Source organism: Salvia splendens, chromosome 4, assembly GCF_004379255.2.
Source record: "Salvia splendens isolate huo1 chromosome 4, SspV2, whole genome shotgun sequence".
Classification (NCBI taxonomy): domain Eukaryota; kingdom Viridiplantae; phylum Streptophyta; class Magnoliopsida; order Lamiales; family Lamiaceae; genus Salvia; species Salvia splendens.
Window position 1 is genome coordinate 31276503 of NC_056035.1, and position 69917 is coordinate 31346419.

The 69917-nt window shown below is 38.5% G+C and overlaps 7 protein-coding genes, 1 non-coding gene and 1 pseudogene across 13 annotated transcripts; 6 read left to right on the forward strand and 3 right to left on the reverse strand.

Moving 5' to 3' along the window:
* Nucleotides 1–3954: 3954 nt before the first annotated feature.
* Nucleotides 3955–6020, forward strand: LOC121799438. Its single transcript, XM_042198803.1, has 4 exons — nt 3955–4417; nt 4527–4624; nt 5600–5668; nt 5742–6020. Exons 1-3 carry the CDS (start codon nt 4162–4164, stop codon nt 5651–5653), a joined length of 408 nt encoding a protein of 135 aa, XP_042054737.1. The 5' UTR covers nt 3955–4161; the 3' UTR covers nt 5654–5668; nt 5742–6020.
* A 396-nt stretch (nt 6021–6416) lies between these two features.
* On the reverse strand, nt 6417–8267 carry LOC121799439 (transmembrane protein 230-like). Its single transcript, XM_042198804.1, has 2 exons — nt 7824–8267; nt 6417–6675 (listed from the first exon to the last, which is right to left on the reverse strand). The coding sequence occupies exons 1-2, from the start codon at nt 8011–8013 to the stop codon at nt 6554–6556; spliced, it is 312 nt and encodes a 103-aa protein (XP_042054738.1). The 5' UTR covers nt 8014–8267; the 3' UTR covers nt 6417–6553.
* Nucleotides 8268–14214: 5947 nt separating this feature from the next.
* LOC121798245 (probable LRR receptor-like serine/threonine-protein kinase At1g56140) lies at nt 14215–16727 on the forward strand. Of its 2 annotated transcripts, XM_042197150.1 has the most exons (7): nt 14215–14490; nt 14773–14961; nt 15038–15168; nt 15239–15452; nt 15551–15782; nt 15950–16100; nt 16196–16727. In XM_042197150.1, exons 1-7 carry the CDS (start codon nt 14460–14462, stop codon nt 16517–16519), a joined length of 1272 nt encoding a protein of 423 aa, XP_042053084.1. In that variant the 5' UTR covers nt 14215–14459; the 3' UTR covers nt 16520–16727. The 2 variants fall into 2 exon arrangements, with proteins under 2 accessions (XP_042053084.1, XP_042053085.1); XM_042197151.1 differs by lacking the exon at nt 14215–14490 and having other exon boundaries at nt 14763–14961.
* An 8460-nt stretch (nt 16728–25187) lies between these two features.
* On the reverse strand, nt 25188–25326 carry LOC121801738. The gene has a single exon (XR_006050670.1). It is a non-coding gene; the product is annotated as a small nucleolar RNA Z247 (small nucleolar RNA).
* A 5549-nt stretch (nt 25327–30875) lies between these two features.
* LOC121801407 (protein trichome birefringence-like 5) lies at nt 30876–33533 on the forward strand. The gene is made up of 5 exons (XM_042200890.1): nt 30876–31643; nt 32285–32477; nt 32552–32745; nt 32834–32989; nt 33071–33533. The coding sequence occupies exons 1-5, from the start codon at nt 30982–30984 to the stop codon at nt 33390–33392; spliced, it is 1527 nt and encodes a 508-aa protein (XP_042056824.1). The 5' UTR covers nt 30876–30981; the 3' UTR covers nt 33393–33533.
* Nucleotides 33534–33896: 363 nt separating this feature from the next.
* LOC121799442 lies at nt 33897–35821 on the forward strand. Its single transcript, XM_042198806.1, has 4 exons — nt 33897–34055; nt 34320–34393; nt 34500–34846; nt 34934–35821. The coding sequence occupies exons 2-4, from the start codon at nt 34339–34341 to the stop codon at nt 35531–35533; spliced, it is 1002 nt and encodes a 333-aa protein (XP_042054740.1). The 5' UTR covers nt 33897–34055; nt 34320–34338; the 3' UTR covers nt 35534–35821.
* Nucleotides 35822–35918: 97 nt separating this feature from the next.
* On the reverse strand, nt 35919–37887 carry LOC121799443. Of its 5 annotated transcripts, none has more exons than XM_042198811.1 (5): nt 37674–37887; nt 37436–37465; nt 37246–37286; nt 36371–36935; nt 35919–36297 (listed from the first exon to the last, which is right to left on the reverse strand). In XM_042198811.1, exons 4-5 carry the CDS (start codon nt 36899–36901, stop codon nt 36055–36057), a joined length of 774 nt encoding a protein of 257 aa, XP_042054745.1. In that variant the 5' UTR covers nt 36902–36935; nt 37246–37286; nt 37436–37465; nt 37674–37887; the 3' UTR covers nt 35919–36054. The 5 variants fall into 5 exon arrangements, with proteins under 5 accessions (XP_042054745.1, XP_042054743.1, XP_042054742.1 ...); XM_042198809.1 differs by having other exon boundaries at nt 37436–37584; XM_042198808.1 differs by having other exon boundaries at nt 37436–37588.
* Nucleotides 37888–42745: 4858 nt separating this feature from the next.
* LOC121799165 lies at nt 42746–45272 on the forward strand (annotated as a pseudogene).
* Nucleotides 45273–57568: 12296 nt separating this feature from the next.
* Nucleotides 57569–58512, forward strand: LOC121800197 (homeobox-leucine zipper protein HOX19-like). The gene is made up of 3 exons (XM_042199786.1): nt 57569–57879; nt 57999–58078; nt 58189–58512. Exons 1-3 carry the CDS (start codon nt 57589–57591, stop codon nt 58346–58348), a joined length of 531 nt encoding a protein of 176 aa, XP_042055720.1. The 5' UTR covers nt 57569–57588; the 3' UTR covers nt 58349–58512.
* Nucleotides 58513–69917: the final 11405 nt, after the last annotated feature.

Below are 69917 nucleotides of genomic sequence, written 5' to 3' on the forward strand. Positions count from 1 at the left end.
AGGAGTGATGATTTTCAGGTTTTCTAATGAACTATCTAAGTTTTCACCAAGCCATAGAAAAAATTGCATTTCACTATCACACTTGGAGATCCTTTATAAGTGAAAGATAAATGGACTAGAGTAATAGTGAATTAATTAATACTAGTTGGACTAGGAATTAATTAATTCATACAATATAAACTAAGTTTATTGGCCCAAGACCCGTGTAATAGTTACTCTATATATTCTCTATCGTAGAGTATACGGAAGTATGGAACTACAAAAAACCTAATTCTCTTGAGAGAAATGCAGAAGGACAACACTACTTAGCAAGAATTTTGTAGTTTTCTTTATGATTGTATCGAAGAATAGTTCATGCATCAAACCAGAATATGCACGGATAGCAATAGTGGTGAATTCAATTGCAGATATAATCAATCTGTTAGAATCAAACAACACTAGTAATATTTATACATCATATTAAATAGAGTTATAAATATATGAGCAAGAATCGACCCATATGGTTCCTCTAAGAGGGTAAATCATTACAATAGTTGAGGCACTTTGATGAAGGTTAATTCGTGGCCATAAGGAATCTTTAGAGGCACCTAATACAAACTCAACTTTGGCCCATACTAACAATTTATAAATGACTTATTCTTGCACCTTTTGGGTCAATCAAATTAACCTGTCCCATGAAGCAATTGATGTTAACACCCCCAATATATTTAAAACAGACAAAAAGAAAAAAATCAAACCTTGTCATTGTTGTCCCTTCGTACCCTGGTCCGTTGGGGTTAGACTTGTTTTCTTTGATGAAAATCTCCCTTTATTAAGACTTTCTCGTTTCTAATTTTTTATGTAAAGGTAATTTATGGAAAGTATTATACTCTTATTTAGCCATATTGGAGATGAAATCAAGGTAAGAATTTATGAGATAGTTTTAATTAAATTCTAACAATTTGCAATCATCCATCCGAATAAAGTAGCATCATAATATTTGCCACTACCAATGAACAAAAGATAAGATGACCTATCATAGCAAATATAAAATGCCGGTTTTGGTGTCTTTATTTATCTACTGTGAAATTGTACGAAAAAGTGTGTTGACGTGGATTCCATCTTCATTGCCTAACTAGGAAAGAGCTTATTGATATATGCACTTCCCAAGAAGCATTGTAGATTTCATGCCATTTGTGAAAGTTAGGGGAAAATTAGGTTTGGTTTTGAGGTCATCCATGTAATGCAAATCATTGCCACTTAGAGTTAGAGTAGATCTTGTGACACGATTCAAATTTTTTATACTTAATTCGAGCAAATATCTTCCACTATACTTTAAAAAGAATAATAACCCTCTTAATAAACAAACAAAACCAATATGATTGTCGTGGTGGTTCAACACCTCGTTCTCTGCCCATGTGAATGAAACAAATCATTTGGTTAGTCCACTAAACTTAATGCGCTGAACGTTGGAAAGAGGTATTAGTCCTTTGTCTGTTGACAAGAGGAATGTATTGAGAAAAATAACACCTATGAGATGACTTTTGACATCTAAAAATCTATCTTATGACAAGAAGTGCCCACTATTTCTTAGATATATTACCTGATTTTAAACTTGAATTTTGTAATAACACAAGATTATCTAATTTTTTGGTTTTCAGAAATGACTTGGGGACATCCTATAAATTGGAAAATAGCAGTGACATCTTACGTATGCAGGATGCTTCACATTAGTGTTTGGGTCGAAATGGGAAGTTTTTGGGTAAATTGGAACTAGCCCAAGTTTGGTTTAAATGCAATTGGGCTTATATTTGTTATCCCACTATTTGGGTTTCATAATTACTCGGTCCACTACAACGGAAATAAGCTATGTCCAACGGATTAAACAAAATGTTACTAGTATTATTAATCAGACTTAGGACTTAATTAACTAGGGATGGACAGTTTAGTTTGACCCCAAATCAAAATAAACCATAAAATACGATCTATTATTACTAAAACTTAACCAAATGAAAATATATTAGTATAATATGTTTTGTGTGATTGGTTACTATGCTTCATAATTATAATAATATAATCTCATAGCTAACGTCATTAAATAACAAAAAGTATGATACCGTTCAAGAATCAAACAATTTCTTTTTGAAAATATAGTACTACTAAACAATTCAATACACGAATGGAATGAGTTATAATATCTTTCACACTAAGATAAGTCTCACAGTATCCATAATGGGGTGGACGATAGCCCGTCCGATGCATCATCCTCCCCATCGTCCTCCATTGCAGGTGGACGGAGGATGCTCCTCCTATCATTCGCGCCCTATGCATCCTCCGTAGACGATGAACCATTTTTTACATCCTCCGGCCTATCCTCCGCCCTATTGCAGGGGATAAGGAGGATAGGTCCGGACGATGCACATATTTTTCATTTTTTAAAAAATAATTCTTCTATTTATATGACCTCATTTTTACTTGATTTCACACCTTTCACTCCACTCTCTTCCTCATCTCAATTTCCGCTCTTCCTATCTTCATATTTTCCTATCGTTGCAATTTTTTTAATTAAGTAAATGTAGGGTTTTCCTTTAATTTGTGGTGTTTTTATATTTATTTTGCTAATATATTTGCAGATATAAAAAATTTAAAATTAATACAAAATATTAGTTAAAATTATAGGGCGGATTATAGGACACCCCACTGCAGATAGATGGGCAAAGGATAAAATGCTAATGTAACAAAATATAGAGCATCCTATAGGGCGACCTATAGAACGCCCCATTGTGAATACTCTCATAATGATTTACTCTCTCCGTCCCCGATTAATTGTCACTCTATGACTGGACACGGATTTTAAGAAATGAAAAGAAAATTTGATTGAAAAAGTTAGTGGAATATGAGACCCATTTTTTTATATTTGTTTTATAATAAAATGTGAGTGACGTGAAGTGGAATGTGAGACCTATTTATCCTTTATAGTAAAAATGAAGTGTGACAATTATTGAGGGACTGATCGAAATAGAAAAGATTGATAATTAATCGGGGACGGAGGGAGTACTATAAAACAAAAGATTCAAAACTATTGTCGGTTTTTCAGTCTTATTTTAATTTATTATTTTTAGGAAATGTTCTTTAGTCTTTACTCTGATGGAGACAATGATCCACGCGAACATGGGGCGCTGTGCATTGTCACATGAATTCTCGATAAAGTCTTCCTTTGAAAAGCCTTTTCATTTTCAATATTTGTCTTGATTGAATTATACACCCTCTATAGGAGTTGCATATAGAAAGAGAATAATAAAGGTTAAGATATTAATAAAAGAGAAAGAAAAATCTAATACTCCCTTAGAAACAAAAATACATAGGTAATCAATACAAAATCAATGGTGTTCAATTCCCTTGAAAAAATTTTAAACCTTATATTTCTATCACGGCTGCTTCTTCTACAACCATTATTATCCTTCTACAACCATTATTATCCAATCCTATTTAATACTACTAGTACTAATCCTTACTCAGTTAATACACATCGATTCATTTATTAGCACTTACTATTAGATTATGCCACAAGATTATATTAAATTAAAATGACAACCATATTAAAATAACAACATACCACCAATAAATACCATTAGATTTAAGAGTATATTCAATTTTAGCCTGTCATGTGGCAGACTTGCTTGTTTATATATCGCAGATTGTTTGGAACCATATGTGTTGTTTGTCTATGTATCACAGATTATTTGCCTATGCATAACAGATTGTTTGCCTAAATTGTCATTTTAATTATGATGTTACTATATTACTCTGGTTTCATGTCGCAGATTGCTTAGAATTATATGGTAAATTATTTGCCTATGTATCATAGATTGTATGCTACATTGTTGTCAAATTATCATTTTATGATTGGTTTCAACGCGCACAATACACAATTTATGTCGCTAATGAAAAAATTCGAATCGATAATTTGAAAACATAACTGTGAAATGCTTTAAAGGCAAGTAGCAAATTTATAAACACCGTTGTAAGAAACACACTCTACAGACCACAGTCCACTTCCAATCCTCTGCGCTTTGTCTGAAAAGGGCAAAAGAAAAAGCCGGCGGAAGAAAGAATTCACCTCTACTTTCCTCCTAGCTTTGCCAACCTCCGCCAATTTCACTACCAATTATTGAATTGAAAATGCCAATCAAGACTGAATCCGCTACTCCACCGCCGAGGATCGGAAAGATCGGGCCTTACACGGTGTTCGTGACGCCTCCCTCCACGCCGAATGACGGACCCAGGCGCGAATCTCCAGCTCCGGTTCAGTTCCAACCCCCGGCGCCGGTTCAGGCTTCCTCGCCGCCGGCGGTGATGGCCCCGCCTGCCCAATTCTACAAAGAAAAGCCTTCTTCTTTTGCTTTCTTCTGGGACGCTGTAGCCAGGGTTCAAAATGGTATCTTTTGAGCCTTATTTCTAATTCAATTTTGCAATTATATGCATTTTGAGAGGGAAAGATTTGGGCTTTGAGTTTTGTTATAGTTTGATTTGATTTATTTTTGCAGCGCATGCGAGTTTGGATGAGCATGTGGCACACTGGTTTGGCTTGAATCAGTCAAAATATCAGTGGGCATTGGATGATTACTATGAAAGCAATGGAAAGGTAACTTCTTTTTTTGTGTGTGTGAGGGTTTCATGGCTATTAGTGAGATGAGATTTGGGTTTTGTGTTGGGCATTTTGATGCTTTTGGATTTGTTGGGTGTTTTCCCAGCAACTGGATGCCTCTAAATTTGTTTTTTGCTTAATCAAAAGGGTAAAGTTTTGATTTTTAATCTTTTGGTGGATGAAAGCTTAGTTCTTTAGAATAATGGGGTTGGATTGAGTTGATTGGATAAGCAGGCTATGTTATCAGGAACTTGACTGAAAGATTAGAGGGCGAAACTCGAAATGTGAACTCGTAAGGATAAAGGAGAGTACCACTTTCGGATAAGAGGTGGAAAAAGAGTACACTTTAAGATCATTCATACCATAGGAAAACGTAGCTTATTTGTATAACCGGGTGAAAGATTAGGAGGGTGTGGTTGTAGAATATAAGTTGTGACAAATGATGTGCCTGATTGTCGTTCTTGTGAACAATAGTCAACTTATTTTGGAGGGATAAACTGTTTAGTGATGTTCACATTTGCAATACTGTCTGAGTAAGATGTTGCTCAGACTGTATGTGTTGCTTCTTGTATAAATTTTGCTCTCATTTTGTCAGAATTTATCGACTCAAATCTATTTTGGAAATGAACGTTCTTTTCCCTTTTCTAGTTTTGATTTATGGTGATAAAAAGAGAAAGGAGATGGGAATGAATTTTGATTTTTTGGTCTACAACTTTGGGTCAATATTTGGTCTATGTTGTGTAACTGAGTAAAGTCGCTTCTTAAGAGTGAGGGTGGAGGATCATATGCGATCCTCTCTACTGCTCGAGCATATATTCCTGCCCCTATTCTGTTGGATCACTCAGATCCTGTGTTAACGCAATAACAAAGTTGATGTTTCAAAGATTCAACTCCAACTCTAACATGAACATATATTTGTTGTGTTGTAACTGCATCTAAAACTTCTCACCTTTTGTCACATGTCAATTGCAGAATCAGAACGAAGCAAAACCACAGGTTAAACCGAGCAAAATTCAGAATGTGTGATGCGCTAACAAGCAGGTAATATTTCCATTACTTTTCTCCTTGAGGTTCTACTAAACTTGTTCCTGATCATCGAATTAAATCATTACAGCGAAGAACAGATATCATTTCGAAATTAATCAAGATATGGGATACCGAATAGCAGATTGATTGGTCAGTGTGGGGAAATTCTTGCAATATGTACTACTAGTCTACAATATGGCCGTTATGCTCATGATCTAGCTATCCTATCTACGCGATGTTGTGGCATTTATAGCGCAAGCTAAACTGTTATAGCTTGTTTGTACTATTAATCTGTGTTGTAAAACAAATTCTACTAAAATTTGGCAATTTTTAATACCAGAAGGGGTATCAAGTGCCTGGTTTTTTATTTCTTTCATTTCTTCATACAGTTTTTGTATACATATTTAAGTCTGTTTTTGTACGACGCTTACGATATAAATTTTAAGTTTTCACCTAAAATAGGCACGACGCTTCAAGGGTTTCGTCTTTCGATATTTTTGGTTTTCGGAAAATAGCAAAGCGCGGGTAAAGTTTTAGTACTTTAGTAAACTGCACTTTTATCATCTTGAATTTAATGACTTTCTTTTGAAGAATATTTTGTATGTTTCACTATGCCACATACATAAAGTCCTTTGGCATGGAGAAATTTATTAACCTGTGTTGACAGCTAGCTCATTGCACATACTACATAACTGTAATACCCACAGGCATACTACATAACAATGGAACAGCTACGATGATTCACACTTGCTGCGTCCGTCTATTGAGGCACGGAATTAGATTATGCATGTGAACTGCCACGATGTACAGAACTAGGAAGACAATGAATACAAAAGAGACGAGTGCAGCAACAGAGAACTAAGAGGTATCTGTACATTGTTTTAGAGTTACCAAACATAGCTAGACCGCAGGTATGTTGGCAAAGGAGAAACCTTTGTAACCTTTGTATGCATAGTAAGCGATCCGTGTATAGTAGAATCCAGGAAGGAATAAAATTCCACCCAGTATGGCAAAAAATGTCCCTGCAAATACACCATTGTGCCAAAAAAAGGTTACTAACGAGCCAATGGCAAAATATGCATACAATGTAGTACAAAGCACAAAATGCAACGATATAATACAACAAACAGATCAGGTAGTCTCTCCATCAGCCAACATAAATTCCGGAGCAAAAGGATTATAGCATAGGATAGAGAACAATCAAGGCAGCTACACCAATCGTCACTTGATTGCAATGGAGATACTAGATAGATCATAGACATGATTTTTGCTCAATATTTCGATAATAATCATAATACAAACACAAGCAGTTTCTAGTCTTATGATGCAATGTCCAATCAACGATCTAGAGATCTCTCACCTTTTGTCTTATCAATGTTTCGAGAATAGACCCGACCAGTAGATCAAACCTAGACGAGTTTCAAGATTCTATAGTTGACAGCTTGGCATATCCACAATAAGGAAGAGATCAAAATATCACTTTGAACTTAACGAATCATGTCTATAAACCTCTTCCACAGGGAAACACTATCAGTAATCTAAGGAAAAGTTTTCCATATTGCAATCTATTCATAATGAGATAGACATGATTTTTGCTCGATTGTTATATACTAATCATAATCAGTTTCTAATCTCATGATGCAATGTTCAATCAACAATCTACAGATCTCTCACCTTTTGTCTTAATGTTTCGAGAATAGCTCCGTACAGAATATTAAAGCTAGAGAAGTTTCGAGATTCTATCATTGACAACTTGACATATCCACAAAAAGGAAGAGAGCAAAATATCACTCTGAACTTATAGAACCATGCCTTTAAATCTCACACTAATAATGAGGTGATCTATCAGTACTCAGTAGAGTTTTCCATATTGCAATCTATTCAACTCACATTCTTTTCTGTTTGCTCAAATCACCCTTCTTAACTAAACAAGAGCAAATTTTGATCATACCTAACAAAACTGAACTAATCCACTCCACGCTCCAACAATAAAGTATATGAAAATATAAAACCCTAAAAGAATTTCTGAATCAACCTAAAAACCCAATTGATAAAAAAAAACCCTAGATTCTCCAATTGACAGCTCCAAAAAAGGGGGAAACGAAACACAGACAGTTTTAGCTAAGAGAAGCGTGGGCAAATATATTGAGAGGCGGGGGAGCGAGATTACCGTGAGCGCGGTCTCCACCGACTTTATTGACGGCCATTACGGCGCCGAGGACGATTCCAAGCACGCCGAAGACGAGGAGGGAGAGGGAGAGGGCGATCTCCTTGATTGGGGGCTTGTTGTTCACACTGTATGAGGTTCCCATCATTATGTCCTCGTCGGAAATCGAGAATGCGTGGTCCACATATGCCATCGCTAGTTTCTACAGATTTCTTCAAAATGTTCTCTTTTTCTTTCCCTTATATCTTCAGTAACTAGATTGGATTCCAAGAAACGGGAAAAACTGAAGAAAATAAGAAGATACTAAGCTTGATTGAAAAGGGGAGCTGTGAAAATGGTGACCTTAAGGATTAACAGTGGGCGATCGATACCGTGAGTGGAGAAGAAGGGATTTTGGGGTTTTAATGATTTTTTTCAATTGGACTTTTTCAATATTTTGATTTTTCTCCAAACATTGTTTTCAGATTTTATTTTGCTTAACTAATTGACCTTCTGGAACTAATACTGTAATAAAAAGGTTTTTCGACATTATATTAATTAAAAAAGTAATGGAGTACTCCATAAAAAAAAACTACTACTACCTCTATCCTACATCACGGTCACATTTACTTTTCTGCACCTATTTTATAAAAATAATAATAAATAGTTAGAGTGAAGAAATATTAAAATAAGAGAAAGAATAATGTAAAGAAAACTCTTCTCTACCTTATTCTCTCTCTTATATTACTATTTCTCGACTTTAACTATTTATTATTATTTTTACAAAACGAGTGCAGAAAAATAAATGTGACTTTAACTGTCACATACTTCATGAAAATCAAAATACTACTCTCTCCGTTCAAAAAATATTATTATTTATGGATGACGACTTTAGACTAAGTTTATCAGCAACCACCTAACTCAACCCAACCAGCCACCTTTTTAATATTTAATTCATTTTTATCTCCTCCACATCATCTTCCACATCATCAATATTCATCCAACCCAACCACCCACATTTTCATGGTTTATCAATGACCACCCAACCACACTATATATATTTATTTTTATATTTTTTTAATAATATTATTAATACATGAAATACTTATTATTGTAAATTTATAGAAAAACGTAATAAATGACAAACTAAAAATTATAAAAACAAACTAATAAAAATATAAATTACAATAATTGAAATATGAAATTCAAAATACATAATTGGTGCCCATACATAAGACGAAAACTAGACATTCAATTGCAATTGCCGAATTTTGCCCATATATGCTCAACCAAATCGTCTCGCAGAGCTTTGTTTTTCATGTAAGAAGCTAGACTCGCAATCCTATTCGTAGAAATTTTATCAAACAAGAAGGATTATAGGAGGAGAAAAGATGATATTTTTTTATGCAAAACTATACCAAATGTGGTCTCTATTTATAGAGGAAGAAAAATTATGAATTTTGATATATTTTTTATAATTTTATAATATTTTATATTAAAGATATATTAATTTAAAAAATATATATATATCAACCAATGAGATTATGCCATTTGGCACAATCTCATTGGATGATGAAATTGAGACCAGGCGGTTGGTGTTTGGGTGATGGGCGACCGCGGTTGGCGTCTGGGAGTGACATTTATTTCAATTTTTTATTTTTTTTTAATGTGGGGTGAGGTGGAGGTCGACCAACCCCACCCCGATAAACGTAGTCTTAGGATTTGGTAAAATAAAAGACATAATGAAAAAAAGGCTAAAGTAAGATAAAAAAAAGTAAAGTATGATAAATACGAGAAAAATTAAGTAAATATAATAATATAAAATTTTCATTTTTAGAAATATGACTAGTATTTTTTATGGACATAATAAAATGGTAATATAAAATAATTTTTCGTGGAAGAAGAAAGTAGTACCTAAAAAATTTGAAACTGTAAACAATGATTTAAACGTTGGTGTTATATTTACAATATTTTTCCCTTTTTGTTTTTAGGGAGATTTCTTATTTATATTTTCAATTTTAATGATTAAAATTTATTTTTCCTACTTACGTTTCATTTTTATGGACTTAAAAATAAATACTCCCCCTGTTTCTATAAATGTCTCATTTTTCAATTTAGTTTGTGTGCACTACTTTTAGAAACAATTTCATCACATATTATATCACTAACAAAATATGTTCCATTATTCATTAATAATTTCAATAATTTAACATTTTTCTTTTATATTTTATTAATTTTACATAAAAATTATACTATTTCTAAAGAATTTAGGGGATAAAGGTAGTATAAAAATTAAGTCCATCATGATAATAATAAAATGTATATAGCAAAAGTTACATGCAATCATCCGTAATCATAATTCATAAATTAAAATTAAGTCCATCATGATAATTATAAAATGTAAATAGCAAAAGTTACATGCAATCATCCGTAATCATAATTCATAAATTATCACTTACGGTGTTAGAGCATCCGCAATAGCGGACGTCCTCTATTACGTCGAAATGGGCGGACGCAAACTTCGGCGACGGACGAGAGGTCGTCCGTGGGTTTCAGCGGACTTCCGTCGTGACGTCAGCTACTGCAGACACGAAGCAAGTCCCAAATTTTGATTTTTTTTGGCTAGCGGCAAACTATACAGATTCAAAGCATAACATGTACTTTGTTTGAATCGTTTTTTGGTTTGAGATGTTTTTTTTGGTGAACTATGTATTTTTTTAATTTAAATATGTATGTTTTTTAAATAAAATGGTTGCATTTTTCCCGTATTCGTGTCGAAATTTTAATTCCGTAAAATTGCATATTTGTGAATTTTGATTATTGTGGATGTCTGCCGGGATGTCCTTGGGGATGTCCGCTATTGTGGAGTGGGATGTCTTTATGACGTGACAGTGCTGTGGTATGTCCTTATGACGTGGCAAGAGATGTTTTTGGGATGTCCGACGAGACATTCGTTCTATTGCGGATGCTCTTATAGTAGGTTCTTGTATTTTAAGAATTGTTTAACAGTGTCAGGTGGCTTGTTATTAAGTCAATCATAAAAAGTCAATTTAATAAACTACTAATATTAACCGATCCATTAAGTGTTGGATTGTTATTAAGTTAACATGATAATGATACGACCCAATAATACCTAATATGAATCCCACATATTAAGGAAATTTTTGGTGTGAATATGAACTTGCCTTGCTACCTTTAAATACAAATACAACTCGCACCCAACATGAACTCGTTAACGTTACGATTGACACGACACAATAACATTATTGATAGTAACCAAAATCAGATTTATATGATTAAAACTGATATTATACAATTAAACATGATTTACACGATTAAACCATATTTTAAACCTAATTTATACCATAAACCCCAATTTACATGATTTAAACCTAATTTACACGAACCTAAAGAATGAAATTATAGTAACTTTTAATAAAAAAAGATAATTAAAATAAATAAATAATAATATTCACTCTATCCACAAAAAATAGTCTTATATTTCTATTTCGGTTCGTTTAAAAAATTAGTCTAATGCCAAATATAGAAAGTTTCTTCCAATTTATTAGTACATTTAATCACCGTTAACCTCTTTTTATCTTTCTCTCTCCTCATTTACACATTTTTAGAAAATCTTTTTCTTTCTTTTTCTATTAATTTTATCTCTCTTTTTTTTGTTTATCAAATTTTGAATTAAAACTGTAAAATATGATTTTGAGGATAACATGGATTTTAGCGTGAAATTCATAAAGTAGGAGAAATAAAAAGAAAAAATAATTAGAATATTATTAGTGAAGAATGATGTCCGATTTCGAGAGAAAAATTTACTAAAAATAGAAATGAATTAGTAATTTTAGGGGTGGCACGGTACGATATACCACACCGAGAATGTTATACCTATACCTTACCGAATTTTTCGGTATATCGCACCGCATTGCGGTATACTGAATATTTGGTATGATTATTTCCGATACCGTTACCATACCGCCTATGCGATATACTGTACTTTTACGTTATACCGAAGTAAGGTATGGCATACCGAGTACGGTATACCAAAATAAGGTATGGCATGCCGTTTTACCTGTGTTTCATAACAAAAAAAATTCTATTATAGCCAAATATTTAAAATAAAATTTCACCTATTTAAATAATGTCCAAAAGATTAAAACTACACCACAATCAAATCCATACAGTTGACTTGATTTGCATCTCTGCGTGAGTGTGTTTAGGGATTTTAACATATTAACTATTTTTTAATATATAAATTTTTAATACAACATATATATCGAATTTTTGACAAATATCTTAAATGCGGTATACTGCGGTATAGGAAAAGCTATACGTTTACCGTACCGAAATCTACCGGTAAGGTATCATACTATACCGCAACTTGCGGTATACGACAAATTCTGTATTTTTGATATTTTTTCGGTACGATAAGTGCAGTATTTCGGGATATGAATTTCTTTCAGAAGCAGATGATTAATCATATGCTTCTCCCGTTCCGCCTTAGAATGAAGTACTATTATTAACACACACACACACAAAAAGCAACTTTACTAAAATAAGTAAACAAATAAATACAAAATCATTAACTAAACTAACTAAATCGGCAAACATAAGTAGAGATTGCGACAGAAAAATCCTTGCTTAGAGCACCCGCAACGCGTCGCGCGGGTGTCTCGTATCTCATCCATCCGAGACGAGACGACAGCGAGACGCGTTGCAGCGTCCCGTCTCGTCCCGATCTCGCCGAGACGCCCGTCCCGCAGACGCAATAAATCATTTTTTTAAATTCGAATTTAATAAAAAAATTTAAAAATTTAAATGGTAATGTTACCGTTTTCGACTGTTTTTTATTATTATTTTTTTTCTTTTTTTACTCTATAAATACTCCTATTTCATCCTCATTATGCACACAAACACACATCTATTCTTCTCAAATCATCTCTATTTCCTCTCCAATTTTCATCTAACCTCTCCAATTTTCATCACAAAATGTTCGGCGACGGAAACTCTGGCGGCTCATCAACGTGTTTGGCGACCGGGGGGCATGTACAATGTCTTGGGTGGTTCCGGTTCCGGTTCGTCGACGCCGGGCACCCAAGGCTCGTCGACGCCGTCGGGGTACCAACCACCCCATTTTGATGTGGATGCATACACTCGTCCCTCCGCCCCGAGGTATTCGCAGGGATTATCTTAAATTAGGGAGGATTATCCGGATGAACCCAATCCGGAAGGAGGACGAGGCAGTGGAAGCTCCAGGGCATTCGACGCCGTGGAGGAAGAGAAGGACGCGGCCGAGGAGGAGGAGGATGTAGGCCGTCATCCGTACAGCCGCAAGGACACGATGGCTCTGTACCACGCCTGGATCAGCGTCTCGTATGATCCCATCGTCGGGAATCAACAATCCCGGAAGTGCTTTTGGGAAAAGGTCACTGAGGCCTACAATGAGATTAAGACGAAGGGGTCCCGCCACCGCACATTGAAGATGTCCCGAAGTCATTTTGACTGAGTCGACAGAAAGGTCAAAAATTCTGCGGCATCTACAAGAATGAAGCGACTCATTACCAAAGCGGAGCTACTGGAGCCGACATTCTGAGATCGGCTTTGCGAGTCTATTTCGACGACAACGACAAAGAATTCAAACATGTCGATGTTTGGGAGGCCGTCAAAGAAGTCAAAAGGTGGGCCGGCGGTGTCCAGTCCAGCACGGGCTCGACCTCGAAACGCACGAAGCACACGGCGGGTGGCCAATACTCGTCTAGTGGGGGCGGTTCAGGCAGCTCCGCACAAGAGGTTGCCTCGCAGGAGGTTGATGGCACGACAGACGATGCATGGGGGTCCTCCTGTGTGCGCCGTCGGCCGCAAGGGACCAAGGCGGCGAAGGCGGCTAGAGGGAGGAGGGGCCGAAACGAATCAAGCCAGACGGGTTCCCAATGGCCGCCCTCCTCCCTAATGTCCATGTACTTCACCGCCACGATGGCAGACACTTCCCGGATGACGCCCGCCCAATATCAAGCCCATCATGCCGGCATTGTGTATCTGGCGGGACAACTTGGTATTCCGCCTCCATTCGGTGCACCACCACCGCCTTTGGGGGATGATTCGTCGGCGGAGTAGTTTTTAGGATTTTAAGTTGTAATTTTATTTTATTTAATGAAGTGTGTTTTTATTAATTGAATTTGTTGGAAATAAAAATAAAAAATGAAATTGAATGAATAGTTAAGAGATGAGATGGTTAAGAGACGAATAAGAGATGAAGGGTTGCAAATGCTGTCTCTTAGTTAAGAGATGAAGTGAAAAGTACAGTGTGATCCATGAATAATTAAGAGATGAGACGGTTAAGAGACGGATAACAGCGTTGCGGATGGTCATAGACCGTTACAGTTGTAATCATCTACCAGCATTGAACTGGTGTTCATATATTGCTCTATTTTTCAATCTTTGTTTTATACGCTGTGTTGCCGGCCGACAATCGCTGTCTCTTTTAAATAACAAGATGAAATCTTTCGATAATCCCACGCATTCCCAGTTTCGATTATCCCCATGTTTTCATAACTTTGCAGAAACATTGCAAACAAGAATCGGAGATAGCGCAACACCAAACAAAGATAAAGAGTGATTTTTTTTTGGGAGTAGCAAAGGGAGGTGGGTTTTATGAGAACGATGCCCCGTGTAACAGTTGAAGGTATGAATTCCATATGAGTTTGTTTTACGCCGCCATTTTCATTTTTACATGCTTAGTGATACGAGTTCTTGATATTGCTGTCGAACTGTTTGATGGATTGCCGCCATGAAACCCAAAGCTAGAAATGAAAACCCTGCTTTAAATTTAGCTGGCGATTTCTATTTTGTTGTAACTGTAGAAAATTGATTTGGCAACATCATAATTGCAGAAATTTCATGTCAAAGCAGTGGTTTTAGTTGATTATTGTAAGGATTTTAGTTTGAAATTTTGCAATGAATGCAGTACTGAGCTCTCCTCCATCAGCTGCACTTGGCATAGAGAGTTCCCCTTCAAAACATGCTTCTTTACCTCTGTTCATATTCCTTGGTGGGATCATACTACTCCTTTTGCTCATCTTAATATTCATTTCTCGGAAAGTGATCAAGCCCGCAAAATTCAGATCGCTCGTTGCTCGCGCAGTAAACCGGCCAGGTTTCGTCTTTGATACTTCCCGTTTAGTCAACTCAAGTCATGTTCTCTCATTGTGGCCTTGTTTCATGTGCTGCAGTAACAAGAGACATTCTAAGTGGAAATCTCCGTACGATTAGCTATTTTAACTTGGATGTACTGAAGAAGGCTACCAAGAACTTCAATCAGTTGAATCTTCTTGGAAGAGGTGGATTTGGACCTGTCTACTTGGTAAGGGGTTGGAATGCTACCTTACATGTTTTTGTGATTCCAATTATCTTTCTCGTTTTGTTATTTGAAGGGGAAGCTGGACGATGGAAGGCTGGTTGCAGTAAAAAAGCTGGCAGTCGAGAAATCACAGCAGGGTGAAACGCAATTCCTCTCTGAGGTGAGGATGATCACAAGCATACAGCACAAGAATCTCGTTCGCCTTCTGGGTTGCTGTTCTGATGGGGATCAGCGACTTCTTGTTTACGAGTACATGAAGAACAGGAGTTTAGACCTTATCGTTTATGGTAACACATTCACCTATAACTTTCCTTTTATCGCACAAAATGACTATTGATGAATAATTCTGGCTAAAGTTATTTTTTCGTGTGATTTGTGTATGCAGGGAAAAATGACATTTTTTTGAACTGGGGTACTCGATTTCAAATAATTCTCGGGGTTGCTCGAGGACTACAGTATCTGCATGAGGATTCGCACATCAGAATCATACACAGGGACATTAAAGCGAGCAACATTCTCCTTGATGATAGATTTCAACCTAGGATCGGTGACTTTGGCCTTGCAAGGTTTTTCCCAGAGGATCAAGCCTATCTCAGCACCGCGTTTGCAGGAACCTTGTAAGTAATTCTCTCCCGTGCAAGGAAATTAGGATATATCTTCGTGTAAAGAATAACTTTATAGTGATTCGACTCATATTAGAATCGCTGAAAAATTGGATGAAATAAGAGTAAGAATTGGGGAAACGGAATGATAACCATGACTGTGTTTTGCATCTATTCTGCAGAGGATATACTGCACCGGAGTATGCCATCAGAGGCGAGCTAACTGAAAAGGCTGACATATACAGCTTCGGAGTTCTGGTGCTAGAAATTATCAGCTGCAGAAGAAATACTGACCTAACCTTGCCATCAGAGATGCAATACCTTCCAGAATATGTAACTTTATATCCTACTTATTTTCTTGATTTTGTTTCTAATCCACGAGTGAAACTCACCACATCCACTCTTTTTGGTGCTCGTAATCCCATTAGGCATGGAAGCTATACGAAAGGTCCATGCTAACTGATCTCATAGATCCAAGAATACGCGAAGATGGCTTCGTTGAGAAGGATGTGCTGCATGCCATTAGAGTAGCTTTCCTTTGCCTGCAGCCTCAAGGAAATCAAAGGCCACCAATGTCTGAAATCGTAGCAATCCTAACTTGCAAGGTTGAACTGGAGACGATGCCTACGAAACCTGCCTTCTTGGAGAGAAAGAAGAGGAACGACGAGAAGATTTCATGGGACTCAATATCAGAGCCTTTCCCTTCTCCTTTAAGGAGCGACTCTCCTACCTTCCCTCGGCATCTAAAGTAAGATTTCGCTAAGCAATTTTTCGAGTAATATGCAGAAAACCATATATTCTCGGTTATCCATGTCTTAATGTATGAATAGGTTCTTTCGTTATTTATTCATTCGGCTATTTGTTCCATTCAAAACATCAACATTTGTTATGTAGATAAATAAACTCATGGTGCTAAAATTCTTCCCCTCTCCCGGATTGAAATCAATGACCATTTTGAAACTATGTTTATCAATAAATACAACAATTTAATTGGCTACTTATGTGTATCTGTTCACCCCCATTGCACGTGGGATGGGCCACAAATGCTATATCTGATACCCAAATTCTCTTGTACACAATTTTCATATTTGATGATTCTTCTCTTACAAATGTATTTGCACATATCTGTGTATATGCAAGTGAAAGTGACTGGTATTAGGAGAAAAGGTAGGACAAAAAAGTGTATGCATGCATGAGATGGGATGGATGATTTTGCTGGAACCACCCAACTTATAGTTAATGAAATTTGCCTTTTTTACTCTGCTTTCGGTTGGCCAAAGTATAAGTCTGCATTTAATTAATTATTTTCTGCTGCAATTCAATGCCATTTCCTATATCAGGTTACTAGTCCCATCAACACATAATTAATAACGAATCTAAACTAACTTCTAAAATAGGTACTAATATTTTCAAATAAAATCCTTTATTTTTTGCTGCTGAAAAAAGAATTGATTGGCACTGGTTGATCAAAGAGATGGATACACATTACATATACAGATACAAAATACATCTTCATCTAGAGAGTGTGACTCGATCCATGGCTGGAAAGCATCATTTTCCGGCAATATCATCACCTAAACATACATAAAACTAGAGACCTATGGATTAAGATAGTTAGAGTAGAGAATTGTAGGCTTTAATTCTACTTGTTGTGGAGAGGGTTTGCTCCGGTGGGAACGAGGCGCTTCTGGTCGTCATAGGCTACGTTCCGGGACGAGTATCTGGAGAAATGCAGCCTTATTGAGGTGGTTGTCCTCTGTCTAGAAGATTGTAGATGGTTGATTGGATGAGCAGCAACCAAAACCTTAAGGGTTGAGGTGGTGATGAGAATGTGATGATGGAAGAGAAGAAGGAGAAGGAGAAGGAGAAGGAGAAGGAGAGAAGCCCTCATTGTAAAAATGTGAGCTGAAAATGAAACAAATATGGGATTATAACATGTTTGAAAGTGACCAATGTATTAGTGAGCAAAAGGAAACAAGTATTTGCAGGTTTGAAGGCATTTATTGTGGACAGTGGAGATTTCTGATGCATAGACATCTACCATATCAGAAATCTCTCACCAAACTGCATTTATTGCCTTGAAATTTCCATTGGCCGTCAAATCGAAAGGGATCAAGGAAAAAAGCATTTCTTTGGGTGAATGAAATAGAAAGAATTCTGGAGAAATATGCATCTCTTTTCTTCCCTTTTCCATTATGTGCAAGGGGAAAAAGCATTATGGTTTTGAAGCTTGTCGCCGCTAGGTTTGAAATGAAAAAAGAGCCAAATGAAACGTTTTAAAGTGTTCAATCCTAATCCCCAAAAACAAACCTTTCATCTGCACATACTTTATGCAAAAAGATCACTCAAATCCTACACATGTAGAGAAGTGACGTCTCTGAAGCAAGATGCAACGGCGAAAGAATTGTCGAAATTGCCCATTGAAGGTCTTAAGGGCATTTTTGCCAGAAAAAAGTCTAAAAACCTCAAAAGATATTAACTTGTAGTTGTCGGACTTAAAAGATATTTTCAAAGTTCACGGACCTAAAATGATACTTTGGCAAAGTTCGTAGACCTAAAAAGATGTTCCCTCAAAATAATATTAACTTGTAGTAATATTCTAGTATATTTTTTATTAATAACTTACTCCATCCGTTCTCTCGTAGTTGAGTCGTTTTTTTTCACTCGTTTATGGAAAATCATAATAAATAGTTAAAATGGAGAAAAAATAAAGTGAAAGAGAAAATAATATAGAGAAAAGTATTCTCTACATTATTCTATTATTTTACTCTTTTCCACTTCATCTATTTTATTATGATTTTTTCAAAACATGTGCAAAAGAGAGATGACTCAGCTATGAGGGAACAAAAATTAAGGAGTGTATCTTATTGTAATTTTTAAATTAAAAATTATATAATAATTATTATATATATTATAATTATTTTAGATATTAAAGATTTACTAAAATTTAATTAATACTATCAATTAGTTAAATTAAAGATTTCCGAAATAGCCTCGTTTTCCGTTCTTGATTTAGTTATGTTCGGTTCTTAATTCGGTTTGCTTCGATTACTCAATTAGAGATTGTTTACAGACTTCATGAGATGCACAAAAATGAGGCTATTGCAGAGGGGAATTGATGTTGGGTATGCGATGTACCTTTGTAGATTGGGGACGAATTGGCTTTAAACAGATGAGGTTCTGGCTTCCATTATCACTTCTCTGATTTAGATTCTCGGTTTCTGCCAGGAGTTTGGTGTCAACATTAAATTCTGGAAATGGAATCATTAAATGCACCGAGTACCAATTATTCAACACTTCATAAACAAAATCAATTCCGTCAATGCATATTCAAACCCTAAATCAAATTAGGTCATGAGAATATCACATAACAATTTCACTCGTCATTAAATCCATGGAGTTCACGGCATTAAAAGCATTAATTGTAAAATTTTTGGGTTCGAAATTAGGATTTTAAAAACGGGGCTTTACAATACCGGTACCATATCGGAATTTCGGTATACCGTTCTGAACGGTATATCGAAATTAAATGGATATCTATTTATGATTTTAGGGTTTTCAATAAATACTTTTTGAATATATAAATAAATTAAATGGATATCCATTTATGATTTTAAACTTTTAATCTTTAAAAAATAAATTATATTATTATAATCAGTATAAACAATATGTATCGAATACGTATTGATTTTCGATATATTTCGGTATACCGATAATATTGATATATATCAAATATTCGATATGAAACGGTATACCGCGGTATAAGAAAATTCATATCTTTATCGTATCGAAAATTTACGATACGGTATTGTATCGTAACGAAAATTTCGTTATATAAAAAATTCGATATTTTTCGGTACGATACGATCGATATACCGTTTTTTTGATATATTTACCCAGCCCTACCCGTGTCAGGTATCCCGTACCCGACATTGAGGGTATCCGTATCCGACCCGAAACCCTGATAGAAAATTTGAAAATCCTAATGACCGGCAATGTTTTTCCCTAATTTATTGTATTAATATCGATGATAAACTTTGAATAGATTGAGATTAAAAGTAAGTGGACACTCTATACCTAGTTTCGGTGAGTATTCAATTGTATGTTCGTTGAAATATAAAAATGTTTCAAAAGAACTCTTAGATTCTAAAGAACTATAAAAAGAGGGTAGTATATGTTATTATGTTAATATTAATAATATCGCGTATTATCGGGACTAACGGGTATACCCGCGCGGATAACGGGTTTATACACTTAATATCGGATATTATTGAGATTAGCGGATATATACCCGCTACCGACAAAACTCTAAAACATACTGCCCGATCCTGCCTGTTTCCCGTTATCATTGGGTAATGGGTATTGTTGGGATTTGTGGCTGATCATATGGAATGCTGGTGCATGCAGACGTACTATGGGGAGCAAAGTAGTCAATCAAGAAGAGGGAAGAAGTTAGCCGTTAGAGATGGTTAAAGTGTAGTTGTAACTGTTCCGTTAGATCTTGTGAAGGCTCAATCACTTGATACTAGTATAAATAGTTTGTAGCATGTAGGGATGCGTGTGATATATTCTCATTTTCTGTAAGGCGCAAACATCCATTGAATAAGAGGGTTTTCATTCGGTTTTTCCATATATATGTGCGTGTGTTTATCTTCCTTCAAGAACGTCTTCTTTCTTGTTCGATCATATAGCTTACATTCAACAATTGGCGCCGTCCGGTGGGAATCGAATCCGACGATCTTGAAGAAGAGCCATGGCGACGTGACTCGACGCTGAAAAATTCACCGGGAACAATGACTACAGCCTTTGGAAGATGAAAATGCGTGCTGTTCTCGTTCAGCAAGGCTTGGCTTCTGCTCTGACTCCAGTAGAGGAAGATGCAAAGGGAAAGGGCCATGCTCTCGATGAAAAGGCTAAAGCTAAGCATGATGAAGTGATTCTCAAGGCGCATAGTGAAGTTGTCTTGTGTCTCGGCGATAAGGTGTTGAGGGAGGTTCAATCTGAGACAACTGCAGCAGGGATCTTGGAGAGGCTTGATCAGGTATATCTGGCTAAATCCTTAGCTAATCGCCTCTACATGAAGAGAAGGCTATATTCCTATACTTTCTTGGAAAACAAACCGATTCTTGAGCAGCTAGAGGATTTCTCTAAGTCCATTGATGATTTGGAGGCTGTGGATGTAAAAATAGCCGATGAGGATAAGGCTATACTGGTGCTCAATGCTCTACCCGATTCGTTTGATCATATGAGGGATGCTATCCTATATGGTAGGGATAAGCAAATCACCTTTGCTGAGGTGCATGCGGCCCTTATGGCTAAGGAGCTGCAGAGATGGGCAGTGAGGAAGGCTGATCCACAACCAGAATCTTGAAGAAAATGCAGTAGACCCATATTTAGAAAGAAATGATCAAAACGCTGGATATGAGATTCAATGTTTAGTCACTTCATAAGGTAATAGATGATGAAGAACATACAATTTTATCCCAATATATACTGCCCTATAGAAGGATCTAGACTAACACACCTTAGCATAGATAGTTAAGAAACGAGAAAATGAGAAGACAATTTCTCATAATTGAAAGACAACTTTACATGTTCCTCTTTAATGTGTTGTATAACCGCTGACTCTTCGTTCTTCATTATGAGGCTTCTCGACTGATTCATGAGGAATGCTAACACTTCCCCTCAATTCGAGGGAAGAGAGAGGACATATCCCGAGCTTGTTCCGAAGTCTTCCAAAGAATTGGTAGCTAAGAGGTTTGGTCATGATATCCGCCACCTGATCGGCAGTTGGAACATGTCTCAAGTCGATCTCTTTCTTCGCAACTTTATCTCTAACAAAATGTACATCGAGTTCCACATGTTTGGTTCTCGCATGCAATACAGGATTAGACGCCAATGCGATTGCACTCAACTTATCAACCCAAATTGTTGGAGTCGTCCTTTGCTTCACTTGCAATTCACTCAACAGTGAGCTGATCCATGTTACCTCACAAGCTGCATGAGCTAGACTACGGTATTCTGCCTCTGTACTCGACCTAGAAACAACTGATTGCTTCTTGGAACTCCATGAAATCAAATTAACACCAAGATAACAACAATACCCACTTATGGATTTTCTATCATCGAGATCAGCAGCCCAGTCCGAATCTGAGAACGCAGTGACCACTGTGTTCGAGGCTCGAATATGTATACCATAGTCAATTGATCCTGCCAAATAGCGAAGAATTCGTTTCACTGCTTTCCAATGTGAGTCCAAAGGGCATGACATGAATTGGCTCACTTTGTTCACGCTGAAACTAATTTCAGGACGTGTGATTGTTACATATTGTAGTGCTCCTACTGTGATTCGAAACATCTTCCCATCTACAGTTGGATTCCCCTTCGATTTAGAAAGATGAGAATTAGAGATCATAGGTGTAGAATATCCCTTGGCTTCTTGCATACTCAATTTTTGGAGAAGATCTCTGATGTAGGCAGCTTGGTTGAGGTGAAGTCCCTCTTTAGTTTTAGACACCTCAACACCAAGAAAATGCTTCACTTCCCCGAGATCTTTGAGTGAAAAATGAGCGCCAAGTTGATCAATTACTTGCTGGATCGAAGAAGGATTAGAACCTGTGATTAGAATATCATCAACATATATCAATAAGTAGATAACTTCCGAATTGTTGATCTTGTAGAAAAGTGAGGCATCGGCTCTTGATTGAGAGAACCCCAAGGATAAGAGGACAGAGTGGACAGTAAAGAACCAAGCCCGAGAGGCTTGTTTGAGTCCATAGATAGCTTTATTCAGCTTGCAAACAAGATTGGGGTTTCCTTGCTCAAAACCTGGGGGTTGCCTCATATAAATATCTTCCTTCAAATCACCATGTAAGAATGCATTATTCACATCAAGGTGAGTAACTTTCCATTGTGATGAAGTAGCAAGACTGAGAATAATCCTGATGGTGCTTGGCTTCACTACTGGACTAAAGGTCTCAGTAAAGTCGAAGCCAGGAAGTTGAGAGAAGCCTTGAGCCACGAGTCTAGCCTTGTGTCTTGCAATCGAACCTTCTGCATGCATCTTTAGTTTGAAAATCCAGGTGCAACCAATAGCAATTTTACCAGGTGGCAGCATAGTTAATGTCCATGTCTTGTTTCTGAGAAGAGCTAGAAATTCTGCCAACATTGCATCCTTCCAAACAGGAATAAGAAGGGCAGCAATAACAGATTTGGGAAGAGTGTGGGAGGGTATAGAAGTATTATAGAGTTTGGGTTTAAAAATGCCTCTTTTAGCACGAGTGACCATTGGATGCACATTGGTAGTAGGTGCCGCAGCGGGAGGTGCTTCAGGAGGTGTGGCAGGGGGTGGATCAGTAGATTCTGTAGGAGTTGGGGAAAAGTTCACAGGATTAGGAGATGAAATAGAGGTAGGAGTCATAATAGAGTTAGGTTGCGGTAAAGTAGGAGGAGTAGAAGGTGTTGAGACCGAGGTGCTGACTGTAGGTCGAGGACTCTGCTGAGTGTGTGGAGCGATACAGGCTGATGTAGAGGGAGAGAGAAGGAGGGCAAAGGAACAACAGGATTTATAGAAGCATGTGTAGATGGTGACAGAAAGGGAAATTTGGATTCATCAAAAAGGATATCACGAGTGACAATGATTTTTCCAGATGGGAGAAGTGCCTTATAACCCTTGTGAGAGGAACTATAACCTATGAATGTTGCTGCTTCAGATCTGTTTTGCAATTTGTTTTTGGTGTAGGGTCTCATAAATGGATAACACAAGCACCCAAATACCTTCAGAAGAGTATAGTCAGGCTTGGCTTTAAAAAGAAGTTCAAAGGGAGTTTTGAATAGAATAGGTTTTGCTGGAATTCTATTGATGAGAAAAGATGCTGTAGTAAAGGCATCATCCCAAAATTTTGACGGAAGACCAGCTTGAGACATTAAAGCTAACCCCATTTCAACCACATGCCTATGTTTTCTCTCTGCTAAACCATTTTGCTGTGGTGTGTAAGGGCATGATATTCTGTGTAAAATACCACATTCTTGTAAAAAAGAAGACATTCCTTGAAACTCTCCTCCCCAATCAGATTGAAGAACTTTAATTTTGCAGGATAACATATTTTCCACCATAGCTTTGAAGGCTTTGAAAACATTCAAAACTTCCCCTTTAGATTTTAAAAGATACAGCCATGTGAATCTACTATAGTGATCAATAAACGTCACATAGTAGGAAAATCCATTTCTTGAAACAATGGGAGATGGTCCCCACAAATCACTGTGAATTAATTCAAGCGGAGATGAATGTTGAGCAGTAGAAGGAGTGTAAGGTAAGCGATGAGATTTGGCAATACAACAAGGATGACAAAGTAAGCTAGATTTTATTGAGTTGAAGGAAATATTGCAACTTTGAAGAGCTTTCTCAACAACATCAAAAGCACAATGTCCTAACCTTTTATGCCATAGATCTATGCTAGGGACATAAACAGAATTAACAAAACAAGGAAGTGAAATGGGAACAGCAGCAGGTCCTAGTTGAGCTGAGCAGACAGTAGGTTGCTTGATGTTGTTCTTGATTGAATTTGAAAGATTTGAACTGATAGGTGGCTTGGATTGCTTGGGAAGCAAGAATTGGTACAACCCTTGATCAAGGGTGCCCTTGAGAATGACTGCTTTGGATTCCTGGTCCTTGACAAGACAAAAGGTAGGATGAAATTCAAAGAAAACATTGTTATCCTTTGCAAATTTAGACACACTAAGGAGATTTCTAGTGACATCTGGGACATGAAGAATATTTTTGAGATGAAGATTTTTAGAATGAATAGCAGATGAAGTAATCACATGAGATTGACCAATATTAGCAATTTTAACTCCACTACCATTGCCAAGAAGAAGTTCAGTACCTCCTTGATACTCTGTGCTAGAGTTCAGGTTTGAGATGTCATTTGAAATATGGTGAGTAGCTCCTGAGTCGGGATACCATGAGGAAATGGAGTTGTTGTCAAACCCATATCAGATATTGATTGATGAGCAGACCGTGGTTGGAAGTGTGATCCCCGGGCCTGAGCTATATTAGCAGTAGGATTTGAAGGGTGAAAGGGAGTTTGCTGGTAGGAGAGATTTTGCTGCGGTCTAGGATGTGAGTTGAAGCCACTGGATTGTTCATATCTGCTCCAACATCTATCAGCGGAGTGTCCCGGTTTCTGATAGAGCTGACAAACCAAACGGTTGTTGAAGCCTCTTCCTCCCCTTCCACCTCTTCCACCTCTTCCACCCCTAAAGGAGTGTCCCCCCTATTTCCTTGAAACCTGTTAAAAAATTGTGGATTTCCTCTTCCATAACCACTTTCCTTTCTTGACACGGACATGTTAACAACATTAGCAGAGGGTTGTGAACCATCCAGATTAACAGATGAATTTCTTCCAGATTCTAATCGTGTTTCAAAACTATGCAACAAAGCACTTACTTCTGCTACAGTTGTAGGCTCAACCCTTGAAGTGATAGTCACCATAACGGGATCATATTCCATTCCAAGGCCACTCAGAATGTGCAGGATCTGATCTTCATCTGTCACTTTGCATCCAGCAGCTCCAAGTAAATCACAACAATTCTTTATTTTGCTCAAGTAGTCCCTCATAGATAAGGATTCCTTCTTCATAGTCTGGAGTTGTAATTTATACTGCATCATCTTGGCCTTTGACTGATTTGAGAAGCTTGTTTCAAGAGCATTCCATATATCATTTGTAGATCTCAGTCCAACAACCAACACCATTGCACTTTCGGTGAGAGAAGACTGGATCCAGGCCGACAATCGTTGATCTTGACGATGCCAACTTAAATATTCTGGATTCATTCGCTCAGTTCCTTGGTCTTGAATCATTCTGGGTGGATGATCTCCTGTGAGAAAAGACTCCAGCCCATAGCCTTCAATTGTGGCTAAAACTTGTTGCCTCCATATCAAATAATTTGTGTCATTCAATTTGACAGAGATCGGTTGGTTATTTGGTAAGGTGGGAATATCAGAGGTGAGGGAGGAAGAGGTAGAATCACTATGCAATGTACTGCTTGAGCTTGAAGACTCAGCCATGGTTTCAATAATAAAAAAAAATGGAAGGGGAGATGGAAGGGTAAGAGAGACAGGTTAAAAACCTGCTCTGATACCATGAAGAAAATGCAGTAGACCCATATTTAGAAAGAAAGGATCAAAACGCTGGATATGAGATTCAATGTTTAGTCACTTCATAAGGTAGTAGATGATGAAGAACATACAATTTTATCCCAATATATACTGCCCTATAGAAGGATCTAGACTAACACACCTAAGCATAGATAGTTAAGAAACGAGAAAATGAGAAGACAATTTCTCATAATTGAAAGACAACTTTACATGTTCCTCTTTAATGTGTTGTATAACCGCTGACTCTTCGTTCTTCATTATGAGGCTTCTCGACTGATTCACGAGGAATGCTAACAAATCTCTTAATATCAAGAAGGTATCCAAGAAGCCATTTAAAAAGAAGTTTCAAGATTCAAAGGCTGAAGTCTCAGGTGTGAAGGAAGGCCATACCTGTTATTGGTGCAAGAAACCAGGGCATATAAAGCGTGATTGCTATGGCTGGAAGAAGAAACAAGCGGATGAAGGGAATTCACACTCCAATGTTGTGAATGGAGATGATGATAAAGTGCCTGAGGTTATGAATGTGACTGATAAGTGTGAGAAGGGATTCTGGATTGTAGATTCAGGCTGCTCATTTCATATGTGTCCCACGAGGGATTGGTTTCAAGATATGAAAGAGGCAAGTGGTACCGTGCTTCTTGGAAATAATCAGACATGCTGCATCAAGGGAATTGGAAGCATCATGCTGAGAACGAGTGATGGATCTGTCAAGGTGCTGTCAAATGTAAGGTACATCCCTGAAATTAAAAGAAATCTGATATCTCTTGGGACTTTGGAGCAAAAAGGATATTCTTTTGTGTCCAAGAATGGTGAAATGCACATTTGCAAGGGGTCACAAGTAAAGATGATTGCAAGAAGAAATGGAAGTCTCTATTATCTTCAGGCCGCAGTCATCGAGGGAGAATCACACATGGTTGCCATACCAGATCTGAGGATGTGGCATCAAAGATTAGGATACCCGGCAGAGGGTAGCCTCAAAGCCTTGGTGAATTTGGGACTGATAGAGGCAGGTGGAGGAGAAATGGTGAGAGCTTGTGAAGATTGCTTGCTGGGAAAGTCCAAGAAGCAGAGCTACCCAACTGGTAAGCATACATCTACTTCTCCACTAGATTATGTGCATTCGGATCTCTGGGGGCCCGCTCCAACTAAAAGTCTTGGTGGGGGAAGATACTACATGACAATCATTGATGATTGGTCAAGGAAGGTCTGGGTTTACATCTTAAAGGAGAAATCTGATGCATTCAAGACCTTCAAAGCTTGGTGTGCAGAGGTAAAAAATGAGAAAGGTACTGCACCAAAAATCTTGAGGACTGACAATGGCTTGAAATATCTATCCAAGGAGTTTGATCTATTCTGTCAAGAAAATGGCATAAGAAGACACAAAACCGTCCCAGCAAACCCTCAACAAAATGGGGTTGCTGAGAGGATGAACCGAACCTTGCTTGAGAGGGTTAGGTGCATGTTGAGTTCCTCTAGTGCAGGGAAGAATTTCTAGGGAGAGACAGTCTCCACTGCTGCATTCTTGATCAATAAGTGCCCAGCATCAGGAATTGGTGGAGCAATCCCAGATCAGAGGTGGTATGGTGGAGGATTACCCGATTATAGCAGACTTAAGCCGTTTGGGTGTAAGGCTTTTGTACACCAGAAACAGGGAAAGCTGGATGCAAGGGCACTCAGATGCATGATGCTTGGATATCAGCCCAATGTGAAAGGTTATAGGCTGTGGTGTCTGGAGCCAAATAATCAGAGAATAATAGTGAACAGAGATGTGGTTTTTCTTGAGAACAACATGTCTCTGCTAGAAAAAATAGAACTTACCAGGTCGGTTGATGATATTGATGCTCACTTTGAGGTGGAGGATGAGTCATTAACTGAAGAGATTCAAAGAGAGATCAATGATGTATCAGAACTTGATCCAGAACCAGTTCAGACAGAAAGCATCTGTGATGATCTGACAGACTACCAATTGGCAAGGGATAGGCAAAGGAGGCAGAATATCAGACCTCCTGCAAGGTTTAGAGATGCTGAGATGTTGTTCTATGCACTTCATGTAGCAGAGCAGCTGGAATACTCAGAGCCAAGTTGTTATTCTGAGGCTGTGTCTGGGCCAGAATCAAAGCAATGGCTTCAAGCTATGAAAGAGGAGATTGAAGCTCTCATCAAGAATAAGACCTGGATACTTGTTGATAAGGTTGAGTTCAGAAAGGTGATAGGTTGCAAGTGGGTGTTCAAAAAGAAGATTGAAGCAGCTCAAGCTGACAACATAAGATTTAAAGCTAGGTTGGTAGCAAAGGGCTTCAACCAGCAAGAGGGTATGGATTTTAATGAAGTATTCTCACCAGTTGTGAAGCACAACTCCATTAGGATCCTGTTAGCAGTGGCTGCAAGAAAGAATTGGGAGTTGGAGCAGCTTGATGTCAAGACTGCCTTCTTGAATGGAGACTTGGAAGAAACTATCTACATGACTCAACCGCAAGGGTTTGAAGTTCCTGGATCAGAAGGAAAGGTTTGCTTACTCAAAAAGAGCTTATATGGTCTTAAACAAAGCAGTAGACAATGGTATTTGAAGTTCGGTGAAAATCTGTCTAAGCTTGGTTTTTGTAGATCATCATACGACAGCTGTGTCTTTGTGAGGAGGCAAGAGAATAAAGAGCCTATCTACCTACTGCTATACGTAGATGATATGCTGTTATCTGGACAGGATATTGAAGAAATCAGAAGGGTCAAGAAACAACTTGGTGCTACTTTGGTTATGAAGGATCTTGGAGCTGCAAAAAGGATCCTAGGCATGGATATAGTCACAGAAAGAAGTAAGGGGAAGCTTTGGCTATTCCAAAGTGACTATATCAGCAAGTTCTTGAAGAAGTTTAAGTCTGATAACATGAAAGAGACAGCAACTCCTATGGCGGTTCACTTCAAGTTAAGCAAAGATCAGAAAGCAAATAATGAGGTGGAAAAGGCTGAGATGCAATTGATTCCATATCCTAACATAGTTGGGAGTATAATGTACTTGATGATATATACTCGGCCTGATATAGCTCAGGCTATAAGCTCAACCAGTAGATACATGGTTGATTATGAGAAACAACACTGGAATGCTCTAAAATGGATGATGAGGTATCTGAGTGGGGCTAAAAGTCGTGGGATTCTTTTTACTTCAGAGGGTGGAACTAAAGGGGATCCGTTGGTTGGCTATTGTGACTCTGATTACGCAGCCAACGTGGATACCAGAAGATCTCAGACAGGCTATATCTTCACCTTGTTTAGATCTGCTGTGTGCTGGAAATCGAAGTTGCAGAATGTTGTTGCTTTGTCTACAACGGAAGCCGAGTATATGGCTCTTACTTCAGCCGTGAAAGAAAGTAAATGGCTGTTGGGATTGGTCTATGAGTTCGGGATAAATCAGACAAGTGTGGATATCCATTGTGATAACAATGTAGCGATTTGCTTAGCTAGACACCAAATGTTTCACGAACGTAGCAAGCACATCGACGTTCGACTTCACTTTATCCGTGATGAGGTTGAAAGTGGCAGGGTTAGGGTGATCAAGATCGACACAGCCCACAACCCTGCTGACATGCTCACAAAACCATTGAGCAAAGAAAAGTTTGACTACTGTTGCAGGCTTGTTGGTATTCATGACGTGCAATTCTGATATTCCAGCCAAGGTGGAGATTGTTGGGATTTGTGGCTGATCATATGGAATGCTGGTGCATGCAGACATACTATGGGGAGCAAAGTAGTCAATCAAGAAGAGGGAAGAAGTTAGCCGTTAGAGATGGTTAAAGTGTAGTTGTAACTGTTCCGTTAGATCTTGTGAAGGCTCAATCACTTGATACTAGTATAAATAGTTTGTAGCATGTAGGGATGCGTGTGATATATTCTCATTTTCTGTAAGGCGCAAACATCCATTGAATAAGAGGGTTTTCATTCGGTTTTTCCATATATATGTGCGTGTGTTTATCTTCCTTCAAGAACGTCTTCTTTCTTGTTCGATCATATAGCTTACATTCAACAGGTATCGATGCCCAATGAATAGCGGGTCAAGATGGGAACTATCCATTACAAGCTACCCATATCCATTACAAGCTACCCATTTTGCCCCCTAGTTATAATCTACCATAGCAATATTTTGTTTTCAATACTAAAAGATTATTGAAATAAAATTGAATTAATAGATAATTGTCTGCCAAGCTGACTGCAAATCTTTTCCAAAACTCGAGAGCTCAACAGATCCATAAGAGCATCTGTAACCCTTGGGGCCGGGCCGCAAATTGCGAGTCCCGGCCCGTCCCATGCATTACACGGAAGGGCGGCACGGCTCAGGCCCGTCCCGGTGACGCGTGACCGGCCTGGGGAGCGTCCCGAGTCCCGGCCCGGGACGGGGTTGCACGGAGACGGGCCGCAAGTCCCGCGTCCCGGCCCAGCGTTGCACGGTGACGGGCCGGGCCGCAACCAAATTTTTTTTTTTTATATTTTAAATTCGAAATTTTTATATTTTAAATTCGAAATTTTTGTCAACTACGTTGTCACCGAGCCGCCCGTGCAGGGCCTTCCTCACGACATCCGCAATGTCATGGCTCGTTCAGCTGCGATGCGCCAAGAGGAACAACACACTCGCCTCCAAGCCGATCTAATCGAAGAAATTTGGACTCGCAACAACGTTTTCCAGCATTGACGTTATGTTTTCATGTATTTTATTTCAGTTTGAAAATTTATATGTTGTAATTTTGCAGTATTCGATGAAATTAAATTTTCCGTGTTATAAATTTACAGCGTTTTTTATTTTACTTTCAAAATAGGTTGGAGTTGTGAATAGTGTCATTTATTAGTTGCGGCCCGGGCCGCAACCTGCAGGGTTACAGCAGTTGGGGCCTGGGCCGCAACTGTAGAGGAATGATGACGTGGAGGGGACTTGGGGACGGGGTTACTGATGCCCTAAAGCGTGAATCCAAAACCTAGACGATGTGAAATGCAGTTGATACATTCGATTTTACAAAATGGAAAACAAAGTAAATAAAAACCGAAATTTCGAAACAGCAATGTGAAAAAACCATGGTAGCTTCGTCCTCGCACTTCACCAGAAACAAGCTCCTAACTTTCTCTCTCCTCCTCCTCCCTCTCCTCTGCTTCCTCCTCTTCAACAGAAGCCCTCTCGATCCCAAACTCAGAGATCTCAGCCTCATCTCCCAAATCCCCGCCGTCTCCAGATCCTCTCTCTCCCACGACGAATTCGATGATACAAAACAACCCACTTCAATTTCGTCTGATTTCCAAGAAAAAACGACGCCCCTTTCATCAAAATCTGATCTTGATGAGGAAAATGAAGTTCCCATCTCATCAAATTCGAATCTTGACGACGAATCTCCTCAGAATGCTTCAGAGCCGTTGGATCCATCGGAGTCGGAAGAGGAAAAGATAGGTCTCATCACACCGGATTCCGATTCCGATGACAGAAACAGCACGAAATTGGAAGAATCTGGTGAAAAGATGGAGTCTTTGAAGGAGGCCGGTGGTTTAATTGATAATGCGGCGGCGGAAGAGCTGAGGAATTGTGATATGTACAGTGGGAAATGGGTGAAGGATGAAGGGTATCCTCTATATAGAGCGGGTTCTTGTCCCTATGTGGATGAGGCTTTCGATTGTCAGAGCAATGGGAGGCCTGATTTTGGGTATACACAATGGAGATGGAAACCTCATGGATGTGAACTTCCCAGGTTTATCTCTCTTTTGAGGGATTAAGAAATAGCAATGCAGTGTGATTATGTGTTTGTTTGGTCTAATATGCTGATTTGGTTAATCTAATGGCTTGGATATTTTGGGGAAAAAACTTAAAACAAGTTGGTTTTGATATATTCTAATGTTGCCGTGTTGGGATTGCTTAATTCCTACTCTGGAATATGAAGTTTTGGATCAGAGGTTGGAGTGAGTTGTTGTGTTGCCATTTTTGGTATATACTTGGTGAAGTAAGGTTTACACAAAATTGGTGATAGTGATAAATTAAGTAGTTGGGACATTGTGCTACCAATTCTTCATAATCTGAATTAGCATTTAAATTTTATAAGTTGGGTACAACAGTCAAATTTTTGGAGGCAGTAATATTAGGAAGGACTGTTTAAATAAAATGAAGATGCTAGCATGAAAGTGTGAATCTTGGTTATTTTTCCAGGTAGAAGTTGCAAGAATGAGAATGATAGTATGAAATGAAGCTCCTTTAGTGAATTTCTTTAGCAATTATGATTCATATAGACTTGGAATTGTTCTTATGTATGCTTGCTGTTGTCTGGTCATGTGTTTTGCCATTCACGCGCCATGTTTTAGCGATGCCTATTTATACGGAAAGCTTGTGACTGTGTAGGTTTAGCGCGACGGACTTCTTGGGGAGACTGAGAGGAAAGAGGCTTATGCTGGTGGGAGACTCTATGAACCGTAACCAGTTTGAATCTCTGCTGTGTCTTCTGCGTGAAGGGCTTCCGGATAAGTCCAAAATGTATGAAACTCATGGATATAAGATAACTAAGGGAAGAGGATACTTCATGTTCAAATTTGAGGTAAATCCGAGCAGGTCATTCTTCGTGTCATCAGTATTGAAAATACTTAATGGCTGTTGAACTGGTTCTTGCAGGATTACAACTGCACTGTGGAATTTGTTCGGTCGCACTTCCTTGTCAGGGAAGGGGTTCGTGTCAATGCACAAGGAAGTTCCAATCCTACTCTCTCCATCGACCGTATTGACAAGACAGCTGCTCGTTGGCTGAGGGCCGACATACTTGTGTTCAACACAGGGCACTGGTGGACCCATGGAAAGACGTCTAGGGGGTATGTGAGACGATGATTCCTCACCAAATCGACTCGGCTACTTTGTTAGTTACGTTTATATTCATGAATATCACTCCCAACGCTGCAGGAAAAACTACTACAAAGAAGGCGATTACGTCTATCCTAAATTTGATGCTGTGGAAGCATATAGAAGAGCCATCAAGACTTGGGCAACGTGGATCAAGAACAACATGAGCCGTGAAAAGCTGGTTTTCTATCGTGGTTACTCGTCTCCTCATTTCAGGTACCACCTTCCCAACTCGGTTATGCTTTATTTTACCATTGGTTTCGATCTTGTTCAAATGCTTGCATTTTTTAACGACAGAGGTGGAGACTGGGATTCTGGTGGATCGTGCAAAGGAGAGACTGAACCGGTAGTGCAAGGGGCAATCATCGATAGCTACCCTCAGAAGATGACGATTGTGGAGGAAATCCTCAGGGAAACGAGGGTGCAGGCAGTGCTTCTGAATGTTACACGCCTGACCAATTTCCGCAAGGATGGACACCCCTCCGTTTATGGAAAGAACGTGACTCAACTCAAGAAGGTGTCTACGAGAAGGCAAGACTGTAGCCATTGGTGTCTTCCCGGAGTGCCTGATGCCTGGAACGAGCTCATCTATGCTACATTGGTAGCCAGACAGACATAGTCACTATAATCGTGTAGCCATTAAGTTAATTCCTTACATTTAATCGTGTAGAGTCCTCCTTGAAAATGTAATTGATGGTGAGCAATGCAAAAAAATGTATATTCATATTTGTATTATTTAGATCGGAGATGATTTCTACTTTGTTCTGAGTTTTCTAATGATTGAATCTCGTTACCAATCTGTGTAGAAATCAGCATAAATCCACAAAATAAGTCAGAACCGAACAAAACACATAGGTTTAAACACTTCAAAAAATATTAGGTCACTCAATACATTTGAAATTCGGCAAACTGAACTGAATAAAGATTTTTAACTGTAAGGTCGTGTTCTCCTTTCTAGTTGAGATAACCCAAGATATCAAATCTGGGTGTGTGTATTCAGCATGGGCCCACATAAATGAAAAATTATGTTGTTGTTCGGCTTTTTTGGCCAAAACCCATTCATTTATCCAATAGTGACCAATGATTAGAATAATATTTAATTTTTTTTCTCAAATGTCGAAAAAGTCCTCAGCATTGCCCTAGTTTTTATTCACCATCACCATGTCAAAGCGAGAAACAAAAGCAGGAAACATACGGGGAAAGAAAAGGCTGATTTTCAAGTACGTGTGAAAAAAGAGGGTGCAATTGTTGAGCTTTGGCTTCAAGAAACTGAATTCACTAGGTGAGTCGTGCCCTATTCCACTGCTTGGTGTTGTATTGGTCTGCAACTTGTTCTTCAAATTTGTTTGTGCAAAAATATTTGCCGCAAATCGTGTAGAGGCGTAATCACTTGCCGGAGATGTTTATGCCCTAGTTTGTTGAGATTACTTTGAAGTATTTTTCCGTTAACAATGTGAGCATTTTTGCTTTTGTCTGTTTGACTAATGGAGTAATGGATAAAGGGACGAGTTCGTTTATAGCACAAAATTGTGAATGATGTTGTTAGGTTCATTGTTGTAGTTATCATGTCTCAGTCAATGGGCTTCGGTCGTGGATCCAACAGTGGGTTTACCAGCCAAGGTGAGTAGTTAGTAAATCAATTTGTCCAGAATTTTCAGAGCACCTTTTCGATTTTCGTGATATTAACATTATGCCTTTCGTCGCTTCTCATTTTCTGTGTGCAAAGAGGGTACCCAATTTGTGCGAACTAAGTACCGAAAAGGGGAGCGCAGTCGGCGTATGTGGACAACACGTGAAGAAGATATATTGGCTTCTTCTTTGATTGAGCTGGTCGCTAACGGGTGGAAATCTGACAATGGTTTCCGAGCTGGTTATCTGGGGCGTATTGAGCAACGTCTGCGCGAGGCATTCCCCAATACTGATATTACGGCAACCCCCCACATTAACTCAAAGATTGGTGCGTGGAAAAAGTTGTACAAGAGTCTTTCTCAAATTCTATCGAGGAGTGGTGTGGGCTTCACTGCTGACTTCAAGATTGATTGCGATGACGAGCAGTGGGAGCAAATCGTCAAGGTAAATCCGAGATGAATGAACTTAATATTCGTTTACTATTGTGCTTGAACATTCTTGTTTTTCTGAGCTTTATGGTTGGCATCTCAGCTTGACAGCAATGCCAAAACAATGCGCGATAAGGCCTGGACTCATTGGGATCAGTGGGTGCTCATATTTGGGAAAGACCGTGCAATTGGGACCAATGCTGAAGATATCGTTGATGCTGCCCGATCACTCCAGCAGCAAAATGTTGCTGACAGTGAGAACTACTCAAATGACTACTATGTGAACATGGAAGATATACCTCAGGAGGACAACACTCAGCCACGACCAACCCCGACACCTGGGAACTACGAGGAAAGCACTGGGCAGAGTGGAAGCACTCTGCGTACCAGCAACAAAGTTGGAAATAAGCGCAAAATAAGCTATTCTGATGATTCAGCTCTAATGGAGTTCCTTGGTAAGTTACATGCTGACACTAACACCCGGCTAGAGATGATATCGACTAGGATCGGCTATGAGTTTGATATCGGAAAGGCGAGGCAGGAAGTATTTGATAAACTTGGAAGTGTTGTGGGCTTGACCCTGGCACAGAGGTATGATCTTTGCGACATACTGTGTGAGAAGACGCAACGCCTTGAGATCTTCATGGGCATGCCTGCCGAGTCCAAACTAGGCTACGTGCTCAGGTTTCTAAATCAGAATTAGATCTCGAGGTCAACCAGTTAGCATGTTGGTGGTCGATTCCTCCTAACTCTTTTGACAACTATTTGGTCTGTTATAATATTTTGGCTAGAAGACTCTTTGCGCTTAGTTTGTAATTTCAGACTCTCACTTGATGTGTGTTTTGTATGTGCCCCTTTGTTGCACCTATTAAGACCATCCGTCCAACCGGGTCGGACCTTTTTGTAGTGGTGCTTATGAACCTATGCAAGGGGATAATTATGTTCAAACTTTTGTGGTTCTGTCTTATGTTAGTGTAGACTTTGTGCAAAATTTCCCTATTATGTTTAAGTTTGTGAATCACTTTTTGTAAATCCTTTAAAATTGGAAATCGATACAGTACCCATTACTTTGTGATATGCGAATAAAATAGACACAATAAATCCATGCCCAATAGTTAAACTTCATTCCATGGTTCTATTTCAACATGAAAACCAACTACTTGGTGACGTACAACTAGTACACATATAATGTTCAAACAATTTAACTATATTCCTAATAAGCACTCAAGTTGTTAAACCACCTTGTGGGACCTTGAGTCCATTTTCCCGTGACAGCGCATCCCTCAACACACGAGAGTCCCCAGCTGATCCCTCCCATCCGGGCAGGACATAAACAAATTGCATGTTACGGTCACAGGCAGCTAGTGTGTTTGTAGCTATTTGCCCCTTCCGAGACCGGTACCGAGGTTTGTCTGAGCTACTGACTAACACGGGTATATGTGTGCCATCCAAAGCACCTAGACAACCCTACAAGCATGTGATATCTGTGTCAAATAAATGAATATCAGAAAATGATGTGGAACATGGACACAAAGGATACCTTGAACCATTTCCAGCGATTTTCAGCACAATTGTCAGTGACTGGTGTAGGTTTTGAAAGCAAAATTGAATGCAAGGACAAAACAGCACCTAAGACCTTGTTTACATAGTATGAAACAGTGGCCCCCGACCTCCAAAACTCAAAACCGACTTCCCTATTCTTTTTGTGGTGCGCAAGAACTCCAAGAAAGATGGCAACTTGTTCCTCCACCCCAACGACCTTGCCGGTATGCATCCCACAACGCTCAGTGAGAAGATAACATAGACGTGCGAATGTGTTACGATCCATTCGTATATTGGCAACACAGTATGCATCACTCAAATGAAGTAGACGGCCAATTCTATGCAGTTGTTTAGGTACCCTACAAATCACATTGTACCGTTTAGCCGTCTCGAGGATTCGACGCCTCGAACGGCCTGTGCGAGCCCTCAGATACCTATGCACAAGCAAAAATGTCTCCCTCCGAAATATGTACAGAATATCCTCAACCAACTGACATAGCCAAGCATAATTGGCATTTGGTTGCCTCATCTTCCAATCAAGTCAGTTCACACAAGATAATTTGCTGCAACGAAATTCGCATAATTTATACAACAACAAACCGACATTTGCATAATTTATACACTTAAGAGCTTCCCACTGAAGTTTAGATTCAGTTAGAAATTTATACAACAACAAACCGACATGACCTACGAATTACATACAAACTGAATCAAGATTGATAAGACATAAGCGAACCGACACCACCTAAACAGACATCATCTGGGCCAACATAGATGGAAAATCACAGACAAGCCACATTTGTTAATATAGTTTCGTATTTGTAGAAGACGTAATCGACATAAGTGAAAAATAAGATTCCAACCATTACTTACCTTGCAGATGTGAAGTCGATGACAGTTTCCGATATGCACAGCTGTGGCCAGACATTCAAACAAACAGCTTGTTAATGGAAATGTTCTCAACTTGCTTCGACATTTACATAGTAGTTAAAGCTTTAGTTAGAGCTCAATTGACATAGAAACAACTACATAAGTGACAAATCGAGAAGAGAAATTGAACTACCGCGCAGTATTGTGCTTTACGCTTCCAGATCTGTGGACATACCCAAACAAAATTGAATTTTAGGTCACGTATATTGATTCGCCCAACAGATTCAAAGTTTACACACAATATTATATGCTCCGTTTGTCGGATGTCGAAGAATCCCCAAGCTATCTTCGATCGTCGCAGAATAGACAGATGTTCATTTCGGATGAGCAAAAAACTTCAAATTAAATCACACGAAACCGAAGAGCCTTACATGGGGAAGGAAAAGCTGAAAAGGGAACTGAAAAGGGAATTGCGGTCTCTTTCCCTGCAATTTTTGGATGTGGTATCCCCTCTCCGCGACCCAGCCGCTCCCCAAATCGAATGAGATTTTGAATCCAAATTTTCACTCCCCCATTCGAAGAAGATGGAGTGTATTCCGCCAATGGACACGTCAAAAGCAAGGGCACATTAGGGATTTAACCTCCAAGTCTCGGTACACAGCTCGATGCAGATTAAAAATCTCATCTCTTTTGGAAGATTTAAAATCTGGCCCAAAACCCGTGAACAGTGCGGGCCTGTCCTTTTTTATCTGGCCATCTCGATTTTAAAACATAGAAGGCAAACACTATGATATGAAGGGATTTGGAGTGGAATCTGGGCATAACCAATAAGGAGAACACGCCCTAACAGTAAAGAAAGAACAAAGAAAAACTTGAAAGGGAAATCTTATAAAGTAGTTTCTTGATTTATTTAGTTAGTTGGATGCATCTGCAACGGCGCCTGATCGGGCTGCCTCGTCCCGAACAGCCATCGGAACGCCGTTGCGTCTCGCTGCAGAGATCATGTCTCTGTCTGATGGGATGACGCGCCCGGCACACGTGGCTAGATATGGAGTGCGTGGTGACACCGCGAGTGGGCTTCGTTTTGACAGTTGGAATTATTAATTTTTTTAATAAAATCAGAAAAATTCGAATAAAATCGGAAATAATAGAAATTATTTGTTTCCTACTTCGGTACTTCCCCAAATATTACTGTCATTTTTTATTTTTATTTTAATTTTCATTTTTTGAACTCCAATTCATTCATAAATCATCTATTAATACCTTTTTCATCACCATTTTTTACATCTAACCGCAAGCAGTCTCCTATGCCAAGGTGTGCCGACACCACTAAGGGAACGCATATGCCGTCGGGCACTTGTACGCGATGCTGCCGCCCGCGTCCAACTCCAAGAAGAAATAAAATAGTGAAACTCATGAATAGTTAAGAGACAGACACAAATTATTGTAGGTGTTAGTTAAAGGATGAAATAAAAAATAGTTAAAACTGATGTGAGGCAATGGATAATAAAAGGGATGAGATGATTTAATAGTCATTATTATGGATGCTCTAAGGGAATCTACTAAGCTGCGGGATGGGAGGCGGAATGCTCATAGACTCAATAAAGTTGACAGAGAAAATGAATCCCAGGAATAATAGTAACAATCATAATAATAATACTCTCTCCTTGCCATAAAAATATGTGTATTTTTTGTGTTCATCCCTCCAATAAAAATATATAGACATTTCCATTTATGAAAAATATCCTTATTAATTACCCATATACATTAAGTTATTTACAACTTATACCACTATTAAACTACTAATAGCAATGTGGATCCCACCATTCACTAACACCACTTTAATTACCATTTTTCTCATCTCTCTTAGAGCATCCACATCCGTGCTCTTGCCAACGAGCACATATGTGGGCCCGGACCCACTTTTTCTGCCTGCTCTTAGGCAAGAGCACAACACCCACATCCGTGCTCTTCCGCAAGGACGAGCATAAGGGTCCCAACATTCAATTATTCAATTTAAATAAAAGCATTTCCACAAAATTAAAATACATTAAAAATACCTGGAGTAATATTACAAAATACATTAAAAATTTAAAATTACATAATTAAAATCCTAAAAAATAAAAATTACATAATTAAAATCATAAAAAATAAAAATTACATAATTAAACTCCTAATCAATAAAAATTACATAATTCAACTCCTAAAATAAAAAAAACCACTACTCGTGGCTGAATTTCGCCCAAATGTGTTTGATTAGGTCTTCTTGTTGCTCAACGTGGGTTCGGGTATCGCGCTTTGTGTGCCTTGTTTCGATCCTCTCACCCACCGTCGTATGCACACCTCGGTGTTGGGGAGACATCGCGCTTGAGCTTCCGGCTTCATCCTCGTCGTAAAAGCTAGCCGCCCTCGGTCCTTCGTCGGCTATAATCATGTTGTGTAAGATAATACACGTGTACATGATGTAGGCGATATTTTGCACGTACCACAGCCGAGACGGGGCCTTCACAATGTTGAATCGGACTTGAAGGACCCCAAAGGCTCTTTCGACGTCTTTCCGTGCGGACTCTTGACGATGCGCAAAAAGAACCCGTCTCGGGTCTTGCGGGTTGATGAGCGTCTTCACAAAAGTCGACCACCTTGGGTAGATACCATCGGCGAGATAGTAACCCATGTGGTATACATTTCCGTTGACGGTGAAGTCGATCGCCGGTGCTACACCATTCACACATCATTGAAGAGGGGTGAAGAATAGAGCACGTTCAAGTCGTTGTTGGATCCGGTAACACCGAAATATGCGTGCCAAATCCATATGCGGTAGTTGGCGACCGCTTCAAGGATAAGTGTTTGGCCGCCGCCTTTGTGGCCGCTTAAGTGTTGCCCCTCCAAGCAGTTGGGCAATTCTTCCACCTCCAATGCATGCAGTCAATGCTGCCAAGCATACCGGGAAAGGCATGGACTGTTTCGTGAAGACGAAGCAACCGTTGGCAATCATCGGTGGTGGGTGCCCGAAGGAATTCATCACCGAAAGCTGAACGAACGCCCTCGTAAAAAATTTTAAGACAAAGGATTCCAGTGGACTCACCGACATGCAAATACTCGTCGAAGAGGTCGGCCGTTTGCCCAGTAACGAGTTGTCGGATGGTACACGTACACTTCTGCAACGCCAAGAGGCTTTGCCGACTAGCTGCATCTGGACCTGTTTGGACGTATTCAACACTAGCGGACAATGTGTTGACAATACGCATAAACAAGCGCTTTGACATGCGAAAACGGCGCCTAAAGTAATCTTCCGGAAACCGCGGCTGGTCGGAAAAATAGTCGGCAACGAGCCTTTCGTGGGCTCCCTCCCGGTCACGATGAATGTAGCGGCGAGTTGATCTAGTTGGTTGAGGAGGAGGGCCGGGGGTATTCGCTGTGACATATGCTTCATAAATGACACGATGTTGTTCGTAGTATTCTTGTTCTTCGCGCTCCGCTTCCGCAATGAGATGAATGGAATCCATTTGAAGTTTTGAGTGAGAGATGAAGGTGTAGATAAGTTGTATGAAAAATATGAATGAGAGATGAATGAGAGATGATTTGATGTGAAAAATGGATGATGAATGTGTGTATTTATAGATGATTTTGGGGAAAAAAATAGAAAAACGGGCAAAAAAACTGCCATTTTTTTGGGATTGTGAAAATATTTTTTTGGTATTATTTTCAATTTTAAAAAAAAATAAAAAAAATGATTTTTCAACGGATATGCCGTTGGCCAATCAGAACGCGCCACGTCGCCTGCTCGCTGACACGAACGTGCTCGATGCATCGAGCGCAGCAGCGGACAGCGTCTCCGTGCAGCTGGCATGGACGGACGGACGGAAGCGTCCCTGCTCGCCGATGTGGATGCTCTTACGTTACCGATTTTGTCTTATTCCTGTGTCATATTATATGTCCATATTTTTATAGGATGAATAAAATAATAATAATTGTATAAATAAATACTCCCTCCGTCCTGGATAATTTGTCCCATTTTTCCATTTCGGTCCGTCCCACATAATTTGTCTCATTTCACTTTTACCATTTTTAGTAGTGGACCCCATATTCCACTAACTCAATCCTACTCACATTTTACTATAAAACTAATATATAAAAGTAAGACCCACATTTCACTAACTTTTTCAACTCACTTTTCATTACATTTCTTAAAACCCGTGCCCGGTCAAAATGAGACGAATTATCCGGGACGGAGGGAGTATATAAGAATCCACAAACATGGAAAAAGAATACATAGAAAAAGCTGGTGAATCAGAATCAATCCAGGAAAGTTACTCTACTTTCTTACAGAATTTTGATCACTTTTTCAATTTCATTAAAATTCAAACAAATATCGAAATTTTAAAATTGAAGGAATCAAATTATTTTCTAGACAAATTCTTGCAAACAAACATAACTTTATTAAGTAAATGAAAGTAAATCTTCAATTTGGTCCCACCTTTGAATATTTCAAGACTCAACATATATGAAACTCTGAGTCTCAGAAGATAGGTAAAAATACATTTAGCATCAGAGTCAATTGCTATATTTTTTAACCAGTGTTACGTATCCCAAGTAATATGAAAATATATAAGCTGAAATGTGGCTACGACAAGAGATAATCTTTTTGAGTCGTAAGAATCAACATTATTATTTCCCTATTGTGTGAAAAAAATCCCACTTGATTGCAGCAAAGTTTGATTTATTATGAGTGCAGACTCCCAGAAACCAAATTAACCGTTTTCTTTTCCTTGAGTTGCATGTGATTATAAGTGCGCTTGTCTTGGAATTTCGTGTATACTTCTCCTTATGTTACTTCCCTCACAAATCACTCAGTTCACATAACCAAAATCTCCCCGTTAGTCCTCAATAATACTCTTCCCTTTTCGCTAAAAATGACCCACTTTTTACTAGCATGAATTTTATGAAATTATTTGACTTTATAAACAAAAAATATGAATTTTATGAAATTATTTGACTTTATAAACAAAAAATAGATAAAAATATGTGAATCTTATTTTTATATATAATAAAATATGAAGGTGAGAGTCAGTAAGATAAAAAATCCAATTGCGAAAAATAGTAAAAATAAAATGAGATATTTATTGATAAATGAATAGAAACATAAACACGGGTACATGTTTACTCACCTTTCCGCCCCTTAATATGTGTCCTTTTTTGACCTGACATGAGTTTTAAAAAATGTAAAAGAAAGTGAATTAAAAAAGTTAGTGTGGTTAGTGAGTCCTACTTTTATTATGAGTATCAAAATGGAATATGAGTAAAATGTGTGAGTGTAATGTGCAGCCCACTACTAAAAATAGTAAAATGAGACTGATCAAAATGAAAAATTAAGACATTATAAAATACGAGATGGAGGGAGTAATATTTGTAGTATATTAAAATCTTAAAGACAGTGTCCCCTCCCTGTTATATATTTATGGTGACTATAGCTTGGTGTGGTTGAACCAATTTTCCGGAAAGCATGATCACCGGAAAAGACATCTACGATGTCCTCGCGGCCATCATCCCCCTCTACGTGGCCATGATCCTGGCCTACGGCTCGGTCCGGTGGTGGAAGATCTTCACCCCGGACCAGTGCTCGGGCATCAACCGCTTCGTGGCCGTGTTCGCGGTCCCCCTCCTCGGCTTCCACTTCATCTCCACCAACGACATCTACGCGATGAACTACCACTTCATCGCGGCCGACTCCCTCCAGAAGGTGGTCATCCTGGCCTCCCTCTTCGTCTGGCACGCCGTCAGCAAGAAGAGCAGCCTGGAATGGATGATCACCCTCTTCTCCCTCTCCACCCTCCCCAACACGCTAGTCATGGGCATCCCCTTACTCAGGGCCATGTACGGCGACTTCTCAGGCAACCTTATGGTCCAAGTTGTAGTGATGCAGAGCGTGATCTGGTACACGCTCATGCTCTTCCTGTTCGAGTACCGCGGCGCCAAGATGCTCATCACCGACCAGTTCCCCGACACCGCGGCCTCGATCACATCATTCAAGGTCGACTCGGACGTCCTGTCCCTGAACGGGCGCGAGCCCCTCCAAGCGGACGCGGAGATCGGCCACGACGGGAAGCTCCACGTCGTGGTCAAACGGTCCGCGTCCGCCTCCATGATCTCCTCCTACAACAAAGGGATCCACTCCTCCGGCATCACCCCCCGCGCCTCCAACCTCACCGGCGTCGAGATCTACTCCGTCCAATCCTCCCGCGAGCCCACCCCCCGCGGCTCCAGCTTCAATCAAACCGACTTCTACGCCATGTTCAACAGCAAGGCCGCCAGCCCCAAGCACTGCTACACCAACAGCTTCGGCGGCGACGTCTTCTCCCTCCAGTCCTCCAAGGGAGCCACGCCCAGGACCTCCAATTTCGACGAGGAGATGTTGAAGAAGAAGAAGAGGAACGCCACCGGCCGCAGCATGAGCGGGGAGCTCTTCCACCCCCCGCCCCCGCCGCAGGCCTCGTACCCGCCCCCCAACCCCATGTTTTCCGGGCCCAGGAGGAAAGACAGCGGAAGCGCTAGCAACAACAACAACAACAACGTCAACATCAGCAACACCACAAGCAGCGCGAGCACCGCTCTCCTCAACATCAGCAACAGCAACAGCAACGCCAGCACCACTGTCCCCAACAAGGAGCTCCACATGTTCGTGTGGAGCTCCAGCGCCTCCCCAGTCTCCGAAGCAAACATGAGAAACGCCGTCAACAAAGCCGCCTCCTCTGACCTCTCCAGCATCGACGATGCCGCTCTTGCACATTCAAGAGGTAGTTAGCTTTCATTTTCTGTCTAGTAGTAACATTAATTTATTGATCAGTTCGGGATCGGCAGAGAACAACGGGAAGAAGGAGATTGAGATGGAGGATGCGGTCAAGTTCCCGCCAAATGCATCTCCGTATTCCTGCCACAAGAAAATGGATATGGAGGAAGGTGAAGTGATGGACAAGAAAACGCAGATGCCACCAACAAGTGTGATGACCAGGCTTATTCTGATCATGGTGTGGAGGAAATTGATCAGAAATCCCAACACTTATGCTAGTCTCTTTGGCCTCATTTGGTCTCTTGTATCATACAGGTCTCACTTTTTTTCATTACAATTAACCTAGCTAGCTTTTAAATTTCATTGACGTTGTTGATGATGACGATCTATCAACTGCAGGTGGAACATTGAAATGCCATCAATTGTGAAAGGTTCCATTTCTATTTTGTCTGATGCAGGCCTTGGCATGGCCATGTTCAGCCTAGGTAACATTTTTTTCACTTTGATTTCAATTTTGTTAAGTTAATTAATAAATAATTTTGCAGGTTTATTCATGGCATTGCAACCAAAGATGATAAATTGTGGGAAGTCTGTTGCCACATTTTCAATGGTTGTTAGGTTCTTAACCGGTCCGGCCGTCATCGCCGCAACTTCCATCGCCATCGGCCTCCGCGGCGTTCTTCTACATGTCGCTATCGTCCAGGTCCAATTTCTCTACATTAATTTTAAAAAAAGTACTATAATATACGCAACTTATTGAAATAACTCTCTGGAAACAGGCTGCGCTTCCTCAGGGAATTGTTCCTTTTGTGTTTGCTAAAGAATACAATGTGCACCCAGACATACTTAGCACTGCGTACGTATTTTTATACGCAAATACAAGAAATGTTAGCATTATAACGCACCCCTACCAATATGTGTATAATTAATTCAGAATAATAAGATGATTTAATTTAATTTGTTATGTGATATTTATTGCAGAGTTATTTTTGGAATGGTGATAGCCCTGCCCATAACAATTCTGTATTATGTGCTGCTTGGGGTGTAAGGCTGTGTTTGGAAGAGCAGAATGGAGAAATTGTTTGGGTTGCTGAATCCAAGAAGTGGAGATAAATTTAATCAAATGTGATTCTACTAGATTAAACTTTAGATGCAGCCTTGGATATTAATTATCCTTCATTGGAGTCGGTGTACAACTAGGAAATCATGTGCCTCTTCTCTGTTAGCTTATTATATTATACAATTTTTTAAAAATATTCCTTGTCATTTTTCCTTTTTTTGTCTTAGAACGAAATTAGTACAATTTCTAGATGAGCTATTTAAATTAATAGTATTAGCTTATTTTCTCATTGGTACTTGTATTCTCATACAGCAAGCTCTTACTAATTAATTTAATTTATTAATTAATGTTATTCGTTGTTTAAGATATTTACTATAGATCCCGCCTTTATGAATACTGTTACATTTATTTAGGAAGACAGTAAAATCTAATTTCTGACAAATGTGCTAAAGATACTCTTTGTATTATTCATTATTTCAATTATATTAGAGACAAGATCTTGTTAAGCGGAAGTCAAACAAGAAGAATGAGCTGAAATTTAATTTAATTAACACATATTTCTATATCTAACAAATTTAATCTGCAATGACGTTGAATTAACCCTTCATGCATGTGGATGCTTTGCATATAAAATTGATTGAATGCGAAATTAATTGTACTTTGGGAAAAGACGATGCCCCATTTCATGGCATTCTTATTCAACAGATATTTATGCAAATAATTAATTGATAATTGCTGCAAATTTAGCATCTTATTTAGTATTTTAAATGGCTGTAACATGTGAGATAATTTCCTTGTTAGGAGGCAAAGAAACATTTTGCCATTTGATCCTTCTGGGTTTTCCCGATCTGATAACTATATAGATCTTTTAATATGAGAAAATACGTACGGATTTGATTCTTCATGACCAAAAAATCTTTCCATATTAAAAATATATTTACGCAGCGTATATAACTGTGTAACGTAACATGTTATATTATATAGTACAATGTTTTATATGAGTATATAAATACAGAGAGAGAGAATTGTCTAAAAAATACTACTAGTAGCTTTTAGTAGTATATTATAATAATAAATTTGATCAAATATAGTGTATATCAAGATTCAACGCTCAACAATGATGCCACGTGGTCACCAATTTTAATGACGTGTACCGTGAAAGAGCAATGGAGGAATTGTAAGAAACATGATTTGACTACGAAAAATCAATGGATATCACTAATTTATACAACAAATTTCGTCGATATCACAATGAGATATCACAATGAATACGACGATGATAATAGGCAAATTTTTTAGGAGTATAGTTACAGTTATTATTGTAATGGCTTTTGTATCATCGTCGATCGTCAATGAATATCGGTTATAGTTATTATCAGTGGGGAAGTATAATGAATGAAAATAAATTTTTTATGATGTTTAAATGTTCATCATAGAAAATATAAATTAAAAAGCAAAGAGAAACATAATACATGGAGGAGTACACATTATAATGCAAAGAAAAGAGACAAAATTTGAGATAAAAAAATAGGGGAGTCAAACTCGGAACCTATGGGTTGCAAGACAGTGGGCCGGACCAAATGCATCATTGAAATCTCATATCATACATAGTTTGCATATATAATATATACAAATGAGAAAATGATGGGGGACCATGTGGGCCCCCGACTAAACGTGGCTTCGCCATTAGTTATTATCGTATAAGGGTGTCCACAATAGAGTAGACTTGTCTAAACCCAAGCCACAAAAAATTGGCCAATGCCAAGAAAACTTGTCCAGAGCCTAAAAAAATTTGTCCACCCTAATAGTGGACAAGCCCAAGCCATAAATTAATGATTTTTTTCATTCTTGGTATATTTTAATTTATCTAGAATAAAAATTGTCGGACTATAATAATTATTAAAAAAATGCATAATTTAATAAAAAAAATTAAAACCAAATCTTCGTTGCATTTTGAGACTATAAAAATTAGGGTGTAAAATGTGTGTGATGTGAAAATGTGTGGAATGAGGTATTTATAGAAATTTTTGAAAATATTTTTAAAAAAATCGGAACCTGGGCGGGCGCTGCGGCTCTCGGCCGCCACTATAGGGCGACGCGCCCCGCGCCCAAGAGCCTCGGCCAGGCCAACTCCGCGGCGCGCCTACGGGCGCCCCCTCCCCCCGCCGCGACTCTCCTTGTCCCCTATAGGGTGCCGCGGCTCCCTTATTGTGGATACTCTAAAATCATTGTCAATATATGAATTACTACTATCTTTGTTTTCAAATGACTGGTGACACCTGAGTGTGATGCACACTGAATGGATCATAGTGATATAAATACCTTTTTTTATTAATCCAAGTACGAAATCAAAGTGAGCATGTGTAACTTAGTTCACAAATATTACCTCCGTCTCTTACAAATAGAAACTATTTTCATTTTGGATCGTCTCTTCAAAATAAAAAATTTCTAAACTTTCTATTTTAGGAAGTAGACCCCGCAATCACTAACTCTATTTTCACTACTTTTTCTTTTACTCTCGCTTAATTTACTCATTTTCTCTCCATCTCTCTTATTTTACCAATTCTTCTCTCCTATTTTACCAATTGTTCGTTAAAACTCGTGCCGTTGCAAATGTTTCTAATTTTCAAAGACGGAGGTAGTATATTTTATGAGGCATTACTAAATAGACCCAATAAAGGCGTGCTTACTTTGAGGGAAGATAATTGATGCACAATTTAATATGCAAGTATACGTTGCAATTCTAATATACTACATCCGTCTTTAAAAATAGACAAAATTTTAAATGGTACATGTTTTAATGTATAATTGGTAAAGTAAGAGAGAGAGAAAGAGAAAATGTGGTGAAAGTAGTGTTAGTGAATTGTAGGGTCCATATTTAAAATGATGTGTATGGTTAGTATTGGTTTAAAACTTTTCATTTTTAGAATTAGACTAATTTTCAGATTACGGAGACTATTGCAAGCAAATGTTATATATTATCCGGATAATGGTAGTGATAAAATGCAAACTCTATATATTGCACAAACTCCAAACTAAGATTTGGACCGTTAGAAAACGTCAACAGATGACAAAGTAATAGCAATAAAAAATGTCAACACAGTGTCAACACAATTTCAACACAGCATCAACCGTTGACAATGTATTGACATTTTTTGTTGCAGTTGTTTTGTCATCTGTTGATTTTCTAATGGTCCAAATTATAGTTTAGAGTTTGTACAATATTTAGAGTTTACATTTGATCACATCCTATCAAGATGAAGTAACAATTGATAAAAATAAAAGTAAATAAACTTATAAGATCATTTAAACAAATAGAGGAATTAAAAAAATGATTTCATGAATACTTCGATTTATTACTCAAAAGTTAAAGATATTCAATTATTGGATTTAAGTTTACAAGAGCGAATTGTCACACTATTCTATATATGTTTCCTCTCAGACAATAGAGAATGTAGATAACATGTAGAGGTTGGTCAACCATACTATGAATTGTACTTCCTCCGTTTACGAGATGTTGTCCAAGTTTGACTTGATACGAGTTTTAAGAAATGTGAAGAAATGTGAGTGGAAAAAATTAGTGGAATGTAGATCCCACATTTATATATTATTTTTATAATAAAATGTGAGTATAATGAGTTAGTTGAAAGTGAGGTCTATTTACTAAAAAAGGAAAAAAATGCAGAGTAAACAACATTTCACGGACGGACCGAAATAGAAAAACTGGACAACATTTTATAGATGGAGGGAATAGTAACTTCTAACAGTGACTAAGATCTTTCAAATTATTACTACTCCCTTCGTCCCACTTTAGGAGTCCCGGTCATTTTTGTGCACCCGTTTTGTAAAAATGATAATAAATAGTTAAAGTGGATAAATGATAAAGTAAAAGAGAGAATAATGTAAAGAAGACTCTTCCCAACATTATTCTCTCTCTTACTTTACGATTTCTCCACTTTAACTATTTATTACTCCCTCCGTCCCATAGTATATGTCACACCTGGGAGATGACACGAGATTTTAGGAGATGTTATTTTGTGTGTTAAGTGGTGAGAGAAAATATAATTTTGTAATTGATGTGAGAAGGAACTTTTTCCAAAAGAGGAAATGTGACATCTTTTGTAGGACAAACTAAAAAGGAAAGTGTGACATCTACTATGGGACGGAGGGAGTATCATTTTTTACAAAACGGGTGCACAAAAGAGAGCGGGACTCCTAAAGTGGGACGGAGGGAGTAATAGATTTACATTTTTTTATATACTCACTGATAAGGCCTATTTCATGCATCGGTTTAGGGGTAAAATATATGCTACTTGATCAGTTTATCGTGCAAAGCGAGTGTGAATTGTGCAGGAATGCCGCTTGACCAAGGGCAACAAGACCAAGCTGATCAAGTTGGTACAAAAGGCGAAAAAGGCCAAAAATCGGGTGGAATGATCAATGGGGTGATCAAGCTGTTAGGCGGGAACCACTGTATTATAGAAGAAAGACACGTGAGACTGATACGCTGGATGACGATCATCAATCGGTTATCAAGGACGACATTCTAGAAGGGGACACGTGTTGACGCGTAAGACGCAAGGACGGAGTCAAATCCCCAATCCGTTATTGAAGAACCGCTGCATTCTAGAAGAAGAGCACGTATCAATCGATGAGACGCTCAATCCCAGCAAGGACGAATATTCGCTGCCATAGACGTTACCTCAGCTGGAGATTGTTGCGACGAGCTTATAAATAGAGGATGTGCCACCATAATGCTTGGGGCTTCTTTGGCTTTTAAGCTTCTTCTTCCGGGGATCTTCCTTTTTATCTTTTCTTTTCGGTTTCTAGTTTAGTTTCTAGTTCTGAAGATAGCTTAGTTAGATAAATGATCAGTTAGAGAGAGAGAGAGCGACCGAAGGGAGCGCGACAGAATACTCAATATCTGTTCGGCGCCGTTTCAAGTTTCCAACGGAGAGCTTCTCAGCTTACTCGCTTTCTTATTTTCTGAAGTTGTTAGCTTAGTTTAATTCCGTGTTGTTCTGTAGTTAAAGAATCGATCTTTTTGTATTCCGCATGTTCACAGTACTGTTTTGAGCATTGAGTATAAAAATCGGAGTTATTTTGTTTTCGTCATCTCGATTCCTGTTCCAGTCTAGTTCAGCTTTAAAATCTCTGATCCAGTGTTTAATCATGATGAATGTCAAAATGTTTTGTGTTTTCGTAGCAAGCCTAGGTAGTTAAGTCCTTTTCTAACATGACGAGTTACTTGATCAAGTAGATAGTTTATATTCTGCATAGAGTAATCCAGTAGCTTAAAAACTCCCAATTTAAAGCGTGGCCCTGTCACTACTCACACACTCAACGCACCGGTTTCTATGTGGGATCGACCCCGTACTTGCCGCTTTACTGTTAAAGTAGTGCATGTTTGGGAGTTAAAAATATATTTGTGGTGGGAACGAGAGAGAACACCTTGATCAAGTGGCAACGACATTTGCTAACTGATCCACTCAGTTCAATTATCTTCCATATAGCTTGATCCACTCGCTTCTCAAATCTCGTCCGACCACTCACTATAGTGTTACGGTTATAAATTCCAATCAAATGTGTAATTTCTCTCTCAATTCCGCAACACATCAATAGATTATACATAAATTGGTTGTCAAGCAATCAGAAGCATTATTCTATAAATCTGAATAAAATAAATGAAGTTTTGAATATCAAAACAGTAAACATAAAGAATTACTCTCGAATTCCTAGAATTTTTTATTAGCTACTCAACAAAAACAATGATTAAAGAATGAAATACTATGACAAACAACTAGATATAGTACGTGTTTGAATTATCTTCAATCTTTCTCTTGCCTCGATCTTCAAAACTTATAACTTATATTAAAGATGGATGAATTTATTTGTGAAGTAGAAGACTCCTTGAATACTCCGAGATGAATGTTTTGATGTATGGAATGTAGTATTCATAGGTTTGAAAACGACTACATATGGGATATGATTTAGCTTTAAAAGACAATAATTTCATTAATATATTGAATTTCTTCTAAAATTCTGTTATTCGTAAAATGGTCATAACATTCTCTACAGAATTCCGATGAAAAATGCAAAAACTTACACGATGCTCTTTGAAAGATGAAGAGAATAATGTCATTTAAATACCAATTGGAATTCATCAAAATAACGGGAATAATTGACATGCTCGACATATAAAATTAGTAAAAACCCAGGCCTTAAAAACATGTAAATTTTGTTTGTCCATAGACAATACAAGATAGAAATTAAAAAAAAACACACATGGTAAAGATTAGCATTCAACATTGCCTCAGAAAATATGGATAGTAACAAATTCAACAAAACATAATTTCTATCAAGTAAAGTTAAGTGTGACAAGTGCACTTTTGTTACTAACTCTTTGATAACTTTGAAGAACATTCTCTCACAAGTATATTAATATGTGTAGATGTGTAATCAAATACTAACTTTTTATAGTAATAACTAATAACTAAATATCAATTTTATATGTTAAAAATATCAACACAAAGACATAAATTTATCAATCTTCTTGTGTTGATTTATATTGATATAATTATATCTTTGTGTTGATAATTTTAATACATAGAATTGAAAGTTATTAGTTATTACTGTAAATTAGTTAGCACACTAACACAACCCGTGTGTATCTCTCACTCTAAATGTTTATATAGGAAAAGTGTATGATCTTAGATTATGCAACATACAAAGTTGCTCAAGGCCCAATCCATTTTTAACATAATGTGACTAAAAATTTAAAAAAAAATCAGAAAGATCTTTTAAATTGGTTGTAATGTATGCTATCTGAATAGGTAAGAAAATACCGAAATAGTATAACTAAAAGTGACTAAACACAAATATGGCATCATACTTATTAGGGTTAGTATACTAAAAGAATGTTTCAAGTGTGCATGGTGCTTGCACAAATGCATACTCATTGAGTGTATACAACAACCTTAGATCCACTTCTCTTTCCCAAAGGAGATAAAGTAACATTATCATTGAAGTAGCTAGAAAGAGCGTGTGCAATTGATGTTTCTCAATCCAGAAGGTCCAGATGATTCACTAGATCACAGGGTCTAGGAGATCATGAATCTATCAGAAATGGTCGTTGGATACGCTTTTTCCGCTTCAAAACCTATTGGCTAGTATAGGGAAGTAAAGGATCTATCTCACCAGGACGAATGTGCTACGAAACTGCATTCAAGATATTTTGGGAGGGGTTTGGCTGCTGCCACGCAACAAGTGGGTTGAGAATTTAAACTACTAGACTTGGGAAATGAAAGTTAGACCACTCTATCTACCGGGTCTAGGAAACGGGCATGTATGACACATGCATGACTCAGAACGCAAAATTAGCTTGAGAGACAAAATCAAACAACTAGAGACTAAACTGACTTTACTAAAATGACCCAACAAACTAGCACAGAAGGTGGGGACCAAATTTCCCTAAGTGACCAGGTTCTGGAAAAGCTGTAGAAAGCACAAAAGACAAACAGAAAGCACAAACACGAGTAGAAATAAGACAAGTTTCAATGCATGGTTCCCCTTTTAACCTACCCTACAGAAAAGAAAAAGAAAAACAAACTCCTAGACCTAGACTCAAGAAGACTTGGAAAAAAAAAACACAAACACACATAGAAAACAAACAGGACAAGGAAAAACACATCGACACATAAACGCATAAACTGGTATTATTTTCTAGCAGCCGTCCCCACAAGATTAAGGTCAATCCAAGCATCTACAGCCTCAGATTCCTCCCCTCCCTTCTTCTATCTGGCCAGGTTGTCAGTTCGTCAAGATAGCCTTAGTTCTTACCATCTGATGGATTCACTCGATCACTCATTCCTCACCAGGGATGTTAGGATCATTCGCTCATCATTTTGTCATACCACTGATGCCTTGAGTTCTACTGACTCAGGGAAGTTCCTTAAGGTCTTCCACTATGTTGTAATGGGGCCATGAGATTGTAGTATATGTAGGTGAGAATCCTAACGGGGTCTAAGTTCAAAAAGTGTGAGTAAAACATATGAATGACATGTGAACTTAGGGACAAAAGATGGAATCAACCTCCCTTTTTACAATCTAACTTCCCGAAATTGGAACTGTTCCCTTGTCGTTTTAGCCTTATTCTTCTATTCCACTGTCTACCGGGTCAGGTTACAATTTTATTTTCTGCCCTGAATTTTTCTAACATTTTTCTCTCTTTTTTCTTGGGTCAGGTTACAACTTTTCCTGCCCACTTTTTTTTCTTTCTTTCTAAAATTTTCTTGGGTCAGGTTACAAAATTTCCCTGCCCATTTTCTAACTAACTCTTTACTTATATCTCCTCTGCTTCACAACCTATTTCCTACCCCAATTGGTGAGTTGCCCCCACTCCTGCCCCCTTGTTCACATGGTATGCAATCTGAGGTTTCAAAAGAAAGAACAATTCCACAGAGGCTCAACTTTGCTAACTAGGGGGTACCCTTACGATGAGGCTGGTCCAGTAAGTTCGAAGAAATTAAGCTCAACTGGCTTCTCCTATTGTCTTTAGTCTTTACTCTCCTATGTCATTTCCCTCTAAGCATCAATGGCAGCCTCTCTATTTTTTTATTTAGTAGAAAGTGTTCTACTCTTAAGCTTTTAACTCACCTTTAAGAGGGCTTCACAGTTGGTTTAAATTAAGGTTTTTCTATCATTCTTACTTCATCCAAACTGACTTCGATTTATTAAGGAAAATGGTTTCACAAATTGACATGTATTTTCTCTTCAATCACTCTCCCTAAGAGGCTCTTGCTTTTTATTTTTACCAGTTATGCATAAACACAGATCCTAAAAAAAATGACACTCTACTAACTCTTAGACCTGGCAGACATATATACATGCTCAGACCTTTTCTACACTAACCCCTCCCCCTCTTCACTTCATCTCAGCTTGTCCTCAAGCAAGTTTGATGAATTGGAACATGGTGTTCAGTGTAGAACAAACAAAACAACACAAACTTCTCACACTTAGACTAGACACTGGACTAAGTGGGAGAAGACACAGATCAACAGAGACTAACATAACATGGATAAAATAGGATTTCAAAACAGAACATCCATGAAACACAGAACATATCCAAAACACATAGACTCACAAAACAATACAGACACATATGAACAAGTAAAACACACAGCGTGACAAAATAATTCTTCTCATTAATGGATAAAAATGGATTTGTATAGTTTTACATATACAAAGCAGTTCGAAACATGCTTTACAGTACACTCGACTGTCAAACTCTCCCACTTATAAAGAAAGCATGTATTAGTCTTCTATACCTCTAACTCCCAATCGTTCCACATAATATTCAAACGTCTTGTCGAGATGGATCTTTGTGAAATGATCTATCAAGTTGTCCTCCGATTCAATCTTGACTACTTCTATGTCTAGTCTTTGCACGATATCTAGTATAATATGATACTTCCCTATATGTTTAGTATCCTTTTGAGCTCCTGATTTCTTTGAGTTAGATATCCCTCCAAAGTTATCATAAAAAATTATGATGATACCGAGAATACTCAGAATCACGTTCAACTATACTAGGAAGGTTCTGAGCAATAAACCAAAATAATTTTTATCCAAAAATTTATTTGCTTCAAATCTTGGCGTGATCATTGTTTTTTCAACCGCCGCCTTCAAGCAATCGCAAAAAATATTTCCATAGATGTTGTCACTTGTTATAAATTTGCAACTAAGATGAAGATCAATATAATTGAAAATGCAAGCAAGAATTTATTTGGTTCCATTGCAAGAACCTACATCGTGTTACAAAAGAAATGATAATAAACTCAAGAATACTTGGAACACATGTCTTACCATGTAACATACTTTGTAATGCTCTATTTAAAGGTTGTCATATCATTGAATGAAAATCAAGTCAATATAATGTAGTCTCTGTGATTCTTCTAGTTTATTTTATGCATTATTTTCTTTGTCGTGTTTGATTTTCTATGTGTTAGTATAGATCAGCCGAAGGCTTGATATAATCCGGGTATAGCTATTACAATTCTGAGGAGATCAACCTTGTAATCTGATACAGAAGCAAGAACTATAACTACAAACACTAGAAATCGCACCTGAAACACTAAGTAAATGATTAGTAACTTCAAGAAAATTATTAATGCAGTAATATAACCGGATAGAATCAAAGATTAAAGAAGACATTAAATTTTTGATGTGGCTCAAGTTGCACCAGGTACAACTACACAGATCTATATAACCGGCCGACAATTATCCAGCCAACTCCGATTTGCACCAAGGGAGAACAAAGATCGACCGCAGTCAATCAAGGAAAGTCACACTGGAACCCTAGATCCACCACCGCACATCATATACTTAACCAACCGCTTCACACCGGCTCCAAGAACAACACTCAACTCTCGGAGGACCTCCTTCCACCAAGAACCAACAATCAGTCCAAAGTGACAAGACCAGAAACCAGAGGTTTCCACACACAACCTCACAACACCTCACACCTTACACTCACACCAGAGATGAAGGAAGAGATGTGAACTCTCAAGACAACATAGAGAGAAGGCATCACAATCTAAGGGGAAAACCCTAGATCAGAGAAGGAGAAGCAGTTACACCGAGAGAGTAGAGAGTGAGAATGAGAGAGAAAAAGTGAGGCGGTTGAGATCCAATGGAGTATATATATGAAAGAGAAACAACACCCAATCACATACTGACATGTAGCTAGGATTAGGAGTTGGGTCAAGAAAGATGGGTTGTGGATATTGGGCCCGGGACTAATCACTTGGGCCCTCCTGCATATGGGCCACAATTCTACACTATGGAATTAGCTTTACAATCTCGTATCTCTCGTGAATCGCAGCATAGAAAAACTAATATTCTAATCTACATTCTTTGTTCTTGATTACAAGATAGAACATGTAGCTACTTCTTCCCCTCTTGATTTCTGATATGAGAATTGATTGTGTAAAGTTACGAGTTTGGGAATTGGGATTGGAGAAGACTGTGGTTTGATCAAATTGATTAATTCTAACAGTACTATTACACTACATGCCCTCTTACATAGGATATGGTAATAAAAAAAAAAGTAGTACTACAAAAAAAAATCTATTATCCAATTTTTAAATTTCTGAAATTAATAATATTATATTTTCCTTTGTAGCAATTTATGTTCCTTCGGATAATAGTTCGGGCTTGGTTGAATTCATGCGATTTTACTGATATTTTCTTCGTTAAACTTGTCATATAAATTTTCACACGGAGTAGTGATTGGAGCAATGAATTTTTTTATTTGTAGTATTAATTAATTTATATATCATTCTTTTTAATAGTATCGATGCACACAAAAAATACACTCTCGAACATCATCATGATTATATGCTACCAAAAAAAAGAATATAATTATCGAATGTAAATGAAAATTAATGACGTTGAAAGGGGCCGAAATATAGATTTATATAGGTTCATGTTCACCTCCATTATTTTTGCAATAAATTACAGTGTGCATTATATCTAAAGTAAACTTCGTTCATTAAAATCATGATAAAAAAAATCAAGACATTCTGAAATAATCTAATTAAATTTAAAGGGCATCATTTTGAATTTTTACAAGTAAAAAAGAAGTTAGATATTGCTCAATAAATGATTCACTAAGCTACAAACAAAATATTGTCCTTAATCATAATGGTATTCATTCTATGCAAAATATTAAGGCTTTGTTAAATTACTTTTATTGGAGTATTAAATAATTAGGGAAGAAATGCAGTGTATCTTTATCCTCAACTCTAAAAAGCAAATTCTCGGTATTAATAGTGCACAGTAAAATTAGTTAATAACACTGTTGTTGCCCTCACTATCACGATGTGTTGATGTTCAATGAGCCCAAACAAATTCTTGAATCATGCATATAGCTATTTGATCCCTATATTTGGTGAAGATTTATAAAATGTGACCACGAAATTTATATTAGTTATACTAGGGTTAATATAATTATCACAATTATTATATCTTTCTTTATTTACAGATAAAGTACATTATTAAGATTGAAGCATATTTGAGTCAAGAAAAGAAGAAAGAAAGAAATTAATGATGCAGGAGGGGTTACAAGTTAGAAAGCTGAATTTTACCTGAGCATTATAATGTATTAACTCCTGCTGTTAGTCTTTTCTAATACAGTAAATTAAATTCACCCCTAAATGCAAGCAAATATTAACAGTAAGTCAAACATGATAAACATGTGATTGCTCTTTCTCTCTCTCAATTTCTCTTGGTTTCCTCGTAAGAGTCATATATATGCCTAACGCATGTCATTATTGTTTGATTTTGAATTGATAATCACTCCATTGATAATAAATACATAATTAAACATGTGGTTAATCTTACTTACACCCCAAACTTATAGTGTAGCTGTTATAACTCATCTCATTATATTAAATAACAGTATAAATGTGGCTCCCAATCCTAACTCATTTAACAAGACATGGATAATGGAGATGGTAAAGTTTGCCTTGGCCTCGGCCTCGGCCTCGGCCTCGGATTAGGCTTCCCTCCAAAAAGAGAAGTCCCGCAAAACAAGAACAACAACAACAACAAACGTCTTCTTGTTTTCGATCTCTCCATCCCAATTCATCCAAATAATAGTCATGATCACAGAGATGATGATCGCGACGTTGATTTCTCCATGTGTTATGGCCGGAAGAAATTGAGGCTCACTGGGGATCAGACCACCTTGCTTGAGGATAGTTTCAGACAACACACCACCCTCAACACGGTGAATAAATTGAATTTGAAGAATTTCTGCACACACTGTACACAAAATACACACACTATACACTATTTTAGTGATTCTCTCTCACATTACTTATTTGCATAAATGGTGGAATCTTGCAGGCCCAAAAACTGTCCCTTGCAGAGAAACTAAATCTCAAGCCAAGACAAGTTGAAGTTTGGTTTCAAAATAGAAGAGCAAGGTCTCTCTTTCTCTCTTTTAATAGTACTATGTATCCAAGCACAAACACAAATATATTACTTATATTATTTTTTATTTATTTTTTTGTGATGCTAAATTAATTTATTGCAGGAGTAAATTGAAGCAAACTGAGGTAGAGTGTGAGGTGTTGAAGAAAAATTGCGAGAGATTAAGCGATGAGAATCGGAGATTGAAGAAGGAGGTGTTGGAGCTACGGTCATCTCTGAAGATAGGAAAGCCGGCAGCGGCGGCGGCGACACCATCACTATAAAAATGGGACAGGTAGGGGCGGCGGAGGAGGTGGTCCTAAGCCAAATGATCAGCGAAAACGGCTCCATAGCTAGGGTTTAACTTTAATTATACAAAAAGAGATACTCACACTGTATATTTTATGTAATGATTAATTATTAACCGAAATTTAATAAATATTTTGCACTTGGTGGACCATCTCTAACCACTAATTTTATTTCTTTTCTGCAATAATTTCTTGCGACTTTAATTTGATTGAGATTACTATTCTATAATCTTTGCTCACATCACAATTTGCAATACAATAATTAATTTGATGGATTTCCAAATTTGAGGAACCACAGCTCTCTTCTTGGCAAGGATGTCTTGAGTTGGATTTTAATTTTATATTAATACAGTAATATTATTATAGTATACATATTCACCATCTCCGATTCAAGATCATTCTGGAAAAGAAAAAAAATTACGTTATGTATACACTTATTATGAATAGCAAATACCATCTAATAATTCATAAATATTTTGTCATTGTATGCTTTAAGGTTAACTTGGTCATTGGGCAAGTAGAAATTGTTATTTTGAGTGAAAATTTATGATGCAATTGACAAGTTTGTATCTAATCTCAATTAGCTACTAGTTATTTTCTCATCAGTGTTGAATGTTATTTGTTGTAAATGAATGGATAATGATGTCTCATGTTTAAGTTTATGACAATATGGATTATTCAAGAAAATACTACTCCCAAATACTCCTCCATACATGTGGTATGGCATAGTACATCATATATAAGCTAGATAATCACTATACATGGTAAGATATTATCTCAATCAAATCTTCCTAATAATGTGGTAAAGATGCTTCGCAATCTTCTCATTCAATACGTGATCTTCTCCTTGATTTTGTAGAATATTCCGGGTCTCTTTCTAACACTCCCCCTCAAGTCAAGTGACGGGGTCTCCAAAACTTAACTTGCCCAACACTTCTTGGAAATTATTTGCGGAGACGGCCTTAGTCAAGATGTCTGTTAGTTGATCTTCTGATTTTACATAGGGGATCTCCACTATCTTCTCCTCAAGATTTTCCTTTATGAAATGTCGATCAATCTCGACGTTTTCGTTCTGTCATGTTGCACTGGATTCTCTGAAATGCTGATTGCAGCTTTATTATCGCATAACAGCTTGCAAGTCTTCTGTGACTCCAAGTCCAACTCTCTCATCAATCTTCTATGCCCCAGTATTTCGGTTAAGCCACTTCTAATACCTCGGAATTCAGCCTCGGCACTTGAGAGTGCTACTACCTTCTGCTTTTTACTTCTCCAAGTTACCAAGTTTCCACCAACGAAGGTGAAGTATCCTCCGGTGGATCGTCTGTCCATCGAGTTCCCTGCCCAGTCTGCATCAGTATATCCGCGGATGTCTAGGTGCCCATTCTTCCGAAACAGTACTCCATGTCCGGCAGTTCCTTTCAAGTATCGTGCCACTCTAAGCGCTGCCTCCCTATGTTCTTCTTGAGGACAATACATAAATTGGCTGAGGACTCCTACAGCATAGGCAATGTCTGGCCTAGTATGGGATAAGTAGATGAGTTTCCCAACAAGTCTCTGGTATCTTCCCCGATCGGTAGGGTTTGCTCCTTTTATGATTTGGAGCCCATGATTCTGAACTATAGGAGTGTCTGCTGGCCTACAGTCCAACATTCCTATCTCTGCCAAGAGATCCAGTATATACTTGCGTTGGCTAATAAAAATCCCTTTTCCAGATCTAAGTACTTCAATCCCGAGGAAGTACTTGAGGTCACCCAGATTCTTCATTTCAAATTCCGCAGCAAGATGCCCCTTTAGTCGCTCTATCTCGGCATCATTATCTCCAGTGATAATCGTATCATCCACATAAATTATCAAGCAAGTAATTTTCTCACGTTCTCGTTTGATGAATAGTGTGTGATCAGAACTGCTTTGTTGATACCCATATTTCTTCATCACCTCTGTGAATCTGCCGAACCATGCTCTTGGAGATTGTTTTAACCCGTATCGGGTTTTCTTCAACTTACACACCTTCTCTCGCCCGAACTCTTCTGAAAAACCTGGTGGAGCTTCCATGTAAATCGGGTCTTTCAATTCTCCATGAAGAAAAGCGTTAGTGACATCATACTGATGGAGAGGCCAGTCTTTATTTGCCGCTATAGATAGAAGTACTCTTACAGTATTCATTTTGGCAACTGGAGAGAAAGTTTCAGAATAGTCGATACCTTGAGTTTGTGTGTATTCTTTTGCCACCAGTCGAGCTTTATATCGTTCAATACTTCCATCTGGTCTCTTTTTGATAGTGAAGACCCATCTGCACCCTACGGTATGCTTCCCTTCGGGTAGTGAACTGATCTCCCATGTGTGATTTCTCTGCAAGGCTTTCATCTCAACCAACATTGCTTCCTTCCAATGTTTGATTTTTATGGCTTCTTCAAATGTTCGAGGTATCTCCTCCTAGTATAGTGCAGTTTGGAATGCCCTTGCCATTTTGGAGATATTAGCTTCAGCAAAGCTTGCTATTGAGTATCTACTTCTTCTTCCTATCCTCTCTGGTGAATATCTCTTGGAGGGATTCCTCTTGTACTGCGCAGCGGAAGTACGTATTGTCCTGTGTCTTGGTCAATAGTGGTGTCTTCCTCTGTATTAGGGGGGTTAGAAGTACTAATCGTATCCTCAGAAAGTGTGCCAGAGATTACCTCGGATTCCGGTACGGTTGGATCAGAGGATGGCGGCGGAAGCGCTGAAGGGCTCGTTTCTGTAGACAAATTCGACTCATGGATGGTACCAACTTGCTCTGGTGGTCCCATATCGAAGTGACTTGGCACATGCCACCGAAGGGAGTCGCTTTCTTGGGTCTCCCCCTGTCTCTCACTCTCCCCCTGAGTCCCAAGGTGGTAATAGAATTCTGTTTCGAGGAAGTTGCAATTCATGGTAGTGGTAATTCTCTTAGTTTTAGGGTCATAACATCTATAGCCCTTCTGAGTGATCCCATACCCCATAAATACACACTTAATTGCACACGAAGAAAATTTGGTTCTTTCTTGTTTTGGAACGTGTACGTAGACAGTGCAACCGAAAATTTTGGGGGGAAGAGATAAGGCCGCAGGGATTTGTGTTAAGGTAGCCAGGTGGTCCAAAGGGGTTTTTCGATGTAGTTTTTTGTGGGAAGGCGGTTGAGGAGGTAAACAGAAGTAGCTACAACTTCAGGCCAAAACATTGGTGGGACTTTGGAATAAAAAAGAAGTGCTCGAGTCATTTCAAGGATGATCCTATTCTTCCTCTCTGCTACCCCATTTTGGGTTCCATCTTAAAACCAATTGGTGATAGGAGGAGGGGCCCATGAGATTTATATACTAGTTTCAGTTTTCTCTTGACACCGATGTGGGACAGTTATATGTTATATTCTTAGTTTCAATTGCCAACACCCTCCCTCAAACCTTTCAAGGTGAACCTTGGAGGGGTTGGACTTTTCTCTAATCGATTGGACAATCGGCCCAATTTTTTTTCGATCGGTTGGACCACTTGGTCCAAATTTTTAAGTCCAGATATACTGCTAGGACAGTCATTTTTTCGGTTTCGGCCCAGATATACTGTTGGGTCAGTTAAATTTGACCCACAGTCGGCGACCCGCTCTGATACCATGATAGAAATCCATGGGTTCCATCTTAAAACCAATTGGTGATAGGAGGAGGGGCCCATGAGATTTATATACTAGTTTCAGTATTCTCTTGACACCGATGTGGGACAGTTATATGTTATATTCTTAGTTTCAATTGCCAACGGTATTTACATACTTACAATTTTCACGTGGCAGGAATAATAAAAAAATATGCCAAATTGTACTAATAGACGTTTCTTAATTCTGTTTTACATGAAATAATCATTTATAAATAATACAACTTCATAAAAATTAAATCGTCATAATATGTAGAAAAATTCGGCCACATATGATCATTCGTTAGTGACACACACTATATTCTTGTCCATTTAAGAGTTGTAGGTAAAAGTGACCATCCACGGTAAGAAATTGAAAATAAGAAAACAAATAAGCTATGAATTGATAGCCTCATATAAAAAAAACTGGCCGAGCTTAATAATTATACTACTAATAAACAACGATATAGTACTATATTATTCTCGATTTTGGTCCCTCTCACCTTAACAAACTAGGCTATCATTACAATTTCTCCTTTTGTTTCATACTTTATGTCTTAAGGTTTGTGGCGCATATTTTATAATAATGAGGGGGAAATAGTTTGCTTTTAAGTAACAAAAAAAATGATACATGCATTCCTAAAATGAATATATATTAGGACTTAATAAATTAAAAAAAATTTGAACTTTGCTGTCATATTAGGATTTTACAACTACCTTGATCGTCGGCTATAAATGTAAAAATAAAATTCATTATTGGCAAACAGTAGTATAAAATTTGTTTACTGATCTCTTAAAGTTGATATTATATATTCCACAGATAAAGCATAAATATTATAACCTAATTAAATTAAGATTTGCTGTGTGTAGTTGTATAATTGTAATGTCTGAGACTATAATCAAAATAATTTAAATTTGGGTCCACATTAATTTACTTTTTTCTTTATGTTCATTTGCCTATAAAAAACAGTTTTAAAATTTAGGTTATATCCAGTTTTTATAGTAGTAGTACTAGTAGTCAGTGTTCACAAGGCTAAAATTAATTTAATACTTTAAAGGGGTGTTCGGTTTGCAAGATTGTATCCGAGATTAATTTTGTAGTGTGTTTGGTTCATGAGATTCAATCCCACAATTCAATCTTAGATAGATAATCACGGGATAATTAGTCATAGCTAACCTCCTATGACTAAAATAATCTCACAACTAAATCCTAGGTTATATTTTGGTATTATTTTATTTTGGAAACCGAACACCACCTTTAGACTAAGTAAACTAAAACGTATTAACATTTGACCACGTTTATTAATTCTAATTCTAATTCAAAGTTCAAACTATCATTTTCGGTTACTAATTCTATATTAGCTGCGTAATTATAAGCCTAAAAATATTAATTGTCGTGCATAGTAACATTAATATTTGTTAGACCAATACTTCATTTCTTTAATTTTGGAAACGCTACTCTTACTTCTCTCGTATAGATACGCATATGTATACGCATACAAGAATGTTCAAACATACGTATTATAATTATTTATAAGTCGCCTTCAATAAAAATAATTAATTGTAATTTACAACGATTTCCCCTTGACACACGACACATCATAATTTCTCAAACCAATTATGCAGCTAGAAGCTAGCAGCTAACATCTAGCAACTAGCAAATGAATAAAACTAGTGACATACATGAAACGGAATTTGTTGGGTCAAATTTATTGATATTATATATACAACCAAATGGCTTGTCTTTGTAATGACTAATTGTGAATTAAGCATATTTTTGAATGATTAATTAGAAACGAGAACTTATACAATCGAAATATAATTAAAAAACTATTCTCTCGAAAATATCTAAACCACAAGTTTTGGACTTATTTTTGTGGCTAATAGGCAATTAGACATAATTAAATAAAGATAATAAGGATAAAAAATAATAAACGAGGATTAATTAAGTAGGTAGGGGATTCTAAGGTATTGATTTCATTGACTCTTCAATAATTCAATTTGTAAATCTAACATACAATTATGACTTAACTCAAGTTATTATACTATGACGATCGTTATAATTTTAAACAAATACTCCAGTTGATTATAAATTTGATCCAATTATAAATTGTGACCATGTTACTCCTAATATCCATTGTCATCGCACTTGGTCGCAAATATCATTGGTTATTATTGACTTGACGTTAATAATTCATATGATAAAGCGTTAACACTTCTCTAGAATTTTTGCAAACACAGCGGATGATTAAATTATGGCTAAATAATCAAAAGCAGTAACAAACATGTATTATTAAAGTAAAATGTGATTTGGACTTTAGATAAATAATTAGAAAAACACTTTGAGTCAAATTGTCGCAAAATCTTATAATTTTATGAGTTTAGTACTCATAGACAAGTAACTTCTAAAAACAAAGGCAGACATGGTAAACATAAAACTAACTAGATAAATCCGAATTGAGAAATCTGTCATCTTCGTCATCTTTGAACTCTTGTCGCGCTTCACTTGATTGGTCCCAGAGCTCTCAAATGATAAGAGGATAAATGAATAGGTGAACTAGGATTTTTGTGGAATGGTAGAAACTTCTAAAGCCATCCACAACGCTGTCATTAAACCGTCCCTTAAATTACTATTTGCGGGCAACACTGTACTTTTTTACTCCATCCCTTAACTAAGGGACGGAACCTGCAACCATCCGTCCCTTAAATTACTATTCATTCAATTTCATTTTTTATTTTTATTTCAAACCAAATTCAATTAAAAAAACACGCTTCATTAAAAATAAAATAAAATTACAATATAAAAAAATACAACTTAAAATTTTAAAAAATTAAAAAAGACATAATTAAAATCTTAAAAAAAATAAAAATGATATAATTTAAAATACAATTTTACAGAAAATAAAAAAAAAAACTACTCCGCCGGCGAATCATCCCCCGGAGGCGGTGGAGGTGCACTGAAGCCGTGAGGAGGCGGAATGCCAAGTTGTGCCGCCATAAACGCAAATTCGTTAAGCCAGGCTTTGTATTGGGCTGGCGTAAAGCGGGAAGTGTCCGCCATTGTGGCGGTCATGTACATGGCCATAAGGGAGTTGGGGGAGTCCCCCCGAGCCCGCCTGGCTTGATTCGGCTCTGCCCCTCCTCCCTCTATCCGCCTTCGCTGCATTTCTCCCTTGCGGCCGACGGCGCCCACGGGAGGATCCCCCAGCATCGTTTGCCGGGGTCTCAACCTCCTGCGAGCCAAACTCTTGTGGCCCGCTGCCCGAACCGCTCTGACCAGACGAGTATTGGCCACTCGCCGTGTGCTTCGTGCGCTTCGACGTCGAGCCCGTGCTGGACCGCACACCGCCGACCCACCTTTCCTCGTCCTTGACGACCTCCCAAACATCGACATATTTGAATTGTTTGCTGGTGTCGTCGAAGTAGACCCGCAAAGCCGACCTCAGAATGTCGGCTCTCGTGGCTCCGCTTTGGTCATGAGCCGCTTCATTCTTGTGGATGGCGCAGAATCGTTTGACCTCTCTGTCGACTCGGTTAAAGTGAGCGCGTAGCATCTTATATATGCGGCGGCGGGTCTTTTTCGGCTTAATCTCGTGGTAGGCCTCGATAACCTTTTCCCAGAAGCACTTCCGAGGTTGTTGATTCCCGACGATGGGATCGTATGAGACGCTGATCCAGGCGTTGTACACTGACAGCGTTTCTTTGGGGCCGTACGGATGCCGGCCTAGATCCTCCTCCTCCTCCGCCCTGGAGCTTCCCCCGCCTCGGCCTTCTTCCGGAGTGGGTTGAACCGGATAATCCTCCCGAATCTGGGATAATCCCTGCGAATACCGAGGGGCGGAGGGACGGGCGTATGCATCAACATCAAAATTGGGTGGTTGGTACCCCCCCCGACGTCGATGAACCGGAACCACCTAATGTGTTGTACATGCTCTCCCAGTCGCCGAACGCGTTGAGATCCCACCCGCCGGAGCCGCCACCGCCGGAGTTTCCGTCGCCGGACATTTTGCGATGAGATGTTAGATGAAAATTGGAGAGGAAATTGAGATGATTTGAGAAGAATAGATGTGTAGTTGTGTGTGAAATGAGGATGAATTAGGAGTATTTATAGAGTAAAAAAATAAAAACAATAAAAAAAGGAAAAACGGCTATTAACGGTAATATTACCGTTTCACATTTTTTATTTTTTTATTTAATTCGAATTTTTTAAAAAAATTATTGCGTCAGCGTGATGATGCCCATTCGCGGGACTGCGAGTGGGCGTCAGGCATGGCCTGGGAGCGCGCCACGTCGCCTCGGCGCGTGGCGAGCCGTCTCGCGTTTCGTCACGGCGGAACGGGACGGGTGACGGGTTGGGGACGAGACGGGGCACGGCAACGCGTCAAGCGGGTGGCCCGTATTCCGTCACGGAGGGACGGGACGGCGGCGTGACGCGTTGCAGCGCCCCGTCTCGCCCTCAGCTCGTTTCGCGTTCCGTCACGGCGTGACGAAGGGGGAGACTTCACGCCACGCGCCGAGGCGACGTGGCGAGCGCCGGCGCCATGCGTGACGCCCACTCGCCGGCCGACGAGTGGGCATCGTCACGCTGACGCAATAATTCATTTTTTTACAAAAATTTGAATTAAATAAAAAAATTAAAAACGGTAATATTACCGTTAATATAGTCGTTTCCTTTTTTTACTCTATAAATACTCCTAATTCATCCTCATTTCACACACAACTAAACATCTATTCTTCCCAAATCATCTCCATTTCCTCTCCAATTTTCATCTAAAATCTCATCACAAAATGTCCGGCGACGGAAACTCCGGTGGTGGCGGTGGCGGCTCCGGCGGGTGGGATCTCAACGCGTTCGGCGACTGGGGGAGCATGTACAACACATTGGGTGGTTCCGGTTCGTCGAAGCCGGGCACCCAGGGTTCGTCAATGCCGGGGGGTACCAACAACCCAATTTTGACGTGGATGCATACGCCCGTCCCTCCGCCCCGCGGTATTCACAGGGATTATCCCAGATTCGAGAGGATTATTCCGTTGAACCCACTCTGGAAGAAGGTCGAGGTGGGGGAGGAGGCTGAGGCGGTGGAAGCTCCAGGGCGGAGGCAGAGGTGGACGAGGATGATCTAGGCCGGCATCCGTACGGCCCCAAAGAAACGCTGGCGGTGTACAACGCCTGGATCAGCGTCTCGTACGATCCCAACGTCGGGAATCAACAACCCCGGAAGTGCTTCTGGGAAAAGGCAACTGAGGCCTACCACCAGATTAAGTCGAAGGGGTCCCGCCGTCGCACATATAAGATGCTCTGCGCTCACTTTGACCGAGTCGACAGAGAGGTCAAACGATTCCGCGTCATCCACAAGAATGAAGCGGCTCATTACCAAAGCGGAGCCACAGGAGCCGACATTCTGAGGTCGGCTTTGCGGGTCTACTACGACGACACCGGCAAACAATTCAAATATGTCGATGTTTGGGAGGTCGTCAAGGACGAGGAAAGGTGGGCCGGCGGTGTGCGGTCCAGCACGGGCTCGACCTCGAAGCTCACGAAGCACACGGCGAGTGGCCAATACTCGTCTGGTGAGGGCGGTTCGGGCAGCGGGCCACAAGAGTTTGCCACGCAGGAGGTTGAGACCCCGGCAGACGATGTCGGGGGTCCCCCCGTGGGCGCCGTCGGCTGCAAGGGAGAAATGCGGCGAATGCGGCTAGAGGGAGGAGGGGCCGAGCCGAATCAAGCCAGGCGGGCTCGGGGGGACCCCTCAACTCCCTTATGGCCATGTACATGACCGCCACAATGGCGGACACTTCCCGCATGACGCCCGCCCAATACCAAGCCTGGCTTAACGGAATTACGTTTATGGCAGCACAACTTGGCATTCCGCCTCTTCACGGCTTCAGTGCACCTCCAACGCCTTCTGGGGATGATTCGTCGGCGGAGTAGTTTTTTTTATTTTCTATAAAACCGTATTTTAAATTACGTCATTTTTATGTTTTTAGGATTTTAATTATGTGTTTTTTTATTTTTTTGAATTTTAAGTTGTATTTTTATTTTATGTTGTAATTTTATTTTATTTTTAATGAAGTGTGTTTTTTTAATAGAATTTGGTTGGAAATAAAAATAAAAAATGCAATTGAATGAATAGTATTTTAAGGGACGTTTAAGGGACGTATGGTTGCAGTTTCCGTCCCTTAGTTAAGGGATGGAGTAAAAAAATACAGTGGGGCCCGCGAATAGTAATTTAAGGGACGGTTTAGTGACAGCGTTGTGGATGGCCTAAGATGTGTAAACCTAAGCCCTAGGCTCCTTTTCCCAAAAACAGGTTCATAATGATATTTTTTGTTGGATTTTGTTACTATAAATCTATTGATGTTACATGTTCTATCAGATTAGATTGTGTAATCAGATTTTAGGCTTTTAGTTAGACTTTTAATAATCAGATTCAAGGTTCTGTAATTTTTGTTAATCAAGAGCAGTTGTTATCAGATTCTTAGCGTGTTATCCAGTTCTAACCGTGGTATCAGATCGTGTTGTTATAGTGTCATGTCATGTATGTATTGTTATCGTGTCGTGTTGACCCAATGTGGTTCATGTTGTTAACGGATTCGTGTCGGGTTCTTGTCGTATTCGGTTTGAAGGTAGCAACTCGGGTTCATGTTTGGGTTTTAGATTTTCTTAATAGGTCGTATTCGTGTTTGTCCTTATTGGGACAGATCGTTAACAGATTGACCCGATATTAACCCAACACGTACGATTTGTCACCCCTTACGTCTCTCACTTGATATTAATATCACATTTTCCCTTTGTGTTTTTTCCCTCACCTTTTCTTGTCTTAATAATCAATATTAACTTTCTTCTCTTTACTAGAAATGAATAGTAATTCATTAAACGCATTATTCAATAGGAAAGGCGAGTGAGTCCCAATTTGGTCCAACTTAATATCCATATTGCCGATGTACTAGTCACCTAACTCATGTTGAGAGAGTTAGATAATTAATGACCAACATCATTCCATCCAAAATCGATTAATGAAAACGAGTTTCATAATTGAACAGCGAAAAGCTTTATACCATATGCAAATCCATTTTTAAAGTAAGCGCTTGTATTAAACGCCAATTTTGCCTTTGGTTGAGTCTCGCTTATGCAAAAGGGAGATACTATTGGCGTTAACTAGTATCCTCGCTTTTGCATAAGCGAGACTCACGATCAAAACCAAAGGCAAAATTAGTGTTTAATGCAAGCGCTTTCATCGAGGTTAAATATGTCATTGTTTGTCTATCATGTTAACTAGGACTTAATTTTTTTTTACTTCCTCCGTCCATACTAGATGTCACACTCTCCTTTCTAGTTGTCCCACAAAAGATGTCACATTTCTTTTTTTTGGAAAAACTTCTCTCACGCATTAATATAAATATATTATTTTTTATCCCCACCTAACATCTCCTAAAATCATGTGTCATTCTTCAACTATGTCATCTATTATGGGACGGAGGAAGTACTAGTTTTTCCATTTAGGCCGCCCACAAAATTAGACAAAGTCTAAACAAGAAAAGTTTTGAACAAACACACACCACTAAAAATGTGGACCACACAATCCACTAACACTAACTTCAACTACATTTTAACTTGCTCTCTTACTTTTTCCTATTTCTCTCTTACTTTACCAATTCCACATTAAAACTCATGTCATATACAATTTTGTCAATTTGTGGGAGACGAGGGATTACTACCTTGCGTGTCCAACGTCAAAGTTTCGTATCAGCAAATACTTGCTTGTGAAACAAACAACCACTCGTATTACTATATAAACCACAATCAAGTTACTATATCTGGTTTGATATCTAATCTTTATCATCCCATCATTGCAAACATTATGCTAGCATTAATTAATTGGTAGTTTTCGGGCTGAAGAATCGTTTGAAT

What these genes read in the sequence shown, in the direction of transcription:
- LOC121799438 (XM_042198803.1), top strand. Translation starts at nt 4,162, where the DNA reads ATGCCAATCAAGACTGAATCCGCTACTCCACCGCCGAGGATCGGAAAG. An exon ending in TGTAGCCAGGGTTCAAAATG is followed by an intron (nt 4,418 to 4,526) that starts GTATCTTTTGAG and finishes TTATTTTTGCAG; the next exon opens with CGCATGCGAGTTTGGATGAG. An exon ending in ACTATGAAAGCAATGGAAAG is followed by an intron (nt 4,625 to 5,599) that starts GTAACTTCTTTT and finishes TGTCAATTGCAG; the next exon opens with AATCAGAACGAAGCAAAACC.
- LOC121799439 (XM_042198804.1), bottom strand. Translation starts at nt 8,013, where the DNA reads ATGGCATATGTGGACCACGCATTCTCGATTTCCGACGAGGACATAATG. An exon ending in CGGTGGAGACCGCGCTCACG is followed by an intron (nt 6,676 to 7,823) that starts GTAATCTCGCTC and finishes GTGTATTTGCAG; the next exon opens with GGACATTTTTTGCCATACTG.
- LOC121798245 (XM_042197150.1), top strand. Translation starts at nt 14,460, where the DNA reads ATGAGAACGATGCCCCGTGTAACAGTTGAAG. An exon ending in TCGCGCAGTAAACCGGCCAG is followed by an intron (nt 14,962 to 15,037) that starts GTTTCGTCTTTG and finishes CATGTGCTGCAG; the next exon opens with TAACAAGAGACATTCTAAGT. An exon ending in ACCGCGTTTGCAGGAACCTT is followed by an intron (nt 15,783 to 15,949) that starts GTAAGTAATTCT and finishes TCTATTCTGCAG; the next exon opens with AGGATATACTGCACCGGAGT.
- LOC121801407 (XM_042200890.1), top strand. Translation starts at nt 30,982, where the DNA reads ATGGTAGCTTCGTCCTCGCACTTCACCAGAAACAAGCTCCTAACTTTC. An exon ending in CATGGATGTGAACTTCCCAG is followed by an intron (nt 31,644 to 32,284) that starts GTTTATCTCTCT and finishes GTGACTGTGTAG; the next exon opens with GTTTAGCGCGACGGACTTCT. An exon ending in CATGGAAAGACGTCTAGGGG is followed by an intron (nt 32,746 to 32,833) that starts GTATGTGAGACG and finishes CCAACGCTGCAG; the next exon opens with GAAAAACTACTACAAAGAAG.
- LOC121799442 (XM_042198806.1), top strand. Translation starts at nt 34,339, where the DNA reads ATGTCTCAGTCAATGGGCTTCGGTCGTGGATCCAACAGTGGGTTTACC. An exon ending in CAGTGGGTTTACCAGCCAAG is followed by an intron (nt 34,394 to 34,499) that starts GTGAGTAGTTAG and finishes CTGTGTGCAAAG; the next exon opens with AGGGTACCCAATTTGTGCGA. An exon ending in AGTGGGAGCAAATCGTCAAG is followed by an intron (nt 34,847 to 34,933) that starts GTAAATCCGAGA and finishes TTGGCATCTCAG; the next exon opens with CTTGACAGCAATGCCAAAAC.
- LOC121799443 (XM_042198811.1), bottom strand. Translation starts at nt 36,901, where the DNA reads ATGAGGCAACCAAATGCCAATTATGCTTGGCTATGTCAGTTGGTTGAG. An exon ending in ATCGCTGGAAATGGTTCAAG is followed by an intron (nt 36,298 to 36,370) that starts GTATCCTTTGTG and finishes ACATGCTTGTAG; the next exon opens with GGTTGTCTAGGTGCTTTGGA.
- LOC121800197 (XM_042199786.1), top strand. Translation starts at nt 57,589, where the DNA reads ATGGATAATGGAGATGGTAAAGTTTGCCTTGGCCTCGGCCTCGGCCTC. An exon ending in AACACACCACCCTCAACACG is followed by an intron (nt 57,880 to 57,998) that starts GTGAATAAATTG and finishes GGAATCTTGCAG; the next exon opens with GCCCAAAAACTGTCCCTTGC. An exon ending in TTTCAAAATAGAAGAGCAAG is followed by an intron (nt 58,079 to 58,188) that starts GTCTCTCTTTCT and finishes AATTTATTGCAG; the next exon opens with GAGTAAATTGAAGCAAACTG.